Source organism: Phaenicophaeus curvirostris, chromosome 36 (genome assembly GCF_032191515.1).
Source record: "Phaenicophaeus curvirostris isolate KB17595 chromosome 36, BPBGC_Pcur_1.0, whole genome shotgun sequence".
Classification (NCBI taxonomy): Eukaryota; Metazoa; Chordata; class Aves; order Cuculiformes; family Cuculidae; genus Phaenicophaeus; species Phaenicophaeus curvirostris.
In genome coordinates, this window is record NC_091427.1 from 1,758,712 (window position 1) to 1,826,699 (window position 67,988).

The window sequence follows — 67,988 nt, forward strand, 5'->3', positions numbered from 1 at the left end:
TTCTGGCCCACAACAATTGTAGAAGCTTGGAAGCATTTTTTCAGATGCTCTTAGCACAGCTTAAAGTCATATTTCTGCCGGCAGGTAGACACTAAATATGCGTTACTGCTGGCACAAATCTTAAATGCAAGTGATTGTCTCTTCTGAGAGCTCATCCATGTGGCCTGGTACAAGACAATCTTTCCTTCGTGATAAAGACAGAATGCATTGTTCTATTAATGGCCAGCATCATCTATTATCTTGCAAAAGATTCTTTTATGGAAGGTAACTTTTTATATTTGTTTACGATTATTAAACTAAATTTAGGCATTTACCTTAAAAAATCTCTGTGCGCGCTGGCTTCATTAGTTCATTTTGCTAATGCCAGCACTTGAAATGAATGACATTCACCTCTCTTGAGGGTGAGCTGGTATTTTCTCCACTGAGAAACTAGCTCTGCTTCTCACTGTTGGTCGTCGTCCATAAATGTGGTTGCAGTGCTCTGCAAAAGATGCGTTGGACGTTCACATGGAAAGAAGTGTCTGCGACTCAAATGCAGCAATTTAGGTTGTTAAATGGGTCACTGCCTGCTTCTGGCTGGAATCAGTGTGAATCCTCACGGTACCACAAGGTCTGGGAATGGAGAGAGGAAGATCCAGAGCTTAAGATACTTACGGTGATTGTGTCTTTGATACTAGTTATCTGCAGTCACTCGGATGTATGAGATCAGGGTAAATTATCTTTTACTTCGTATTAGAAGAAAGCTGTTTGGATTCATTGTTTGCTTTTACTTAGCATTCCCGTGATGCATGGTATATGCCTGGAATTATGAAACACACTTCATATTTGTTTATTTTTCCATGATAAAGTACAGGTGATTTAGTTAATTTAAAGAAGTTATCTTTTTTTTTTTTTTTAATTAATTTTGATTGAAAAAAACAAAAACCAAACCCGAACAAGCAGAAGAACCCATAGAAGACTGTTTCGGTACTTTATGGTTTTCAAGGTTTTGCGATAAGCCAAACTAAATTTTCAAGCCCTAGCCAATTCTTTGTGCTTGTCCTGTACTGGTGAACGATGTAAAGAAACTCTTATTCATTCTGTGACTGGAGGTTAATAGTGTTGATTTTGTCTCTCATTGAAAGTTTTTAATAACATAAGTAAAGAAGATCATCTCTACACTTAGGCTGGAAATAGACTCAAACCTTTATGAAGACCTTTCTTTCTTTATTAAAACCTTTAGTAAGACAAAAAGTTGCTGCAGGTTTAGAACCTGAAATAAGAGGTGACAGATTGACTTTAATACGTCTCCCTCAGCTCTGATGTTAATCTCTCTGGACACTAGAAAACTGAGCAGTTACTTCCTTCAGTGGTGATTTCAGAGGTCATGCTGCTGTCAGCCTTTGTGACTAATCATGAAAAATAATCTGATTTTATGAAACCTCAGAAGGTGGGCTTGCTTATAAATAGTAATTCCATTCAAAATGACCTCACAAAACTGAAAAGGAAAAAAGACTGAAAACCATCTTAACAGTGACAGAATATTTTATATTTCACTGAACTGCTTAACCAAGCCGTATGTACCTGGCACAATGGAAACAGTGATGCTTTTGGAGAAACTATTGGCCGTACAGAGCTGCCTTTGGAAGTGTTGTATAAGGATAAACTCATGTTTTTCAGATATTTAGATAAGATGTCCAGTTCAATGCTATTATTTGTTTTCCACAAGGTGTATGATGGAAAAGACAGTTCTGCGCACTCTCTGGGAGCCTTCACCAAAAATGACTTGATGGGAGTTATCCTGAATAGCACCTCTAACCGTTTGTGGATGGAGTTTAACACCAACAGACCTGATACTGCCCAAGGATCTCGGCTCACCTACACAAGTAAGTAGCTCACAAAAATGTTCTGATCGACCGTTAAGTGGGGAAATGTGTATTTCCAGCTGCAGTGATTTCTCATGGAATGGTAAAGATAATATCCTCGAACGTACTGAAGTTCAGAGCCTGAATTTTACTTGTCTATATGTCTTGATACTTTTCAGTAATTAGAGAGCATTACTAAAGGAAAAATTGTAACCTTTCAAATATAGAAGGCATTGTTATTTTGAGGATTTAGCAGTGGGGTTTCAATGAGAGTGAATTGTGACATCTGTGGGTTGAATGTATTAGTGTTGGACTGTAGCAGATTCAGAGCCAGATATTAGAACTGGAGCATTTAATTCCTGCCGACAAATTTAAAAATATAAAAGAACAAATGAGAATAAAAAGAATGCCGTGTGCTTGAGTGAACACTCTACATGTCTGCTTGTCAGGGTCAAGGTGAAGTGCGCTGGAAGAAGAGCTGAGTAAATAAGTTTTGGCAAACGGTCACTTCTCCAACAGCTTGGATGTAATTAATTGAAGTACTTAAGCTGGCAAGACAGTGGGTCTTTTAGAAAGGAAAACTATGGGGAGAGCTAGTTTGTTTCCAACACACAGAATGAAATTCTGTCCACCTTTCAAGGAATCTTCAAGTTCCCTTTGCCTTCAATTTGTCGTCTTTTATGTCAGTTTCCGTGAACCTCTACTAAATCCTTCAGAGCAGAGCAGCACATCATAATGTGACATAGAAATGGAATCACGGCTGTTTCTAATGCATCTGCTGATTTCCCTTTGGATTGGAGCCAGCTGTGGAATAAGCAGAAATATTTTAATAATGTGGAATAAGCGGAAATAATAAGCAGTGTGCCCAGGTGGCCAAGAAGGCCAGTGGCATCTTGGCGTGGATCAGACACGGCGTGGCCAGCAGGTCCAGGGAGGTTCTTCTCCCTCTGGACTCGGCACTGGTGAGACCGCTCCTCGAATCCTGGGGTCAGTTCTGGGCCCCTCACCACAAGAAGGATGTTGAGGCTCTGGAGCGAGTCCAGAGAAGAGCAACAAAGCTGGGGAAGGGGCTGGAGAACAGGCCTTATGAGGAGCGGCTGAGAGAGCTGGGGGTGTTCAGCCTGGAGAAGAGGAGGCTGAGGGGAGACCTCATTGCTCTCTACAACTCCCTGAAAGGAGGTTGTGGAGAGGAGGGAGCTGGGCTCTTCTCCCAAGTGACAGGGGACAGGACAAGAGGGAATGGCCTCAAGCTCCGCCAGGGGAGGTTTAGGCTGGACATTAGGAAAAAATTTTTCACGGAAAGGGTCATTGGGCACTGGAACAGGCTGCCCAGGGAGGGGGTTGAGTCCCCTTCCCTGGAGGGGTTTAAGGCACGGGTGGACGAGGTGCTGAAGGACATGGTTTAGTGTTTGATAGGAATGGTTGGACTCAATGATCCATTGGGTCGCTTCCAACCTGGTTATTCTATGATTCTAGGATTCTAACTAGGAACTTAAGATTTCCTCAGGCTTTTAGAATTTAGAAGAATAATTTGTGAAACTGAGTACAGATTCTCTGAATCCCAATGTATGCACAGTGGTAGGGAACTAAAAATACAATCGATCTGCATAATTTTTACAGTTTTTAGCTTCTAATACTCACAGAGCTCCATGAATAAACACAATAATAATAACAATAACGATAGCAACAACAAGAGTAAGAGTAACACTACCCTAATTTTTTAAAGCTATTTCAGATTTACTACTGCAAATTTCCCCTAAGTTTCTTATTCAAGAAGGGTAAGAAGAAAGGGTAGTTCTTGAAGGTGATCTGAATTAATTCTGTTTCAAACTGATGTGTAGCTATTTATGATTAAACAACATACTGCAACAACACTGTAAGGGTCAAAATACACTGTGCGAGTCTTCAGACCCCATATGAAAAAACTGTCTATGTTGAAGTGAAAATAAAAGTTGAAGACAATAATAAAAAATTTAAATCATATATCTAAATACTAATATCTATCAAAGCTATCATATAATTTTGAAAAGATCCTGACAACGTAATTTGGTGATTGGTTTTTAAAAAAATAAATTATTTAAATATTTCTATAAAGGCTTCTAGGAAAAAATACTAATTTAAGATGTTGAAGATATTCTCAATTTTTAAATGCTCATTTCTTAAGTGTTTGAACAGAGAGATAACCAGGCACATTGAAGTCCAAATTGTAGTGGCAAACTGAGCTTAGTGAGATATTAACAGGTGAGCATTAAAATTCTGCATAATACCATATCTTTGTTGTAAAACATCTTCTTAAAGTTGCATAAAATACTTTTTTCCCTTTTCTTGTAAAAATCTGTATAATCAAATACCATTAGAAATAATTATTAGCATTGTGCAGGGCTTATATGAAAAGCTGTAAATTCTTTAATTTGTGATCACGCTGCTGTAGCTAAAATGACGTCAACATAAACTTGATAATTCTAATCTTTGTTGGAATGGAAACAGATGTCTAATACAAGAGCAATTGGTGAAATGCAAATATGAACACAGAATATTCTCAGTGTTTATATTAACTTTGCTAAGTCGTGAATCATTTAGTTTGTAAGCGACCCCTGGAAGTCATCTGGCCAAACTATCTCACGCGGAGCAGGTACAACTAGATTACAAAGTCTGTCTTACCTGAAGTGGTTACGTTAAACTATTACAAAAGTAGTGCCTAAAGGCAGGATACCGCCTCCCTCAATATTTTGTCGCATAATCGTAAATTCAGTTCAGGAACTGTATTTTTATTGGCCTAATTAAAAGAACATGGATTAAAAGCAATTATGCTGAAAACACAGTCTCTAACCAACTTAAGATAAATAAATACAAAATGTTTCAAAGCTTAAGTGAACATAGAACTTTAGAAGATAATTTTTCAGTGGATGTCTTTGAAACAGCAACCAAGAGATACACTTAGCATGTCCGGGGGAGTCAAAGTCATAACTGAAAACAAAGAAAGCAAGTAAAAATGACCAAGCGTGTTTCTCAATTGTCTGAATTCTGCTCAAACTCAGGGTACTGCACAGAAACACCCGAACCATCTGCATCAGGATTCTTCTACCTCATTTTTAGAGAAAAAAAAAAGAATAAAAATTATAAGTAAAAAGAACCTTGTTTCAGAAATCAGTACTGAGGATGGAATCCAGCACAAATCTAAATACTCGGCTAGTGTTATGTGAAAGTAGAAAGTAAACCCTGCACATTGCCTGAAGTTACAGGATCTGCGAGAGGTCCCCAGTTTTCTGAAGCAGCAGCTGGAGGCCAGGGAGGATTCCTTAGGGAATTTCATACGGTGAAATAGAGGAAATAAGGTCTGGAACACCTGTTTGTGTCCAAAGGTGCCTTAGGTATCTAGGTAGCTTAGGCAGCGATGGCTCAGTAGATGCCCACAATTAAATGACTACTGCTAATTGATATGGTTTAAAGTATCAGAGACATATCGATGGGCTGGTGGATAGAACAGGATCTACAGGAACCTACTCCTGTCTGTGTCCACACCTGGAGGGAAAGCAGAAGAACTTAATCTCAAAAGAAACTACGGACAGGAACTCTGGTGGGTGACTGAGCCTTGAGACTGACTCTAGACAGCTATCTGCACGTATTTAGTCTTCTAATTGATCACATTCGGATCATTAATTTTTATATATGGCAACAAGCCGGATGCATTTTTAAACTGTATGTGGTGTGTCAAGTGCCAAACCACCCCCCAACCTCCAACCTCACATCTTCCCTCGCTCTTCATGGAACTAAAGTGTGCAGAACGGACAAGGGAGATCAGGGATGACTTTCTGCACTAGTAGAGTGTTTGCTGGAGGAGCTGAACTTCCTCTGTGCCCCCGGCGCGCTAATTAACCCCCTAAATTAGCTCTCGGGGCCGCGGGGGGCAGCTGCCCCGTTCTTGGCCCGGGGGGGCTCGAGCCGCGACGGTTCCCAACGGCTTTTGAGTCTCTAGCTCCTGGCTGACCAGCCCGACGCTTCGACTCTCCGTGCGCGGCTTGTGCTCCCGTTGCGGTTTGTGCTCGGCTCCGGCCCAGCTCGTTTTGCAGTTGGTGCTGCGGCTCCTGGCCGGGTCCCTCCCGGCGCCCGCTCCGCTCGGGGGCGGCTCCCGCAGCTCCAGATGCGGGGCAGGAAGCGGCGCGCGCCGCGAGGCGCCGGGTGAGCGTCTGTGCCGGGGGCTGGGGGGGAGGGCAGGGGCTCGGGCTGCCCGGGGCCGGCCTCGGGGGGGGTCGGTGGGGTAAGGGGTGACATTGTGCCTAAACACACCAAAGGGTTCTGCAAACCATCCCTGCTGTACGTCCTCGTGTTCTCGAACACATAAATCCAGGAGCAAGCTTTGCGCTCTGTACCCAAAGGAGTTTTACAGGGTTCTATCCTTGCTTCCCACTGGTGCAACTCTGGGACGTGCGCTTTGTAAGAGAGAGTGATTTTGAGAGCTCATTGACGGGCGCTGGCTTAGCAGGGAGTTCTTTCAGGGGGCAGGTGCAGGCAGGAGTCGCTTTCCCACTTTATAGTTCTGTCGTACTTAGAGTTTTCTTTGCCGCCCACCTCTGTGGCGCGGTGACCTCTGGCACGCTGCTTTCCTTGAGGAAAGAGGAAAGCTTCCCACGTGAACCTCACAACTGGCGATAGGAGCAAATACAGAACCTTAAGAAGCCTTAAGAGAAGGAGAAAAAGAGGCCTGATATGCTTTAGTGCGTTAAGCGGCTCCCCGTGAGCAGAGGGTGTGGATGGGAGAGCCTCGGTGTGGCAGCAGTGAGGGTGTGTCTGGGATGCTCAGGGGCACACGGAGAGGGGAGAGCTGGGCCATACGGAACCTTGCTTTGGCAGCGGCGCTGTGGAGGGCAGTCAGCCTCCTGGAAGCTCATGTGCAGTTGTGAAACTGTCTGTGTTCTTTCCTCAGCGCTCCGCCGGACCCCGACGAGCCACCGGCAAAGAAGGCAAGAAGAGGTACTGCATGTGACACGAGGGTTGAATGTGCCCCATTTTCCTTAGGTTCCTGTACTGCAGGGAACTCTGGCTTTTGTACTTCGGTGTTATCACTGAAACAGTAGCTTTTAGAGCGCTTCTTTCCTTGTGGCTACCTGTGTAGCCAGTTCCAGTCCCACTGGGTAACCTGGGCCAGGGCCTCCCCTCCCTCACAGCAAAACATTTCTCCCTAAGATCTCATTTCAATCTCCCCTCTTTCAGCTTAAAGCTGTTCCCCCTCGTCCTATGCCTGCCTTCCCTGATCAAGAGCCCCTCCCCAGCTGATGTCACCGCCGACTGCTGTTGTGGAAGGGTGTGTGACTTGCAGTGGGTTACGCTGCGTTAGGTGGAATAAGGAGATGGGCTCTAACGCACGTAGAAATCCTAATCCTCTTTTAAATCATGTTGTTATGTTGCCTGCTTTTGTTTTTTAGATGACGCTGTCTTTGAGCGTCAAGAGGAAGTTGACGAAGGTGTTGCTGCGGAGGGGTTGCCATCCAAGGCAACAGATGAAGGCCAGCAGGCTTCAGTCAGCGACGCCACTGCCATTGCAGAGCCCGCAGCAGAGGTGAGCAAGGGTTTGGGGCATAGGTAGGATCCGTGCAAGAGGAAAGAGGAGGCAGCTCTGCCTAATGTATCGTGAAGCTGGGCCTGCTCTGAGCCTGTATGGCTGTAGGTTCTTTCCCGTTTGTAGCCGGCAGCTCTTGCGTGCGGGGTTTGCTTTAGTCAGGTTTGCCTGCTCTGCTCTAGCACTTGCAGCTTGTAGTTAGCTAAGTAAAATACATTACAGTACAAGAACAACTGGAGGATGCTTCCTCTGATTAAACCTCTTTCTGCTGGGTGGTTATCCACCAGTCTGGGAGAGGAGTCCTGTAGGACTTTGGATTTGTAAAACTGAGTCATGAACTGCTTGGCTCTAGTCTGGTTCAAAGGTGTAGCGTTGCTTTGCTTATTGCCCCATGAGAGGAATAAACTGTCACCCTCTAATTGTTTGTTCCTGAAAGAGTCGTTAACTCCTATTTATATAAAACATACTTCAAGGGCTAAACTGCCTAAACACTTTGGCGTGTTTAGGAGGAGACCTCGGCAGTAAGAATCCTAGAATGGTTTGGGTTGGAAGGGACCTTAAAGCTCGTCCAGCTGCAACCACCTGCCATGGGCAGGGACACCTCCCACTGCATCAAAGCCCCATCCAGCCTGGCCCTGAACACCCCCGGGGAGGGGACAGCCACAAGCTTGTGTTCTTTTAATCACTACACGTATGGGAGCTGTTATTAAAAAAAAAAATCAAACTACCAAAACCCAAAAGGCGTATTTGTTAGAGATCCCACAGAGGTTTTCTGAGTGCATAATGAGTTTGTGGTGGTTGGTTTGCTCAGGGAAAGCGGGGATGTTGTGTGAGAAGTAGTGCTATCGCCAAGGGTTGCCCGCTGCCGTTTGTTTCTGGACTATGACAAGCGCACAGCGCTGTGCTCTTTCTCTTCTCCCCACTTACCGTGTTGGGCACAGCTTAAAATTTTTGCACTCTGACTTAGTCTTCCTGCAAAGCTGGGCTGCGGTATCTTTAGTCCTGGCTTGCTTTGTGAGGTTGGCTGTACACTTCTGACTTTCACCTCTGCTTGGGATTGAGATCACACAGTTTTAATCGTGGAAATCGGAGCTGTTAATCTCGATTTGATATGCACATGCAGAGGCTCGGCTGGGGTTCTTAATGCCAAATTGACTTCGTGCCTCTCCTTCCTCTGCTTAGCTTTGAGGGCAGCGCTGCACGGCTGGAATGCACTCCCCAATAAAAAGTAGCTTTGCAGTTTGCTGGCTGGATGTGTGTACAAATCCCTTCCAGTTTTATACGTCTGCAAGATTTTCTGCACTATCACCTAGCAAAAATGTGTGTTTCCTGGCTCACTTAATGTCCTTTGCCCAACAGAAACAGAATGGGGCCCGAAACTAACGCTCGGGGTCTGCCCGCTGAGGCGCAGGTGCCCCGTTCCCACACCTGGGGGGTCTCGGGTGCGCAGAGGGGGGGTGGGGTGCAGTTTCTGATCAGCTTCTACTCAGCTTCTGTTGCAGGTTGTGTGGCAGCTTCTTCTCAGTTTCTGCTACGCTTGGGCGGCAGCTCTTTTGTTAGTGGTCCCGAGGCGGGGTAGGAAGCGCCCACGGAGCGCTGGGTAAGTGCGGGGACCGTCCAGGCTGCAGCTCCGCAGCTCCTGCCGGAATGGGGCTGGGCCGGGAGGGGACTGGGAGGAAAAAGGAGCGGAGCGGGCGGCAGGTCGGGGCGAGGCCGTGCCCGCCGAGCCACTAGCCGTGCTCCGGGGGCGGCGGGAGAATTTGTACCAGTGGCTGCTGGGGGAGAGGGATAGTTTCAGGCTTGCCTAGGACAAGCTTCTGGAAGTGTTAGAGGTGTAAAACAGACCAAAGGATTCTTCAAACAATCCTTGCTGTACGTCCTCATGTTCTTGAACAAATAAATCCAGGAGCAAGCTTTGCGCTCTGTACCGAAAGGAGTTTTACAGGGTTCTATCCTTGCTTCCCACTGGTGCAACTCTGGGACGTGCGCTTTGTAAGAGAGAGTGATTTTGAGAGCTCATTGATGGGCACTGGCTTAGCAGGGAGTTCTTTCAGGGGGCAGGTGCAGGCAGGAGTCGCTTTCCCACTTTATAGTTCTGTCGTACTTAGAGTTTTCTTTGCCGCCCACCTCTGTGGCGCGGTGACCTCTGGCACGCTGCTTTCCTTGAGGAAAGAGGAAAGCTTCCCGCGTGAACCTCACAACTGGCGATAGGAGCAAATACAGAACCTTAAGAAGCCTTAAGAGAAGGAGAAAAAGAGGCCTGATATGCTTTAGTGCGTTAAGCGGCTCCCCGTGAGCAGAGGGTGTGGATGGGAGAGCCTCGGTGTGGCAGCAGTGTGGGTGTGTCTGGGATGCTCAGGGGCACACGGAGAGGGGAGAGCTGGGCCATACGGAACCTTGCTTTGGCAGCGGCGCTGTGGAGGGCAGTCAGCCTCCTGGAAGCTCATGTGCAGTTGTGAAACTGTCTGTGTTCTTTCCTCAGCGCTCCGCCGGACCCCGACGAGCCACCGGCAAAGAAGGCAAGAAGAGGTACTGCATGTGACACGAGGGTTGAATGTGCCCCATTTTCCTTAGGTTCCTGTACTGCAGGGAACTCTGGCTTATGTACTTCGGTGTTATCACTGAAACAGTAGCTTTTAGAGCGCTTCTTTCCTTGTGGCTACCTGTGTAGCCAGTTCCAGTCCCACTGGGTAACCTGGGCCAGGGCCTCCCCTCCCTCACAGCAAAACATTTCTCCCTAAGATCTCATTTCAATCTCCCCTCTTTCAGCTTAAAGCTGTTCCCCCTCGTCCTATGCCTGCCTTCCCTGATCAAGAGCCCCTCCCCAGCTGATGTCACCGCCGACTGCTGTTGTGGAAGGGTGTGTGACTTGCAGTGGGTTACGCTGCGTTAGGTGGAATAAGGAGATGGGCTCTAACGCACGTAGAAATCCTAATCCTCTTTTAAATCATGTTGTTATGTTGCCTGCTTTTGTTTTTTAGATGACGCTGTCTTTGAGCATCAGGAGGAAGTTTTGGAAGGAAACAAATGCCCGGAATCAGGCGAAATAGAAGACGACTTTCCTCCAATCACAGAGGTACCATAGCTGACGGTTTGTTAGACAGGACACGGTGCAAGTGTCGGCAGTAAAGCTGATTTTTAAGGATTTAATATGCTCACGTGCTCCTTCGGTTGAGCTCACCTAAGAGTTTGTGAGGCTTGTGCTAAAAGAACAAAACTTAGGCCAGGCTTAAGAACACAGCAGTGCTAACCTGATTATCTTGGTTAAGAGGCAGAGCCTCTTCAAAGGATTTTGTCCTGTCCTACTGTGGTGGTGGAACCTGAAAAATAAGCTTTGGCTGATCCATAGCGCTGCATTGCTTGGGGGGCAGCTGAGCACCTTGTGTGCATCCTTAGAGTCCCACAGAGCTGCGCGTGGGCCCTCAGGACCCTTCAGAGCCCTGTGTGCGTGCTGAGCGTTGCAGTGGCTGGAGGAGTTAACTTAGTTACACTCTTCAACGGGGAGTGGGAGTCCAGGTTCCCCTGCTCACCTGAATTTTGGCTGCTTTTATTCTTTGGAGTCGCGGTCGTGCTGATCTAATTGACCACGTCTGGTTTTGTCTGTTGAGGAGAAAGGCAGAGGCTAACTTGTCCTTTGCAAGGGTTTACAGAGTCTGCTCAGGAGAAGGAAAACCAGGTATTGTGCTGAATTTGCCAGCCCTGATTCAACCAAGAAGGGGACCTAGTGGTTTATTTGCACTCCTTACGCAGACTTAGATGGCAACATCGGTCTTGTAACCAGTCGGATGCAGAGGCTGGACTCGTGGTTGCACGACTCCAATGTAGCTGCCTCAGTTTCCCTTACTGAACCCTCAGTATGGCGGCTTCCTTTTGTGAAAACAAACTGGGGCAAAGTGGGCTTTGAAGTTGAAAGTTGGGGTGCTGGACCGACAACAAAGTGCTGTTACTAATTTAGCAAAAAAGCTGGTACCTGAGCTTCATTGCAGGCTTTCTTGCAGCTGAAAGCTTGTTCGCATGTTCATTACTCCATTTCATGAGTCCTTCCCCATTTAATTGTTTGGTTTAGGCCATGGAGAGAGAGGTCAAGGCTGCTTTTTGTCGTGGTGAGCAAACTGACATCATCATCAGCGCTTTCAGTATCAACATCTCTCGCCATGACATCTGCAGGCTGCAGGAAGGTTGCTGGCTCAATTCTCAGGTAAAACTGGCTGCAGCATGACGATATCCTCGTTTGGCGTGAAGCCTCACGGCCCTTGTTGCTGTATCATTCTTTTGGTAAGCTAGTGTCTTGTTTTACATCTCAAGCTTACTCTTTATGGTACAGATGGTTAATTTTTACATGAACCTGTTGATGGAAAGAAGCAAGAAAAAAGGATATCCAGCCGTTCACGCCTTGGATGTTTCATTCTATTCTGAACTGAGTTCTCAGGGCCACGCAGCAGCAAAGAGATGGACGACAGGGGTCGATCTCTTTGAGCATGATGTTGTCCTCGTCCCTGTCTACCAGAACTTCCATCTTACTCTTGCGGTGAGTCAAACTGGCTTTTCGTTTGGAATTGGATCGGGAGAGAAAACTGGTGAGAAAATCTGTATCGATTTTGATATGTGTGCAGCAGAAGTTTGTGCTTTGTCTGACAGTCCCCTTGTAATCACAGGTCATCGACATGAGAGAGAAGGCCATCAAATATTTTGACTCTGTGGCGGTTAGGAGCGGGGACAATATCTGTGAAACTCTGTTGTAAGTAACCGCTTGGGCGCTGCATTCACCTTGTGAATTATGAGAAGGCTTTTGGACCTTGTCCGAACTTGTCCCTGGGCCACAACTGCAAGTTTCCACGTTTCTTTTAGATAACGAAGCAGGAATCTTTGCCTTGCTGTGAGTCGTGTGACATTGGCTACTTAATCGTTTGACACAGGCCCCTCCAGTCAGGGCCTTGGGTACCTGGGCTCCGCCACCTTCCCACCACACACACACACAGCCTCGCTGCCAAATACACGGTAGCCTGGTGGCACTTGTACTGCCCCTGCTAGGGATGAAACACCCGGGCTTTAAGGAGCGAGCTTACGCTTTTGTGGAAGCCTCTGCTGGAATCGCTGGTCTCATTCCTGACCTGTAAACGTTACCTCTCAGCCTCTCATTATGTCTGTAAATTTAAGACTTGGATTTTTCCTCTGAAAGCCTTAAATCAGCCGCTGTAAGGATGCTCTGATGCTTTGCTGGCCTGCTGCTCAGCTCCCCGTGATCCTTCAGCAGCTCTGCTTTGTTGACCTACATTTTAGAGGCAAAGAGTGATTTTGTTTTGTTTTCAACAGGAAATACCTGGAAGAAGAAAGCTTGGAGAAAAGGCAACGGAAGCTAGCTTGTTCAGAGTGGACGATTCACAGCATGAGGGCAAATGTACGTGAGCACTACTGGGATGCGAAATGTGAACTCTCAACTCCTCCTCTTTAGAGGTCTTGACGCTCTCTAAGTCCAAGCTTTTAGAAAAGAGCTGTAAGCATCTCATGTTCTTTCGGTGCCACCTTAGGCCGCAGCTGACCCAGGAAACCATGGAATCGCAGCGTGGTTTGGGTCAGAAGGGACCTTAAATCCCATCCAGTTCCAGCCCCTGCCAGGGGCAGGGACACCTTCCACACCAGCTTACTCAAAGCACCATCCAACCTGGTCTTAACCATGCTGGGATGAAATCTTCCAGCATGACTTCTCCTTGCTGGCTGCATGCTTCATTTTTTCTGTTTAGTCTGCCATGCTCAGGTGAATCTGACTTTGCCCCCGCTTCCCGAGACAAACTTAATCTGTTTAGCTCTTGTTGGAGAACACAGGCTTTGGAAATGGGTTTGGAATTTGGGATAATTATTCTTGTTGGGAGCACAAGTCCAGGTGTGTGAAAAAGCAGAGGGTTGAGTGGGTGTTTCCCAGAGCTGGGTTCCAGGAAAGCTGGGGAGGGGCTTACCAAGGGCATGGAGCGATAGGCATGGATGGGGGAAGGGGGAAGATTTTTGTCCAAATGTCCAATCCAAATTCCTCACGGTGAGAGCAGTGAGGCCTTGGACCAGGTTGCCCAGAGCAGTGGTGGCTGCCCCGTCCCTGGGGGTGTTCAAGGCCAGGCTGGATGGGGATTGGAGCCCCTGATCCAGTGGGAGGTGTCCCTGCCCATGGCAGGGGTGGCACTGGATGGGCTTTGAGGCCCTTTCCAACCCAAACCATTCGATGATTGTGAGTTAGTAGCAAAGGGCACTGCCTAAAGACTCAATTTAGGAACCGCAACCACAAATAAACTTCTCAGGGAGGGCGTCTCTCTTAGGAGGCTGCTCTCCCTTCTCAGCGTAACAAGGACTTTGATTGTAACACCCAGGTGAAGGGAGTGAAGAGATGATGTGTGGTCATTCAGGTCTGTTCTTTGAGTTGTGTGATGGTGAATGGATTGTCCCGAGCGTCCGTTAGGATGGGTAACGTGCTGCTTCCAAACTGCCTCTCTTTTACGGTGTTGGAAAATTCTGCTTCTTTGCATTCCTTAGGAAATCCCTCAGCAGCAGAATGGAGATGACTGTGGAGTGTTTGTCTGCAAGTATGCAGACTATATTGCAAGAGGCAAACCATTAACATTTACACAGGTGAGTGGGAGTTAAAACTGGCTCCAGACGCCTTTGCTCAGATACAAGAGCCAGGGAAAGTTACAGAATCCTAGACTGTCCTGAGCTGGAAGGGACCCACAAGGCTTCTTGAGTCCAAGTCCTGTCCCTGCACAGGACACCCCAACATTCCCACGGTGGGGCTGAGGGCGTTGGCCAAACCCTTCTGGAACATCGTCAGGCTGTGACTGCTTCCCTGGGAGCTGTTCCAGGGCTCCGCCACCCTCTGGGGGAAGAACCTTCTCGTGCTCAACCTCACGCTCCCCTGGCATCTTCCTGCCATTCCATCGGGTCCGAGTTCCGCAGCAGCTGCCGATTGTGCCTGGAGCAGGGATGGAGGTTCTATCCCTCGCTCTGGGGTTGGTGCGTGGCTGGTGGGGTTGGAGCTCCACAGTGGCCTCGGAAGGGCAGAGCTGTGTTCTCCATCCTTACATCTGGTGTCTGCTTCCTACTTCCCTACACGAGATGCCGCAGCCGGTGGGTTTGGGATACCTGGCCCTTATGTCTTCTGGAGAAGTGGGTTTCCCACTCTTAGGTGTTTGTGCCTATTTTCTGCCTCGACTTACTGTGTTTAAAGGATTTTTCCTTTTCTTTCCAGAGTCACATGGCTTACTTCCGCAAGAGGATGGTGTGGGAAATAATACACCAACAGCTGCTGTGAGAGGTGCACGATGAGAGCAGCACTGTGATCACCTCAAGGTGACTGATAAGGCTTTTAGTTATTTTCCGAATACCTTATTTGGATAGGTAGTAGGCACACAAATTTTCCTCTTTAGGCTGTGCAGTAGTGGTTAAGGAGGGGTGGTGGTTTCCCGGTTATGGAGGCAGTAACTCTCGTTGCCGTTCGCTAAGGCACCTGACGGCACCCAGGCGGAAAGGTGGCTGTGATGCGGAAGAGCCGGCACTGTCAGCCTCTGTCACTGAGATGCAGCACACGGGGCCATGTTACCAACAAGGAGGACTCTCACCCGCGGTGCTGGCGACCCCTGCGTTAGCTGAGCTCATCTGGGCTCCCTGCTCGGCTCCTCGAGGGGACACAGATGAAAAAAAGGCAAGTAATCTCATAAATATTGATCAACGTTGTTCAGAAAAAAATTATCATTTATAAAAAGGTTACCAATCATTTGAAAGAGGCACATTTCAAAGTTATAAGTGTAACGCTCAATATCCATTCTAATAATAGTTATCATTTAGCATGTGTTTTAACAGGAAATTTCAAAAAGGTCAGGAATATTTAATGAATTATTACAATTTACTGAAATTAGTATTTCTTAGTTGTACATGTGGGCAAATTATAGTATCTAACTACTTATTTTCTCAATTAGGCCTTTAGGGAGGGATTGAAATTATTCATGAAGTAAATTTTGTTGCCTGAAAGAATAGCGGTTTTATATTCTCTTAAAAAATATATCGCAACATGCATTTATTGAAGTCCTAGTTTGAAGGATGAAACTTTGTTTCACCGTTGCGTTATATTCCTGGTTTTACTTCTTTAAAAGGTGGGCAAACTAAATGGTAGACCTCTTCTTTATAGTATCAATTGTTTCTTATGAATATAGTAATGATGGAGCAGGATTAAGTACCCTTAATTTTTTGTTTGGACCTAGAAATATTGTCATTTGGTGGCATTTATGTTCATTTTTGCGGAGAGATATTTAAAGTATGTTATAATTCTTTTCTCCTTCCTCTCATTTTTTTTCCGAGCGTGGTGCAAGCGTACAGCTTCCATGTGAAGACAATTCTGTGCTGTAAGGTGGTAAAAGCATCACTTGTCAGAGATACGCTGGCGGATGTGCTGCCTGCCTGGGGTGACCACGGGCCAGTTTGCAGAGGTAGGTGTTATTCTTTGAACTTTTTCCTGAAGTTTAAACGGGTAATTTATAATTTCTGCTTCACAATACAATGAAATTCTATTCAAAACAAAGCAAAAAATGTCTATACCCTATATATGTGTGTGCATATAAGCAATTATGTATATCCAAACATCTTTCTGTAGTTTGAAGCATGCAAGTAAAGATGCAGAAACAGTATCAATTCAGGGAGCTCATTTCCTTTTAACAGCTTTTCTTCTTTTTAACCTAGTTAGCTAGGTTTCAGTTAATTTTTTCTAATTAAATTCCTAAAGAAGAGCTCCTCACTATCATATTGCATTTCTGTCAGTTCCAGATATGTCCATATTCCTCATTGTGTGGTGAATTCCCTTCTAGTTCTGTTTTGTGCAACCTTACATAGGTTATTACCTAACCTTCTGACTTCTTTTCTAATTGTTTTCTCATTATGCTCTGAACTAATTAATAAGTTCCTCCCCTTGCTTTTATGGAGTAGAGGGGAAGGTGGCTTTTTATTTGTTTGGTTGGTTTCTTTGCATTACAACCTACAGTCTAAAATAAAAGCAGAGAAAAATATGTAAATCCTGTCAAAGTAGTCCAAAACTGAAGTATATAGGAAAAATAAAGAGTATCTATCTATGTACAGAAGTTTTTGTTTTTCTTAGTAGAAAAATTGAGCTGCAGATTTGGATTGTACATCTTAATGGCATTCTTGATTCTAGAAAAGCGCTTGCCTTAGGCCCTCCTAGAACCAGATCATCTAGCCAGAACAGGCACTAGAAAACAAGTAAACCCACCACCATTAATTACAAAAACCAACCAACCAACTAACCAACCGAAAACATAAACAATCCAAAGAAAAAAAACAACAAAAAATGCATACAATTTTTTTTATATACTTTATTTTCCATTTTGCGATAGATGAAAGGAATATTTCTTCTACTCAGAAGCTCCTATGCTGAATGGCAGTTACCGGGGCAGCAGATGATAGACTGTGGAGGGAAGGAATCGCAACACCTGAACCAAAGCTTTTGCTAGTTCAAGGATGATCTAAAGCGTAATTGCACTTATGTATTGCTGACCCTGTTGTTCTATGGTGTGGGACATCCCTTCAGTGACCGGGTGTCAGCTCTCCCAGCTGTGTTCGCTCCCATCTTCTTGCCCACTCCCAGCCTCTTCAGAAAGGAGGCAGTCACAGACAAAGATGAAAAGTAAGGTTTCCCAGAGTGCCAGGTGTATGTTTGGTATTTCAATATTCCAAAACCAGAATGACCGAGTTTTTAAGGAACGTATTCATTCCTCTTGCCAGTACTGAAAATTGAGCAAGTGGAGGAGCTAGGTTATGTGGAAGTTAATGGAAGTTACGTAGATAAGTTCTGAGATTCAGGTATTTGAAGACTTACGGTATTTAAATACTTACAGATGGTATGATCTAGCCTCTCTGTTTTAGCATGGTGCCAAAGAGCTGTAGTGCCGGACACCAGAGATGGAATTCTAAAATGCTTCAAGTTTTGTAACCCTATTTGATGTGCCTGGAAATGGTATGTCTAAGTATTTTTTTTAAACACTTTCAGATATTTTGAGAAGTTTGAATATTTTAGGAAATCTAGATGTTCTTTGGAAAATAACTTTTAAAGTAATTTATTTCTGAAATTAATTATCTAGGTTTGCTAAGTGTGCCAAAGGGATTGTGATGGTTTCACGTTTAAATTTGTGCTTTACAAAAGTAAGGCTACTGCCTAGAACCACTTGATGTCTTTTTTTTTCCCTCCTGATTTTATTTCCTCAGTTTTAAGTGCTAAGGCAACGCAGAATTTAAAGTTTAGGAGGTTTAGGTTAAGTATATACTGTTACAAAGAGTCAAATGCTGTGATACGGTTTTGTTTTCCTCCAAACCATGGAGAAGTGGAAGAGAACACGCACCAAACCTTCTTGCACTCATACAAAGAAGGCTCATTCCATCCCCTTGGAGAGGATCAATCTCTTTCTAAACAGAATATTGATATGATAATCCTTAGAAATAATTTACATAAAGTAAGAATACAGTAATATAAATGTTGGGCTGATTAATTGAAAAGTCCTGGCTTCCTTTCTCTGTAGGATATTTTTCAGGATTTTTTTGACCAGCTGAAACATCTTCAAAGGCAGATTGCTATAGAATAAGAATTCCACAGCAAGTTGTTATTAATGCTACGGCAGTTTTTTTAATGTTTAATTTAAAGAGAGCAACTGATCAAAAGCCGTCTTATCTATTGTTTATCATTTTAGCTGGAACATGTGGTTCTAATTTACGTGGACCAAGTGGGATTATTACATCACCAAACTAAGCGGGTTCAATATGAAGACAACGCCCGTTGCGTGTGGGTCATTATACCAACTGACCCAGAGCAGGTTTGCTTTTTCTATGTTTCTCAGTTCAACTTGTACAATTTTGGGTCTGTCTTAAAATTATTTCATACCTATTTGTGTAAATGTATGAACACGTGCGAGTGCGTATGTTCGTTTAAATAAAAAAATTACCAGAGTAGAGATGTTAAGAACAGATATTGGGCACTAGAAAGAAGCCGTAAGTTTTTAATAGCTGTGAAAATGACCACTCAGTGTAATAGGCCTTAGAGTTTCTAAGTTATAAATAATTTTTTTAATGAAATACAGAAAATCATCTTTGGAGTCCCACACTGCTAAATGAGTTGATAGTGTATATTTCAATTTGTATCTTAATACTTACTGCATCTTAGCATAAAACCCACACATCTAAGTACTTTGTCTGATCTTGTTAGGTGTTTTCTACTTACCTATCTTCTCTTATCAATCCACTGTTTTCCCATAATGATTCTAAATACATACCTATAAATAATTATACATAAACCAGTAAGCGCGATCAAGTATTCTTATTAGAATGCAGCGTATTGAGATGCATTTTTACTTGTGTTTCTGTAAAATGAATTTACTCACTAAAGGACAGAGACAACCCCTACCTGTAGGAAAAGAAAATGAAATAAGAAAATCTTCCCCTTATTTTACTTTTCTGCAGTGAAATGCTGAATAAATTAGTTAGAGTAAGTTGAGGAACTTACAATCTATATGTACTTTCACAAGTACGTAATGTATTTCCTACGCAAGTTTTGGGAGGGCTGAATTCTTGACTTTATTAAGGTTGAGGAAAAATATCTAACTTTATCTCACCATAAATTAATACAAATGCTTAGCAGCAGCAAAGGTTGTTTTACTGCATGCGTTCATAGCTTATTGTTGTCATGTAAATATTTTCTTTGCAAAATCAAGTCCTCTTTGTTTTAAAGAGGATTTATTGCCTCAGAAAATATATGTGTTCAAGAAAAAAAGCAACCGCAAAAGCACAAAGGTTACTGCATTGTGAAAGATTTCACTGAACAGAAAGGTCTTTATTTAATTCCAAACTCAACTGTTATAATTTATTTAGTATTCAAATTAGAAGTGGCCATTTGTCAGTGAATGATCTTTGACTTTGGAGACATTACATTTTATAGGAAGTATTAAATCACTTTCAATTTTTAAATAGAGATTAGCATTTAAAATATGAAAGATGTTTGACAAATGCATCAGCTCAGATTTATGTTCAGTAATATGTAGTCTCTTTGGTTCTGCAAAATGCAGCGTAGTTTTATACGAAAAAACTTAATTGTGCATACAAAAGAAAATATGTGAAATGACTGCTAATGTAAGAGAGTTGACATTTTAATGATTTCTTTTTTCAGAACCATTCCATTAATCTTTCTTTTTTAATTTTTCTTCCTTTTTCAAGAATTTCAGTTAAGCACTGATTTTCGTATTTATAATAAAATGAGGATGATAATCTCCTGGCTGATTGCAAGAAAGTTTAACCCTAATAATATGCAAAGTGCTGCTGATGGAGCAGTGCTGTTTATTAAACTGCACCGTCTGTTTTTGCTATGGAGATTCAGACTTTGTTCATTTCTGAAAATCACTGAACCTTAATCTACTGCAACAACCGCAAGTTCTGTTCATTCTCCACAATGTCTCTTCCACAATGGGTTTAGGATGTTAGTAGGGTAGGTCTCAAGGAGGTTGGTGTGGATTAGCTTACTGCTTTGTTCGCTGAACGGAAAAGGCGCTCGTAAGCAGCAGTCTGTGGCAGCTCGACAGCTTATCAGTCACGAGAATGCACTGAGGGAGTTGTACGCCCAGACAGAAACTCTTGTGTTGTGTTCCAAACGGAGACGTGTGAGTACGTGTCCTGGAGCTTTCATCCAGAAAAAAATAGACACTGTTACATCCAGCTGGGCGGAAGGTAAAGAGATTTGCTGACAAACATGTTGATAATTACATGTAAGAACAACACTGGGACCTTTGAAGTCTTTCAGTTCCGGGCAGAGCAGGCGATAGGGAATGATTTGTCTTGTTATTAAACGTGGGTTTGTCTAGCAGTGCAACAAAGGAAGATTCTTTTCTAAACGTCATGTATCTAGGAAGGATGGGGGTTGAGTTTAGGCCCATGACAACTGTGAGTGTGAAGTCTTAAAATTGGCTTTGTTCAAGGCCTACGGTATCCTCAAGTTGCTTTCACGTAAGCGTCACATTATCTGCATCGGTGGGTATCGATACAGATTTGATACTGGGACTTCTATCCCCAAACAGCTGGAACTATATTTAACACATCCTTTTGGACACTAAAAGACATGTTGGGAAATACTTTTACTTTGGAGGCAGCCTGACTGAAATAGAACATTTTTCTTACTTCTTTATAAAGAAAACTATCTTTCTACCTAGTTCACAAACCTGTGAACTTTAAGAAAATCCATTGCAAAAATAATTTCCAGGTTTCCAAAGTAAGGATTTGATGTTAAGATTTGCTGAATGTTGTGCAGATTTTCACCTGTGACTTTTGTTGGAGTTACGAGTGACAGAACTCTTGAAAACAGATCTGTGTGTTGAGTGTCTGATTTTAAGATTAGATTGAGGAGCCTACCTTTTTGCCCCTCAGATTTGAAAAAAAAAAAATCGGAATGCTGAAATGGGTCTGTGTGATTTTCTTTTCTGAGAAGGTAGACAGTTCATGAACTGTCGTTACTGTGTATTTTAAATATTTTTGATTTTAGTAGTGACCTTGTGTCCTTCTTCAGATTAGTTTATGCAGAGTATTGTGCAAGATAAGACAGTGTTCCCTGTTCCCTCTTAATGTAACGTTCAGTGAGGTTTAGATAACATAGTGTAGTAAAAAGGTGCCCTTGCGTGAAATGTGGAACGTGACGTGCTGGAATACTTTAAAGAATATTTTTTTAAAGTGTTTTTTTAAAAAGGTCCATAACATTTTCCAGATTTGCATTCTGGTGCTGCCGTAGCGGGACCCAGAGGAATCAAAGTGTTAGAAGAAAATCAACTCTTCCAGAACAAGCAGGAGCAGGAACCTTCAGTACAGGTTGCAGAATCAAGCTTAAGCTTAGACTTTTGTGCTGCTTAGATAAAGTCAATTTTTCTAAGCAGCACAAAAGTCTAAGTTAAGCTTGCTTCTGCGACTGTTGGAAGGTTAATGCTCTGCTTGTTTGGAAGAGTTGATTTTCTTCTAACATCTGTTTCCTCTGGGTCCCGCTACGGCAGCTTCTGATCAGCGTCCTACTGAGTCATTTATTAGACTTTTAGCATTTGCAAATACAACGTTACGGTGCTCTTCTGCCTCTCTGACAGGTACATGCTGTAATTCTTGGTAACCTTACATTGGCTCAGTTGCTCGGCTGTGCACTTTCTCAGCTTTTTAGGATCAGTCGCTTTGGGCTGCTCTGCCGAGGTCTCACTGGTCTGTTGTCTTTACCTCCTTCTTGCTGTTACAATCTCTTCAGCATGTTCTAAACGTGCCTCTATCCCTTGCTGGTTTGCTTCGTTCTCTAGGCTGTGGGGTTTTCATACGACTCACTGCCCTGGAGTTCCTGCTGCTTTCACTGTTTTAGGGCAATATTGCTAGGTGCAAGGGCTCCGGTTTCCAACTCCCGTGTCTGTAGGAGGGCAAGGGTTGCTGTCGTTTCAGCAACGGTACTTAGTTTGCACAGTGTTTGCTTGAGTGATTTTGAGATAATTTCTTCTAAGATTTCTTCTAAGAATTTCTAAGATTTCTTCTTCTTTGTTTTTTAATGAGGTTATCTTGCTGATTCTTGGACTGGGTCAAAGTTTGTGGTGGCTCAGATCTTATCCTTTCTTGACATCCATGTCTTCCTCAGATTCTTACTTCCGCGTAAGTAGTTTATGCGTTTATGGTGCTCCACAACAAATTCAAACCCTTTGTTTCCATAGGCAGATTTCCCCCTGTTGGATGGCGTTGTTGTGTTACACTTCAATACTACAGTGGTTTTGAGAAAGTATGTCCACAAAAAGGCTGTTGCTTCAAGGCTTCGTTACAAACAGAGCCCCTCTCCCTCTGAGGGGTTGCTCAGAGCTCCCTGCCACGAGTACAAGGGTGTTTGTCAGCACGTCTCACCCTACAGCGCCTGCAGCCCGTGCTGTGACAGGGCAGGGGGCTCTTGCTCAGCACGGTGTGTCTCACCCTGCAGCGCCTGCAGCCCGTGCTGTGACAGGGCATTGATTTTTTTTTTTTAATCTGTAGAATTTATCCTCACTTCTGTACCACAGAGTTTTGTGCTGCAGGGATCTTGTTTACCAAAAAAAACGTAGATCTAAGGACTCCTTTCACTGAGCGTTTTTATGTTCTTGGCACTACAGAGGCTCATGCGAATGATTTGTTGAATTCTGTCTATTCCATAAGCCCATGAGGATGGGTTTAATGGAGGGGAGGAAAAGGCTATTGTGAATTTAGTGTTGGCTCACTAGTACATCATTCTAGATCACACCAATATACTAAGGACTCCTTGAAAAGAGTATTTTGCGTGATATCTTGCAAGCACAGTTTGGGATGCTCTTTCATTCTCCACACAGTGGAAAAATGAAAATTGTGCCCTAGGTAAATGTGCGTATTTAAATGTAAATTTAAAGACCTTTATTTTTCATTTGCTGCACCAATGTCTTTCATCTTAGGGGGTTAAGGTATCATTGGTGAAGTTCAGAATTAAAGTTATTAAGGTCTCTAGCTTGGTTTTGATGAGTTTGAACTGGAGAGATAACTTGTGCATTATTTAATATTTATCTACATCACCTTTCATCTGCCAGCCACTCCATGTTATAAGACTCTTCTGTTTTTTTCACAGTAGAACCTTGTTGCTCCCATGTTGAAAAAGGTATTTGTCATTAATAAACTTTCTCACTCTACTTCTATTTCAGTTTTCCAGATTGTCTGTGAATGTCTTCAAGGGCGCAGCTTGTTCCAGAACTCTCCTGGTGACTCTGTCAGTGCTGGAACAAACAGTTTACTCATATTTCTAGTTTCTGCGGTTTCTGCTTCTCTGCCTTCACCAGAACACCCAGCACCAGCACAAGCTTTGAGGGACCCGTTGCCGAGGCTGTGTCCATCCTGCCCTGCAAACCAGTGATGGGCCAGGTGAGTCCTGAAGGTCCCTTCTTGGGAGCCGCTGCCCTTCTGTCCACTTAGCCAGGGCAGGGGCTGCAGGTTTGGAGGAAGGTGAGTGCAAGGGAGGACTGTTTGCAGGGGGGATCCTGCTGAGCCAAGGGTTCCTGGGTGACCCGGGCCCCTGGAATTCTTTCTTCACTGAACTTCTGTCTCTCCCTTTGTCTAGAAACCAGAGACGCAGCCAGCAAAGAAGCTGTCTGGGCTGGAGGAGATTGGGGTCTCTGTGCCCCGTAGAAGAGTCAGCACAGGACCAAAGCTTCCCACCTCCTCCAAGCTGCTGCAGGAGCCCAGACAGCACCTCCCTGCTGTGCCTGGAGTCAAGCCACCTGCTCCAGAAGGCTCCAGGCTGGCTAAATTGAAGAGGTCCCTGTTGACCGGTGGCGCTGTGGAGGGGAGCAGCTCCACATCACCACCACTAGCAAAGAAGCTGGCACTCTCTGCAAAAAAGGTGAGTCTGACTTTCTGCCCGGTCTTCAGTTGGCACCCTCTGATTCTTCTGCCACCCCCTGCTTCCCTCACCCAGTCTGTCTGTCCCCTTTCTCTGGGGTCCCCTTTTCGATTTTCTTCCCTTGGGTCATGGAATCCTCTTTTTTTTAGACCACCAGATGTTTATTCCTGTCCATAACTACAGGGCAGAACTCCGCAAGCGGCGAGCAGAGGTGACCACTACACAGAACCTCACCCACAGCTTCCTGAGCAGATCCAGCCCATGGACACCACCCACGCTGACTCCACTGCCCAGCCTTCTGGCAAGTTGAGGTAAGCGATGCCAGTTGCTCCCAGGCAGCAGGGCCAGTAGCAATCTTCAGATACTCCATGAAGCAACTGCCTGGCACGGCAGCTGGCTCGAGGAGTGATCTCGGCAGCCGCCTCTCCTGTTCTCTGGGGCTGGCAGGGCTCGCTCTGGATCCCAGACGCAGGGCGCTGTATTTGTTAGCACAGGGTGGGAGGCAGCTTTGCAGGCCCTCACCATGTACCGGTGTCCCCTGGGATCAGGAGGCACCAGCCTGGTTTAGGTCTCGCTCTGGGTTTTCCTTTGTAACCTTTGCCATCAGCACGTGCTGCAGCAACACTCGCTCCTTCCTAGCCCCCCGTGGGACAGCGTGTGCTCTGGGCGTGGGGCAGGTCATCATGTGTGCTTGCAGCTGCTGCCCTAGAGCAGGTTCTAATTCAGATTTTGTGGCTGAGATGGCAGATGTGCAGTGCTGTGCTCGTGCATCTCGGGATGGTGAGGAAAAGAGGGGTTCCCACTCAGGACCTGGCTTTAACACCATATCTGCACCTTTTCCTGTCTTTCAGCCCATCTTCATCTGCGCTCAGCCTGCCGAATACAGAAAAGCCTCCTCTGAAAATTGTAATCAAATTATCAACCCTTCAGGTGCTCAGCTCCCCCCTGAAAAAGCGCCACCATGAGGCAGATGGCAGCCCTCATTCTCCATCTGTCAATGGCAAAGGTGACACCTCCAGCCCGCCCAGAAAGAAGAGGTGCACACAGGGGGACTCGGTGTCCCTCACTGGGGAGGAGGCAGGCAAGAGCCCCAGTGGTGGCCAGGAGGAGCCAGGCTGCCCAGAGCTGGGTGCAGAGCACAAGGAGAAGAAGAAGAAGGAGGAGGAGGAGGAAAAGAACAATAAGAAGAAGAAGAACAAGAAGAGGAGAAGCAGGTCAAAAGAGCGCTCTCCTGGGACTCTGTCCTCAGGCAGCTGAGGGGCGAGGATCTGTTCTGTCTGAGCAGCAGCAATATGCGATTGGCAACACCGGGCTGCCGATGGAGCCAGGATCTCCACAGCTCTCCAGAGCGCCAAGCCAAACCGTGGGGCCAGCACACCACCTGGGAGCCACAAAGCATCTCATTCTTCATCTGTGAATGGCAAAGGTGACACCTCCAGCCCGCCCAGAAAGAAGAGGTGCACACACAGGGACTTGGTGTCCCTCACGGGGGAGGAGGCAGGCAAGAGTCCCAGTGGTGGCCAGGAGGAGCCAGGCTGCCTGGAGCTGGGTGCAGAGCACAAGAAGAAACATCATGAGAAGAAGAAGAAGAAACCTAACGAGAAGAAGAAGAAAAAAAACAACGAGAAGAATGTGAAGAAAAATAATGAGAAGAAAAAAAAGAAAAATAACGATAAGAAGATGAAGAAAAATAACAAGAAGAAAAATAACGAGAAGAACAAATGAGAAAAAGAACGAGAAGAAAAAAATAGCAAGAAGAAAAATAGCAAAAATAAAAATTAAAAGAAAAATAAAAACGAAAGAGAAAAAAGAAAAATTAAAGAGAAAAAAGGGAAAGAGAAAGAGCTACTTAAGGACAGTGTGGGTCCAGCCTCAGGCTGTGCGGAGAGAGAAAACCCTGTGCTCTGGCCCCAGGACACCTCCTACCTTTGCACAGCTAAAAAGACTAAATTTAAAGGAATGGTGAAATGGACTAGGAAAAGAACATTTGCCTGCCAGCAACTGAAAAACCAGCGGTGGTTCTGAAGCAATACTAGCCTGCCAAGGGAGCCAGCCTAAGACGTCAGATTTGAGCTCCAGCTCCCTGCCTGCTTCTGTCCGTTGCTCATTCTCTCCACCTCCCATGTGGACAGGGCTGGTACCCACCGCCCTCCTCCCTCTTTGAGTTGCAGTGGAGTTTTTTTTTACCCCCCGCCATCACCACCCCTTCCCCTGCCCTTCCTCCCCATTCCCTGGCTCTCCCACCCTCTTTTCACCCCTCACTATGTTCTTTTCGCCCCTCACTGTGTTCTTTTTGCCCCTCACTGTGTACTTTTGCCCCTTGTGGTGTCCTTTCCCCTTCTCTATCTCCCTTCTCCCCTCGCTGTGTCTTTTCACTCCTCAACATCTTCCTTTCCCACTTGCCGTGTCCTTTCTCACTTGCCGTGTCCTTTCCTTTGGCTGTGTCCTTTCCCCCCTCACCATCTCCTTTCCTGCCTCAACATGTCCTTTTGCCACTCGCTGTCTCCTCCCCCCTCTCCGTGTCCTTTCCCCTCATGGTGCAATTTCACCCCTCCCCATCTCCTTTCCGCACTTGCCGTGTCCCTTCCCCTTTACATGTCCTTTCACGCTCGCCATCTCCCTTTCCCTCACCGTGTCTTGTCTCCTCGCCATCTCCTTCCCCCCTCGCCATCTCCTTTCCCCCGTCGCCATCTCCTTTTGCCACTCACCACATCCCTTCCCCTTGAAATCTTCTTTCCACCTTCACCATGTCCTTTTGCCCCTCGACGTCTCCTATCCCCTCACCACCCTCCTCTTCCCTCTCCCCCTGTCCCATGGCCCCGGGGGTGGCAGGGATGGAGGAGGACGGTGCCTGTGGTCAGTGCGGGGACAGCAGAGCCCGGGGGGATAGGGGGACACCCCGGCTGGGCTTGTCCTGCCCCGGGGCTCGGGGCCAGCACTGCTGGGAGCCACAGACCTGCTGCCCGCGGCATCGCTCCTGCTGGGTCATGGCCCTGCAGCGTTGTCCCTGCTGGGCTCTGGGACCTGATGCCTGCAGGGTTGATGCTGCCGGGTCACAGGCTGTGGACCTGCTGCCTGTGGCACCGGTCCTCCTGGGCTCTGGAACCTGCTGCGTCGCTCCTAGCAGGTCATGGAACTGCCGCCTGGGGCATCAGTGGTGCTGGGCTTGGGGACCTGCAGCATCGGACCTGCCGGGCTTTGGGACCGGCTGCCCGCAGCATCAGGGCTGCCAGACTCAGAGACCTGCGGCATCGCTGCTGCCGGGCTCTGGGACCGGCTGCCGCTCCCCCTTTGTGTTCAGCTGCTGCCTCTGAGCGCTGGCAGAGTTCTGCAGGGGAGGCTCATGTCGATGGTGTCGGCTGAACAAACCTCTCTGGGTCGTGGGCGCATCTGCCTGGTGCAGGAGCACCCGGGCTGTGCCCAGGGCCTGCTCGCAGGGTGGGCCGAGCAGGGCGAGGGGGCGAGGGGGCTGCAGGTCCCCTCTCTCATGCGGGTGCAGTTTGCTTCCCCGCTTTCCTGCCTCCTCAAAGCTCACCCATCATGTGGGGTGAGTGCCCAGTGCTGGAACTGGTGATGTGAGAGACCAGTGCCCTGGGGCACCTTCCCAGCCTGTCCCTGCCACCAAGGGCACCCACTGGCCTCCTCTCTCCTGCACCTGCAGGGCTGGGCTCTGCCCCTCACACCCTCTGCAGCGTGTCCTCCCCCTGCATGGTCACACAGCTCAGCCAACACTGGTGGTCTCCTCTCCCCGGCACTTCCCAGCTCAGCCCAGTCCCTCCCAGCTCTCCCCACAGCCCTGATTCCTCTCCAGCCCCACAGAGCAGCCCAGTCTGCGCTGGCCCCATGGCGGTGCCCACCGCAGGGTGCAGCAGAGCTCTGGGCTCTCCCCACAGCCCCAGCCCCTCTGGATGGCACGGCAGCTGCTGGGGGGCAGAGGTGGGTCTCAGTCTCACCCGCAGCCCAGGGCTGGAGGCTTGACCTGGAACAAGGACATGGAGAGCAGTGGAAATCCAGGACTCCCGATTTCAACCCCAGCAGATGCCACCACAGCCTGACTGCTCCCCCTCTGTGCCAGCCCCTCTGCCCAGTCTGGGATAGGAGTCTGAGCTCAGCAGCAGAGCACCCTGGCCCACAAGAGGGCTCGCAGGAAGAGTTTTCTTTTTCTCATGGATTCTTCTCTGCAGGCACAGAAATGCTCCCTTGCTCTTCCGCAGGGACATCCCTTTCCCCAGGGAAGCCCGGCTGCCAGTCCTGGTTCCCTCTCTGTGCAGCCCACAAGGCCATTTCTATGATCAAGCTTCTAAGTTCGGGCCCTTCTATGTACTGACCTTTGTATGTCTCAACTCTTCCGGGAATATTCTATGACCTGACTCTCCTATCACCCTTCTGTTACCCGACCCCACCACTCTATGACCTGACCTTTCTAAGGGGTCTCACAGGCAATGAGCCAACCAGGTGCCTTCTGCTGTCCTGTCAGAGACACTGCCAGGTGGGAGCTTCAAAGCACAAATCCCAGCCATGAGTCAAGGTCTGACGTGTCAGCTGCTTCAGAAAGTGGAGACCTCACAGTCTCTTTCCCAGCCATGTTCCTGCTGCTGGCCTGTCCCCTCCAGACGCAGAAGTTACCTCCAAGCCCCCTTCACGGCCGTTGCCTTCTTGCAGGATTATGGGTTCTTGAGACACACCTGGCCACATGATACCTTGTCCACCCAAGTTGATGGCAGGAAGGAGCACCAGGGGAGGTTTAGGCTGGATGTCTGGAGAAGGTCCCTTCACACTCAGGACATTCTACCATTCTTTATTTTTCCTACAAACAAACCAACACCTCTCTCCAAACAGCCTCAGCAATCACCTGAGACAATGCACACATCAAATAAAAATAGTTGTGGAAAAGAAACTTGTAGGGCATTTGAAAGGGACCTAACAGCCCCCCTCCCATTTTCCTCTCCTACTCCTTCTCTTTGGCTGTGGCTGACCTGAAGAAGCAGTCTGGCAGCTGGGCTGTTCCTCAGCAGCCTGGTCCATCTGCCTGGTTGTGCCATGGGAACGGAAAGGGCTTTTCTTTTTGAGGGTTGTCAGGAGACTGTTCCTTTTCAGGAAGACAGATAGTTCCATGTGTCCTTTCTGAAGACGGACAGGGCACTTTTCCTTGGAGGACTCAGGGACCTCAGACTGGGAGGGGACTTCTGCCAGTTATTCCTGTAGATTGGAAATCTGTAAAGGAAAAGGAAAGTCATTTCCTTGAGTCATGGAAGAGGCCAGAAGAGACTCTGGGTAGGAAAGGAGTCACAGACTGCTCAGAGGCAGAGGTTGTTATTGGGATGTGATTGAGCCCATGCATTCAATGGAAAGATCAAACCAACACCCAAGAATGCTTTACCCAGTGCACTGTGAACAGCTCCACAATGCCTGGAGGATTCCCGCCTGGAAAAGGGGATTCCTCCTCCTCATTTTCCAGCCTTCACCATTAGTTTACGACTCAGCCTTTCCCACAGCATCCATGCCCTTTGCATGCCAGCATCTGCTCAATGCTCCAAAAGTTTCACTGGGTGCTCAAGAAACCCCTGTCCTGATCAGGAGCCGTGCTGGGAGGGAGCAAGCCCTGCCCTGAGGATTTGCTTCCCAGGGCTCACTGGTGAGCTTCGCAGTTCCTCCACTCAGGCACCTAAAAGCATTTCCATGACACTATCCAACAGCTGTCAATTAATTTTTCTACAGTTCTAAGCCAATTCCACTCAGAATCACTGAGGTATCACAGAATCAGAGAATCACAGAATCAGCAGGTTGGAAATACCTCCAGGATCATCGAGTCCAACCATTCCTATCAAACAAGCCATCAACAACAGGCTTGAGGCTCCCACTCAGCCCATGTTTTGCCAAGCGATCTCTGAAAAAGATCTCTGAGAAGATCTCTGAAAGCTGGCCCAGTTCAAATTTTGCGTGTATGCTGGGGCAAACGGACAATATTAGCAGCAAGCACGGAGCAAACGGCTGTTGTTCTCATGCTTGCTGGCTTGTTGAGACCTTGAAATCTTGATTAAGACCTGTGGGTTAATAGGAGAGGAATGCACTAGGCAGAAAACATGAAGATAAGGGGCACATCTGCGGAAAACAGGGAGGTTGCACTCTGTCGCTGCACTGTGGGATTCTCACAAGTGGAAATTCACTGAGATAGCTGTTACTGGATACAGAGGCAATAGATAAGATTTGCATTCTCTAAATAAAGTTGATCTCAATTCTCACCCCCATCGATGAGGTCCATGCATTAATTGCTACATTGAAGTTTCTCTAATCTAGAGAAAATGGACCTGGTTTGGAGCAGGGCTTTGCTGCTGCACAGCCAGAGGGACAGAGCATGGAATCTGCCTTCCCCCAGGGATATGATCAGAGAGTGGAGCTGGGTGTGCAGCCAGGGGTGCCCTGGGCTGTCCTTGAGAGCAGGATCCCTGCCCCCAGGCTCTGTGTACCGGGGCAAGGACGCTGCTGCCGGCCAGGGTGAGCAATCAGCCTGCCTGGGGAGCTTCCCCTGGTGCTGTGGGGAGAAGTTGTGGGTAGGAGATGTAACTCGTGGTAGCAGAGGGTCCTTCTGCTGTCGAGAGGGTGCTGAATGTGCCAGGGCTGCTCACGCCTACAGATCAGGACATTTCTAAGAGGATATTTCAAGGGGAAGATCAAAGCAGGGATTAAGTTAAAGGCCTTGTGAGGGATGTGGTGGTAGGAGAACGCCTGGGACAAAGCAGTAACAAGATGATAGGGTTTTCAGTTCCAGGTGATGTGAAGAGGGTGGTTAGCAGGACAGTCACATTAAACTTCCAGAGGGCAGACTTCGGACTGTTCAGAAGGCTGGTTGGCGAAGTCCCACGGGAGACAGTCCTTAAGGGCAAGGGAGCCCATGAGGGCTGGGAGCTCTTCAAAAAAGGAAATCCTAGCAGCTAAGGAGAATGCCATCTCCATGTTCTGGAAAAAGAGACAGTGGGGGAAAAGAACCAGCTTGGTTGAGTAGGGAGATCTTGAGAGACATCAAAAAGAAGAAGGTCTATGAGCTTTGGAAGAAGGGACAGGTGTCTTGGGTGGACTACAGGGAGGAAGTGAGATCGTGCAGAGAAAAAATCAGGAGGGCTAAGGCCCAACTAGAAATCAGATTGGCAAAGTCTGTGAAAGATAATAAAAAATCTTTCTATAAATATATTAGGAGGACTAGGGAGAATATACAGTCCCTATTGGATGCAGAAGGAACAACAGTGACAGAGGATGAGGACAAGGCTGAGTCACTTAATGCCTTCTTTGCCTCAGTCTTTAATTGTAAAGAAAGTCGTTCCATCTGTGTACAAACCCAGGAGCTGGAGGAGCAAAATGAGGCTCCCGTGATCCAAGAGGAGGTGGTCAGAGCCTTGCCAGCCCAACTAGACACTCACAAGTATATGGGATCGGACGGGATCCACCCAAGGGTTTTGAAAGAGCTGGCAGATGTGCCTGCCAACTCCCTTCCCATCATCTTCCAACTATTCCTGGAAGACTGGGGAAGTCCCACTGGACTGGAGGCTGATGTTGTGCCCATCTATAAGAAGGGTCACAGGGAAGATCCAGGGAACTCCAGGCCTGTCAGTGTGACCTCAGTGCCAGGGAAAGTCATGGAACAGGTGATCTTGAGTGCGATCATGAAGCACATGCAAGAGAGGAACTGAATCTTCTGCCCCACTGCATGGAGAAGCACTCCAGGTTCCAGTGTGATGTCTGGGAAGGATTCCATTTCCCACTATTACACGGGCTGAAGGAATCTTCCTGGATGGAGTTTTTTCAGACTTTGATATGGCAGCACTTTACAGCTTGTTGAGGTGGATCGCAAATTCAAAATAGCTGCTATCTAGTCATCAGTTGATTAACCATTTATTCATCCATTGATTAACAAAGCAATTCAGAGCTATTCAACAAGACTTGCTCTACCTAAATCTATAACCTAACTACAGATACCAAATGGGCAACGTTGTCTGCTCTGCCCCTCAAGCCTTTCCAGCCCACGGGTACTGAAGGAGCTCCCGCATCAATTTAAAGAATGCCACCAGCTTCTGGTACGGGAATGGAGACGGCGTAGTGCTGTCGGTCTGCGTTGGCTTCTGAAGGGTCACTGAGGTGAGTGCTGGCACCTCAGCTGGGGTTGGCGCAGGCCTTTCTGCTGGCTGCACCTCAGCTGGGGTTGGCGCAGGCGTTCCTGCTGGCTGCAGCTCCGTCTGTAACAGGATCCAGTTGAAGAAATGCCGAGTGGAGACGTAGACCCCCGGCCGACGGACTCTGGCGCAGCCTCTGCCCCAGCTGGTCACTCCCACCAGCCAGAAGAGCTCAGCCCGTGGATCCCGGCAGACGAGAGGACCGCCGCTGTCTCCCTGCAGCAAAGGAGAGAGGATGAAGGGGACGTTGGGGTCTCTGTGGGCGTGAGGCCTGGCTCCTGCTCTCTCCCAGCAGCTCCAGAGCGGTGTTCCCTGCGCAGAAAGGCTCCGCTCTGGTGCCGGAGCCAGCGAGACCTGGTCTGGGAGGGGGGTTGGGGCGGCCGTGCCGGGGCTGCCTGCGCTGCTGGGTGTCGTCTCCCGCTCCTACCTGGCAGGTGTCGATGCCGCCCTGCGGATATCCTGCGCACAGGTTGTGCTGGTGGATGGCCCCGCGGTACCAGCCGCTGCCGTTGCAGACGTGGGTATCGATGAGGAGGACCTGAGCCTCCTGCAGCACGTCGTTTGATGCTAGAGCTGGGAGCACAATCAGGAAGGAAGTGTCAGCAGCGCGTTGCCGGTTCTCCTGCCTTGCTTGGGGGAGCCCCTTCCCTCAGGTTTGCCTTTGCCTCTGCAGAGGCATCTCAGCAGCGCGTCCCTCCCGTCTGGCCCTGGGGAAGGGGTCAGACCCGTCTCTCCCGGGGCACATGTCCTCGCAGGCTGACGCTGCCTTTCACCTCTGCTTTTAGGAAGCCCAACCCATCTCTGCACCTGGGTCGCGAGTACTTCTTTTTTTGGAGCTCACCTCCCTCGGCGGTGACACCCCAACCGCCCACGTAGCAGGTGGTCAGCTGGGACACTTTGAGCGAGGGCTGGGGCACGCAGGCGACCTGCACGTAGACGTTGCACTGGACGGGCTGGTCCAGTTCCAGCAAGGCGATGTCATTGCTCTGCGAGATGTTATTGTACTGATCGTGGACCAGGAGCCGCTTGATGTTGCGCACTTGAGCCTCGGGACCCAGGTGACTCAGCTGGGTGGCACCGGCCACCACACGCCATGCCTCAATGTTCCTGTGAGACAAAGGGAAAGAGGGTTTTGGGGAGCGGAGCCACGTGCTTCGGCAGCTTGGCTGTCGGCTGCCTTCTCCTTCCCAGGGGAGAGAGGGAAGCAGCGGTGTGGAGAGCGCGGCCGCCCGAGCGTGGCTCAGGCCCGAGAACCGTCGAGCTGGAGGCTGACAGGAGGCGGTGGCAGGAACCCAGCCTTCTCCTGAGCCGTCTCTCCGCTGGGCTGGGAGGGAGCGGGAGCACCGCGAGGAAACGGGGTGCCGGTCTGCCGCGGTGCTGCAGGCTGGGCGCCTGCCAGCGTGGCGGGGATGTCCCTGTTCCCTGGTGCTCCTGACCTGGCCTCGATGAAGCAGTGGGCAGCTGTGAGGACCCACTCTGGGCTGATGAGGGTCCCTCCGCAGACGTGCCACATGCCGGCTGCCCAGGGGCTCTGGATGCTGACGATCCAGGGCCAAGACCCCGCCTGGGCATCTCTGCCTCCAACGACACGCGACGTGCTGTAGCCGTGATCCATCAGACGGAGTCCGCAGGTCCTGTGGAGACAAAAAACTCGTGACTGTCCTACTCGGTGCCTCTAGGATTCCTTTAGCCCCGCAGAGGAGTTGTGCCTGCGGCCTGCGTGCTGCCAGGGACCAGCGCCTCCCACCCTGGGTCGGGGGAGCTGAGATGTGGCCACAAGGGACAAGCGGGCACCCTCCAGCAAACCCCAGCAGAGCCACCCCAGCTCCCTCCCCGAGCCTGGGGCCACTCACTCGCAGGTGTCACCTGTGCCCTGCACGGACTGGCACAGAGACAGAAGGACAAGGACGAGGAGCACACGCATGGTGCCAGCGACACGTGCCACCACAGTGACTGAAAGCTTGTTGCCACCAGGACAACAGCCGACAGACTGCCTGCCGGGCTCCCGCTGCCTGCAGAGCCCTCGGCCCCGGGCTGATGTCACAGAGGCGCTGGTTGTGGGCACCGGGCACGTCGGGTGGGGGGTGGGGGGCAGCGTGGGGCGTTGCAAACGGGAGACGAGACGGGGGGGGGCAGAAGCTCAGGTCAGACCCCCCCATGGCCCCGCTGGATTCTCTGCTGTCCAGATCCCACCGTGCCATGGGGAAAAAGACTTCTTATACCAAAAATAAACCCCATAGTGTGAAGGAATCGAGCTGGCATCCTGCTGTGTGGTGAAGGACTCCAGCTCCCAGCATGTCATAGGCTGAAAGTGTCTAGATCCCAGCGTACGGTGGCGTGAACGCCCTCATCTCCCAGCTTGCCGTGGGCTGAACACTCCAGCTCCCACGTGCCATAAGATGGGGAACTGCAGCCCCCAGCTCCCCAGAAGATGGATCGATCCCACTCCAAGCATCTAAGGGGCGCGAGGGACAGAAGAAAGGACTCCAGCTCCCAGCACGCTGTGGGTTGGGGGAATCCAGCTCCCAACATGCTGCAGCGTGAAGAACACCAGCTCTCAACGTGTTTTGGGTTGCTGAGGTGAGCGCTGGCAGTGGGGTTGGCGCAGGCGTTCCTGCTGGCTGCAGCTCCGTCTGTAACAGGATCCAGTTGAAGAAATGCCGAGTGGAGACGTAGACCCCCGGCCGACGGACTCTGGCGCAGCCTCTGCCCCAGCTGGTCACTCCCACCAGCCAGAAGAGCTCAGCCCGTGGATCCCGGCAGACGAGAGGACCGCCGCTGTCTCCCTGCAGCAAAGGAGAGAGGATGAAGGGGACGTTGGGGTCTCTGTGGGCATGAGGCCTGGCTCCTGCTCTCTCCCAGCAGCTCCAGAGTGGTGTTCCCTGCGCAGAAAGGCTCCGCTCTGGTGCCGGAGCCGGCGAGACCTGGTCTGGGAGGGGGGTTGGGGCGGCCGTGCCGGGGCTGCCTGCGCTGCTGGGTGTCGTCTCCCGCTCCTACCTGGCAGGTGTCGATGCCGCCCTGCGGATATCCTGCGCACAGGTTGTGCTGGTGGATGGCCCCGCGGTACCAGCCGCTGCCGTTGCAGACGTGGGTGTCGATGAGGAGGCATTTGCAGTGACTGATGCTTGAAGTATCTCCTCAGTTTCCTCCATTAGCGTTCCACCTGCATGTCAAAGAGAGAAAAGGTCACAAAAACCCGCCAGCAAACAAGGAGCAAGAGGGAAAGCAACAAGCAGAGGCCTCCAAAGTGACTCCAAAGTGCTGGCTGGGGACACGTGTTGTGTTCTGGCACTGTCAGGCTTTGCAGAGGCAGAAAAAGCTTCTTTTACCTGCTTAAGCGTCCTCTTCAGCTCAGCATTGAACTCCTTCAACTCGGTCTTCTCTTCTTCCACCTTTGCAATAGTTCCCTGCAGACATTCCAGCTGCTGCAAGAGGAAGCTCTTCTCTGAGAGCCACGACTGCTGCTCCCCTTCTGCAATAGCCTGCGGGGTATTCCGAGAGGAAACTGAGTGAGCTGGTACTACAGAAAGGATGGGGGGCTAGAATCAACACATCGGGGACAGTGAATGGACTCAGGAATGGACAGTACTAAATTCCAAGTTTTCGTTCTCTTCCGAGAGTGTTCTTCTCTCTAGGAGAGACCTCTACTGCCTAGAGTTTTCCCTGTACCATCCTCTAGAAACCCTCTGTTCCCTCCCAAAGGAGTCATGGACAGATCACCGGCTGTCTTTCTGTGTCTGATATCAGGACTAGTTTTCCCATGCCTTTTTAGCTGGATCTGCGCTTTTATTTCTCAAATATCTCTATTTTCTCCTCACTGTCTTCTCTCAGACGGGTGATACAGCTTTCTGCTACTAGTAAACTTTGTCTTCTCAGCCTTTACTCCAGATGCAGATTACACAAATTATTGCCCAAACCATACCACGTAAATAGAGACAAGCTTGAAAATGAATTTGACTTAAGCATCAACGGCAGAAATCTTCAGAATTTAGGAAAATAACCACTCTGAGTCATAACCGAGTTTTACATGGCTATGGCCCCTTTTCCTGCTTATTCAGAAGAATGCAACTGCAGAAGTTAAACCAAAAAGCAACCACTGTTATAAACGTTCTTCTGCTCTTGTAGCTGTCTGTAGTCTCTCCACACAGTCCATGACACTGGTCATCTCTCTTTTTGGACTGTCTTCTCCTACTTCAGGTGAGTAAGAGGTGATGCAGCAGGTGATTACCCCGCTAATTCAGCTACATAGCCGAACCCCCTGCCACGGGCAGGAACACTCCCACTGGATCGTTCTCCTTCTCTCCCCCCAGGGCTTGGCTTGGCCCCGGCAGCGGCATCGCTGTGCTCTTCCCCTTCCACCCTGCTCTGGGGGGCAGCTCATTCCCACCTCCCCGGACGCAGATCACAGAACCATAGAATCCCCAGGTTGGAAAGGACCCACCGGACCATCGAGTCCGACCGTTCCCCTCAGTCACTAACCCGTGTCCCTCAGCGCCTCGTCCACTCAGCTCCCTGGTGGAGCCTGAGGCCCTTCCCTCTCCTCACGTGTTGACTACAACTCCCGGCATGCCCCGCGGCGGACTCGGACTGCCGGATCCCGTGGCGAACTACAATTCCCGGCTTGCCCCGCGGCGCTTCCGGTCACCGCGCCGGAAGCCTGTGTCTCCGCTTCCGGCCCGGGGCGGAGGGTCCCGCGGCGGGCGGTGCCGGGCGCGCTCGTTGCGGCGGCGCCGTGGGGCCTCGGGGCTGGTTCCTCCCCTCGGTTGTGGGGCTCCGGCCCTGCGGGGAGCGGCCTCCGCCCGGCCCGGCTTCGTGCTGCTGCTGCTGGCGGGCGGCCTGGGCTTCGGGGCCCTGGGGTGTTCCGGGCACCCGGACCGGCTGGGGCCCGCGGGCTGCGCTTCCCCGCCTGGTACAGCAGCTCCGCCGCCTGCAGCCCCTCCCGGTGCGGCCCTGGGGCGCGAGGAGCCGGGCCGCCCTCTCCTCCCTCTTCCCCGTCCTCGTTCCCCCCTCTCTCTCTGCCCTCGTCCCCCCCCCCTCTCTCTGGCTTCATCTTCCTCCATCTTTGCCCTGGTCCCCCCTCTTTGCCCTCGTTTCCTCCCCTCATCCTCATTCCACTCCTTCTGCCGTCGTCCCCCTTCTCCTCTTGCCTCCCACCCTTTGCATCTCGCCCCTCTCTGTCTCCCCCTCTGCCCTCACCTCACTCCCTCTGCTACCCTCTTTCGCCCTCTCTTGCCCCCCCAGCTTCATGTCTCCCCTCTCTTGCTTCACTCCCGGACCCCCCCATCTACCTTCATCCCACCCCACTTTCCCACGTCTCCTGTTCTGCTTTCATCCCCCTTTGTGCCCACGTCTGCCCTCCTGGCTGCCTTCATCCCCACCATCTCCCTTCACCATCCCCTCTCTCCGCCCTCGTCCCCCTGTCTCTCCCCGTCCCCCCGTCTCTCCCCCCTTCCCTCGTCCCCGCTCTCTCCTCCCCGTCCTGCCCTTCTCTGCCCTCCTGGCCCCTCACGCCTGCCCCGTCTTCTCTCTCCCCAGCACAGCCCTGCTGACCGGCCCCTTCCAGACGTGCTCCGGGATCTACCCCGGCGTCTTCAACCCGGACTCGCGGGGGCTGCCGCTGGCGGAGGTCGCCGTGGCCGAGCTGCTGAAGGCCGAGGGCTACGCCACGGCCATGGTGGGCAAGTGGCACCTCGGCTTGGGCCAGAATGGCTCCTTCCTTCCCACCCACCGGGCCTTCGACCACTTCCTTGGGGTGCCCGACTCCCACGACCAGGTGAGGAGCTGGTGGGCATCCAGCGGGAATGGGGAGAGAGCTTGAAGGGATGAGGGAAAGGCTGGGGATGGATCTTCCTGGACTTCAGTAAAGCCTTTGATACAGTTTCTCTCAGCCTTCTGCTTCGGAAACTGTTACCTCTGGCCTGGGCAGGAGAACGAGCTCCTGGGTGGAAAACTGGTTGGCTGGAGGGCCCAGAGAGTGGTGGGAGATGGAGTTAACTCCAGCTGGAGGCCAGTGACAAGTGGTGTCCCCAGGGCTCAGTGCTGGGTCCAGCCCTGTTCAATGTCTTTATCACTGACCTGGATGAAGGCTTTGAGCGCACCCTGAGCAAGTTTGGAGATGACACTGAGCTGGGAGGAAGTGTGGATCTGCTGAGGGTCGGGAGGCTCCAAAGGGATTTCAATAGGCTGGACCACTGGACTGAGACCAACAAAGCCAAATCCTATGATTCCATGAAGGACAAAATGTTCTTTGTTCTCTCCAGGGCCCCTGCCAGAATCTCACCTGCTTCCCACCCGACACCAAGTGCTTTGGGACCTGTGACCAAGGTGTGGTGCCAGTCCCGCTCCTCTGGAGCCAGAGCATCGTGCAGCAGCCCATCTCTTTCCCTGATCTGGTGCCGCTCTACAACAAATTCTCCTGGGACTTCATCGCCAGCTGTGCCCGACGAGGCGTCCCCTTCCTGCTCTACCAGACATCCCACGTAGGAGATGGGGACGTTGCTCTGGGCTGAGGGGAAGGGGGAAGCCTTTGTTCTGTGGGGAGGGACCAGGTTGGTCTCAAGACCAGGTTGGATGGGGCCTTGGGAAGCCTGGTCCAATGAGAGGTGTCCCTGCCCATCACAGGGGGGTTGGAACTAGATCATCTTTAAGGTCCCTTCCAACCCAAACCATTCTATGAGAGCAGGGCAGCACCTCAGCTCCCGCAGTCCCCCTCTATTCCTCTCTTGTGAGATCTTGGCTGGAGGCTTGTATCCACTTCTGGAATCCTCAACATGAGAAGGAGATGGAGCTGTTGGAACAGGTCCGGAGGAGGCTAAAAAGGTGATCAGAGGGCTGGAGAACCTCCCACACGAGGAGAGGCTGAGAGAGTTGGGCTTGTTCAGCCTGGAGAAGAGAAGGCTCTGAGGAGACCTTAGAGCAACCTTCCAGTACCTGAAGGGGCTCCAAGAAAGCTGGAGAGGGACTGTTCACAAAGGCTTGTGGTGACAGGATGAAGGGGAATGGGGATAAACTGGAGAGGGGCAGATTTAGGCTTGATATAAGGAAGAATTTCTTCACCATGAGGGTGGGGAGGCCCTGGCGCAGGTTTTCCAGGGAAGTTGTGGCTGCCCCATCCCTGGAGGTGTTCAAAGCCAGGTTGGATGGAGCCTTGGGCAGCCTGATCCAGTGGGAGGTGTCCCTGCCCGTGGCAGGGGGGTTGGAACTGGATGACTTTGAGATCCCTTCCAACCCAAACTCTTCTATGGTTCTATCACTCTGCTGAGCAGCCAGGATGAGGTGCTGAGGGACATGGGTTAGTGATTGATGGGAATGGTTGGACTCGATGATCCGGTGGGTCTCTTCCAACCTAGTTATTCTATGATTCTATCTCGTACCTCAGTGCTGCCCAGAAGAGCCCAGTGTGGGCCCACTGACAGGTGGAGGGTTGGTGCCCTGCTCCGTGCTGGGCTCTGGTGGCACAGAGATGCTCCATCTAGCTCTGCAGGATCCCACTGTGACCTTCCCTGACTCTGTGTCTCACCAGCATCCATCAGCTGAGGAGCAAGGTGTCAGAGGAGCACGAGGTCATCAAGAAGAAGGAGCTGGAGACTGGTCCCAAGGCCTCCTATGGCTACGGGGGCAAATTTGGAGCAGAGCGAGACCAGATGGATAAGGTAACAATCATAGGAGGCTTCCTTGGGCCCTAGTGGGAAGATCTTTTCCTCACAAAGGATAGGAGCATCCCTGAATTGTGCCCTGGAGACCTTCCATGACTTCACAGATTTGCACATTCTAACCATCCCATAATCTGTATCTGCGATCTATTTGACCCCATGGGTGTAATTTATCTCTCCAGCTTCCACTCAAAGTTCCCCTTAGTGAAGAAGGACTTTCTTCTGGCTTGTTTTGAACCTGCTGCGTAACAATTAAATCTGGTGCCTTCCTACTTGTGCTTGGAGAACTAATGACTAATTCCCCCTCGAATTCTCCATTCCAGATCTCTGTCATCTCCCCAGGGTGGAGCCGTACTTCATATTCCCTGTTCTCACATCAAGTCTTTTCTAATAATCCTCATTACGCTTCTTCCCATGCCTTTCAGCATTCAAGACTTCAATTTCTTTAACAGCGAGTAACAAGGAATAAGGGATAAGACATGAGAAAATGGCCTCAGGTTGCTCCAGGAGAGGTTTAGATTAGATATTAGGAAAAATTTCTTTACTGAAAGAGTGGGGAAGCATTGGAAGAAGCTGCCCTGAGAAGCAGTGATGGAGTTTCCATCCCTGGAGGTGCTCAGGGCCAGGTTGGATGGGGTCTTAAGCAGCCTGGTGCAGTGGGAGGTGTCCCTGCCCACGGCAGGAGGGTTGGGACTGGATGATCTTTAAGGTCCCTTCCAACTCAGACCGTTTAATGATTCTATGATTGTATGCGCAGGACCTGCATTTTCAGGATGTGCTTTATCAGCTTCCCTGGGCGCTTCGTTCTTTTGATTAGCACAAAGTTTGCCCCGATGTTTGATTTAATATTATGAAATTTGGGCATTGGCAGAGGCTGCCAGGGAGGTGGTTGAGTCACCATCCCTGGAGGAGTTTAAAAGATGGGTGGATGAGGTGCTGAGGGACATGGGTTAGTGACTGATGGGAATGGTTGGACTCGATGATCCGGTGGGTATTTTCCAACGTGGTGATTCTGTGAAATGTTAGTTTGCTTAGTGTGATGTTCAGAACATCACCCTGTCTTGCAACACTTTCTTCTCAGTGCGCGGTGGGCCACGAGTACGTTGCTGAGGTCGGGAAGCACTCCTCACAGACGGATGCAGCCAAGGGCTTTGGAGGGACGTACGGAGTCCAGCGGGACCGAGCTGACAAGGTGTGTTGGACAAGGTGGCCGCGATGTGTCCCTTTGCTTAGTCCTGCTCCTAAACTGCTCCTGGAATCCTGGGGTCAGTTCTGGGCCCCTCACCACAAGAAGGATGTTGAGGCTCTGGAGCGAGTCCAGAGAAGAGCAACAAAGCTGGGGAAGGGGCTGGAGAACAAGTCTGAGGGCCCTGGGGGCGTTTAGCCTGGAGAAAAGGAGGCTGAGGGGAGACCTCATTGCTCTCTCCAACTACCTGAAAGGAGGTTGCGGAGAGGAGGGAGCTGGGCTCTTCTCCCAAGGGACAGGGGACAGGACGAGAGGGAATGGCCTCAAGCTCCACCAGGGGAGGGTCAGGCTGGACATCAGGATGAAATCTTTCCCGGAAAGGGTTACTGGGCCCTGGCAGAGGCTGCCCAGGGAGGGGGTTGAGTCCCCTTCCCTGGAGGGGTTTAAGGGACGGGTGGACGAGGTGCTGAGGGACATAGGTTAGTGATTGATGGGAATGGTTGGACTCGATGATCCAGTGGGTCCTTTCCAACCTGGTGATTCTATGATTCTATGACTCTTGCTTTGGCTTTACGTCCTTGCCTGGCTGTGCTCCCACTGTCTCCCCAACCAACCTTGCCATGTTACTTTTCTTCATTGCCCTCTCGGCCTCCTCTGTCTCCTGCTGCCACAGCCCCCATGACTCACACTTGCTTTGTGCACCCATTCTAATAGACTCTCATCCTCCATGGTCCTGATGGTGCTTCCTACCATCCACTCTGCCCCTTCCAAACCCCATTTCCTGGCTTTTTCCTATGTCCCTGCTGCTCTTCCTCCTCCTTGGAGCTCCTGCCCGGTGCTACTCCCCATCTTCTCCCCCTTCCCTCACCAACCCCATGCTCAGGACACCATTTCACTCCGTGCACCACCTCAGATTACTCCAAGGGCTTCGGTGGCCGCTACGGCATGGAGAAGGACAAGGTGGACAAAGCAGCCGTGGGTTTTGACTGCCAGAGCCAGGCGGAGAAGCACGACTCTCAGAAAGGTGAGCTGGGGGAGCCCAGTGCTGCAGGCAACGTCAGGACTGGAGCTTGGGACTCTTCTTAGTGGGGCCGTGGAGCACTTGGGGTTTCCATGAATGGTGGAAAAGCCACAGGGAGCTGTTGGTTGCTCAACGCTTGGAGCAAGGGGATGGGACAGGTGAGGAAAGCCACTGGATGAAGAGGAGCAGCAGATTTCTATGGGCACAGGGATCTCCTGGGCAGTATAGAGACTGTATGCCCAGAGAGGTGGTTGAGTCCCCTTCCCTGGAGGTGTTTAAGGGATGGGTGGATGAGGTGCTGAGGGACATGGGTTAGTGATTGATGGGAATGGTTGGACTCGATGATCCGGTGGGTCTTTTCCAACCTGGTGATTCTGTGATTCTACGATCTCAGCACTGTCCTTGCCTATCAAGCTGGACCATTCTTTTGCTTCCCCTTGCAGAGTGCTGCTGGCTTTAAGGAGATGGCAGCTCCCACCTCCTCGTATGAGAAAACGAGACCAGTGGAGGCAGGTGAGACAACTGATAACCAACCCTGGGCTTGGTGGGAAGCTGTGAGTCCTGTGGTCCCCCTGTGGCACGTGCTGTGGTGGGATATGGATTAACTTGCTTGGAGGGGCAGAAGAAGGTGGTTGAGCTGCATGTTTCTCCGGGAGAGGCAGAGATCTGGGTTTCTCCTGGATGCTTGGTGGAAGGGAGCCACTGCACAGGCTTGATCAGCTGTCTTCTCCACAGGAGCTTCCAGCGGCCCCGGCAGCCTGCGGTCACGCTTTGAGAACATGGCTAAGTTAGCAGAGGAGGAGAGCAGAAGGCAGGCGGAGGAGGAGCGAGTGAGGCGTCAGGCTCAGGAGAGCCAGCCAGCTCGGTGGAAGGTGAGCCATGGCCATCCTGCGGTGTCCTCCAAGGCTTGTGAAGCAGACTTTTCCTTTCAGCTCCATCTCCTTCCACCTGGTCTCTTTACAGTAACCTCCTGCCTGAAGTGCTTCCCTGCAACTGCCAGGGTCTTTGCTCCTCTGCTTCTCTCTTGTGAGTCCTCATCTGGAGGACTGTGTCTAGTTCTGGAATCCTCAAGAGGAGGAGACGGAGCTCTTGGGACTGGTCCAGAGGAGACTACAAGGATGATGTGAGGGCTGGAGCATCTTCCATACGAGGACAGGCTAACAGAGTTGGGGTTGTTCAGCCTGGAGAGGAGAAGGCTCCGAGGAGACCTCGTACTAACCTTCCAGTACTTGAAGGGGCTCTAGGAAAGCTGGGGAGGGACTGTTCCCAAGGGCTTGGAGTGATAGGACGAGGAGCAACGGGGATAAACTGGAGAGGGGCAGAGTTAGACTGGACATCAGGAAGAATTTCTTCACCATGAGGGTGGGGAAGCCCTGGAGCAGGTTGTCCAGGGATGCTGTGGCTGCCCCATCCCTGGAGGTGTTCAAGGCCAGGTTAAATGAGGCTTTGAGCAGCCTGATCCAGTGGGAGGTGTCCCTGCCCATGGCAGGGGGCTTGGAACTGGATGATCTTTAATGTCCCTTCCAACCCAGACTTTTCTCTGATTCTCTGATTCTATTGAACTTCTCAGTTGTCACCAGATTTTCCCTTCCAGCACACAGTCAAGGATGTGCCCTCACCTAGCCATGGTCTCCTGCGCTTTAGCCTAGGCTCCCTCTTGCCTCTAGTATCACAGAATCATAGAGTCACCACCAGGTTGGAAAAGACCCACAGGATCATCGAGTCCAACCATTCCTATCAAACACTAACCCATGTCCCTCAGCACCTCGTCCACCCGTCCCTTAAACCCCTCCAGGGAAGGGGACTCAACCCCCTCCCTGGGCAGCCTGGGCAGTCTGTCGCAGATGGATTGTGAATGGTCCGTGTTTATACTGCCAACCTCATCTAGGAAGCTGTGTCTCTAGGTGGGCAGATACTGACTTAGGCATAGTGCTTTCTGAAGATGTGAACCCATCAGTCTGAGTCATACCACACAAAGTTGAAACTCATCTTCTCCTTATTTCTGTGCAGAAGAATGCTTTATAACAAACGTTACTCTGAACTCAAGGGGAACTAAGAGAAGCCTCCCAGCAGCTAGAGCAGCTCAGGCAGGAGATGAAAGAGCAGCGAGAGAACGGGCAGGTAAGTCTGACTAGAGGCTAGGTTGAAAGAACAGGCAGGTGGCAATGGGATGTGAGCTGCGAGAGCCAGCTAACAGAGCAAAGGGAAGTAACAAGAAATTGCAATGCGAGTTGTAGGACTGAGGAGGCAAGGACAAATGCAAGCTGGGCAGGTAATAGATAGAGAACAGCCCTGCTGGGAAGGGTTTTGGGTTGCTTGGGGATGAGAAGCTCAACATGAGCCGGCAGTGCGTGTTTACAGCCTAGAAAGCCAACCGTATTGTGTGCTGCATGCATACCCAAAGCATTCTAGGATTCTATGACTGTACTTTACTGCAGGCCCTGAAAGCACAGAGCATGGTAAGCTCCAGTGATCAGCAACAGGAAGGAAAGGTTGCAACAGAAGCAGAGCTGGGTAGAAAAGCAGAAAGAGGTGGCTGAATGAATGTGACGTTGAGACAGAAGGACAAAAATGTTGTAGCTGTTGGCAGGTCCCAGTAACACATTCTCCACTTGTGTTTATAGAACGTCACAGAAAAGCTGCAGACAGAACTGCAGGGAAGTCAGAGCGAGATCAAGGCCATCAAAGAGGAAATGAATATCCTAGTTCAGCAGAGGAATGCTCTGCAAAAACAAGTGACTGAAATACTGATTGGTACTCCAGTCCTCAAGCAGGCGGTCTCTCCCCTTCCTGCCTCTCCATTGCGGAGCAGGCTCGTGGGGATATCCCTCTGACTGCCATCATAGTGTGGTCTCCATCTCGGCTGGTCTGAAGGAGACTTACTGGTCAGCTGCTGCCCTGGACAAATGGGCTCGTCCTTTTGCTTGATCACCAGCAGTCATCAAAATGGATTTCTGCTGGCCAGTTACTGCTAGCCTTCTTTTCTAAGGTGGTTCCTCAGACAGATGTGGTGACCCACTTGAGTTTTTAAACAAGTTGGCTGTATCTGTTGTCAATCTGGTACTGCCACAATAGGGTGAAATTTAAAGCTGTTCTTTTCCTCACAGGATATGATATGACTGACAGTGACAAGCTGTAGTATTTCACTACTTTGTTATGTTTTACTTCAGGTGGAAGAGTTGTCATCTGAGCTTGCAACCTCCAAAGAGTCCCAGCAACTGATTTGCCACAAAGCTTAGCAAGATCTGAATGAGGCACGGGAAGTGTCAAGAAAGAAGATGCTGGAGGCTGTGCACCTGCAGAAGATCCTGGAGGAGAAGAGGAGTCAATGGGAGGAGGTGGAACGTCAGAACAGGGAGCTGCAAGCATGTCTAAAGTCCCTGGAGATGAAGAAGAGTCAAGGGAAGAAGTGGAGCATCACAACATGAAGTTTCAGACTTCCCTAAAGGTCCTTGAGAGTGAGAATGCCAGGTAAATGGAAGCCTGTGAGACTCTCCGTTCTGTTGAATGGGTTTCCTCTTTCAGATCTTTGCATACGTAAGTGGCTCTGGCAGCATTTCCTAAAAAGCAGAGTTCTGAACTCTCCATGCAGATGGGTTTCATTTTCTTTTCCTTTAATCCTCCAGTTAGAGTTTCCCTGAAGACAGTGGCTTTTGGAGTAGTCCTAAGAGTTTATTAACTGTTATACCATGTAGTAATGAGTGCGTGCTCTCTCTTTCAGGCTGAATCAGTCTCTGAAAGAGAAAGAAGTGAAGGTCAGAACCCTGGAAGAAAACAACCTTGCCCAGCACAAGGAGGTGTCTCGGCTTCTTTCTGCTATTGAGCAGAGCCGGCAGCAATATTCAGATGACAGAAGAGAAATACAAGCACTCCACAACCAGGTAACCTATGCACTAGCATCCTCTTCTCCCGGGACATGGAATAACACCTTCAGGCTGTAGGCCCCTCTCTGTTTCCCCTCCCAACAACACACGCTCCTTCTTATTTTGCCCAGTCTTTGCCCATTGAAGTCAAGGCTGGATCTGCCTCTATTCTCCCCTGTTCCTTGGTGGTTCTTGGTATTAAATCTCTGAGAATCATAGAATCATAGAATAACCAGGTTGGAAGAGACCCACCGGATCATCGAGTCCAACCATTCCTATCAAACACTAAACCATGTCCCTCAGCACCTCGTCCACCCGTGCCTTAAACCCCTCCAGGGAAGGTGACTCAACCCCCTCCCTGGGCAGCCTCTGCCAGGGACCAATCACCCTTTCTGTGAAGAATTTTTTCCTAATGTCCAGCCTGACCCTCCCCTGGCGGAGCTTGAGGCCATTCCCTCTCGTCCTGTCCCTTGGGAGAAGAGGCCAGCACCCTCCTCTCCACAATCTCCTTTCAGGGAGTTGTAGAGAGCAATGAGGTCTCAATGAACTTCTCAATTAATTCTCACAAGCCCAGTGTCTCACAATCTTTAAAGAAAAGTTAGATCTGAAAAGGAACTCAGTCATCGCATCATTTATTGCTGTGATTTATTGCAGTGTAAGACTGAAAACACACATTGCAAAAACTCCGTTTTGAAACCAGCAATGTGTTAAGCAAAGAAGCTGTAGGAGCCCTGTCCTGGATGCTCCGGGGGAAGGACGTGGTGGGGCCCGGCTGCAGGAGCAGGGTGGCAGCGCCCTTCCCAGAGAGGCCGTGCCGCCGTGTGTGGCATTTCCCTGCTCGCTGCCACCTGTGAGGCGGCTGCCCCCCGTCACCCGCCATTCGGTGGGTCTGTCAGGGGCGTCCGACCCCAGCTCCTGCCTCCCCTTCTGCTTGGAACGTCCCGAGTTGCCCCCCTGCCCCGAGCTCACCGTGCCGGGCGCCCGCAGCCCACGTCTTTGTGACTTCATCCCGAGGCCAAGGGCATCGCCGGCAGCGCCAGCGCCGCGGGCATCTGTTGGCTGCTGCCTGGTGGCAAGAAGCCCTCGCCTGTCGCTGTGCCACGTCTTGCTGGAAGCATGAGCGTCCTCCTCGTCCTCGTGCTGCTGGCCCTGTGCCGGCCCGTGCAGGGCACGGGGGACACCTGCGAGTGAGTGTCCCGGGCTGCGGGGATCCCTGCAGGGCGCCCGCTGGTCCCTCGTGGCCACAACACGGCTCCCCAGGGCTGGCACAGCTCCTCTGCGGGGCTGAAGCTGAGGCAGGGGGGGATGCCCGCCCGCCCCACGGCGTTCCCTGGCCGCATCGCGAGGGAAGGCGGCCGAGCTTCAGCCCCAGCGGTGGCCAGGCTCCCGGCAGGGCACTCACGAGCCTCTGGTTTCCACAGGACCTGCGGACACCGGCCCATGGATTACGATGCTGGCACGTCGCGTGTCGTCGGGGGCAGAGATGCCCAGCCGGGCGCCTGGCCCTGGATCGTCAGCATCCAGAGCCCCTGGCAAGCCGGCACGGGGCACGTCTGCGGAGGGAGCCTCATCGGCACACAGTGGGTCCTCACGGCCGCCCACTGCTTCACCGGGACCACGTAAGGAGCTGCTGAGAACAGGGACTCCCCTGCAACGCCGGCAGCCTCCAGCCCCGTGTTCGTCGCTCCGTAGCGCTGCTTTCCTCTCCCCCCTGGAAAGGAGAAAGCGGGGAAGTGCTGGGCTGCTGCAGCGCGTGGCTGTGCCCCCTCCCACCCCGCTCTCCATTTGCCTTCCAGGAGCACCGAGATGTGGCGTGTGGTGGCCGGTGCCACCGATCTGACCCAACTGGGCCCCGAGGCTCAAGTACGGAGCATAAAGCGGCTCGTTGTTCATGAACAATACAACGACACCTCGCAGAGGAACGACATTGCCCTGCTGGAGCTGGACCAGCCCGTCCGGTGCAGCTCCCACGTGCAGCTCGCCTGCCTGCCTGACGCCTCGATCCGAGTGTCGCAGCTCACGCCCTGCTACGTCAGCGGCTGGGGCGCCACCGACGAGGAATGTGAGTTCCCCAAAAGTATTCGTGTCCCCAGCGCCCCCTTGGCACCCTGGGGCGGTGGGTTGGGCGTCCCGGCAGCAGGGGCGAGAGGCAGCGTCTGCCCCTGGAGGGGTGGTCCTGCCCCATTCCCCAGGGCGAGACGGGAGGGATACACAGGCACAATCCTCTCCGGAGGCAAAGCCGACCCCAGGCAGGGCAGGAGGAGAGCTGGCAACGCGCCGCTGGATGTTCATTTCTGTCTGTGCCCACAGCCGGAACCTCCCACGTGCTGCAGGAGGCCCAGGTGCCCCTCATCGACACCCGCGTTTGCAACAGCAGCGGGTGGTACCGCGGGGCCATCCACCCCCACAACCTGTGTGCGGGATACCCGCAGGGCGGCATCGACACCTGTCAGGTAGGAGCAGGCGACGAGTCGGGGCCCAGCGGCACCAGCAGCCCCGGCACAGCCACACAAACCATCCCACTGCTCGTGGGGCTCACCTCCCCTTCCCCATCTTCCAGGCTCTGCCCCGAAAACCCACCCAGCGGTCCTGGCCGCCCTCAGGTCCAGGGGCCAATCCTGGAACATCCCTCTGCCGCACAGCCAGGGTCACGCCGTGCAGAGAGGAGAGAAAACCCAGCGACCCCCTCCCAGAGCGGGTTCTGCCAGCTCCTGCAGCGGAGCAGAGCCCTTCTGTGGAGGGAACACAGCTCTGGCAGCTGCTGGGAGAGGGGGAGCCGGCCCTCATGCTGCCGGAGGCCCCCCAGCACCCACAATCCTCTCTCCTCTGCTGCAGGGGGACAGCGGGGGTCCTCTCATGTGCAAAAAGCGCCGTTCGGACCGCTTCTGGCTGGTGGGACTGACCAGCTGGGGAACAGGCTGTGCCAGGGTCCGTCGGCCGGGGATCTACACCTCCACGCAGCACTTCCGAGACTGGATCCTGGGGAAGATGGGGATGAACCCAGCAGGGGCGGCTGCACCGACCTCACAGCCAACACACGCGGGCAAGACACCCTGTCCTGTTCCACGACAGAAGATAAAAAAGTTGGTTAATCTGCTGCAGGCTATCCTGAAGTCCATAAAGGAAATGTACGCTTGAGCAGCACGATGGATAAGATCTGGTGTAATGACCCTTGTCAGTTTTGAATCTGCAGTTAAGTTTTTGATTCATTTCTAGCCAATCATTCTGAACAATTTAGAATTACTTTGTTGACCAACTGATGATTGAGTGTTAATAGATAGTAGCTAATTTACTTTTGTGATCCACCTCAATAAATTGAAAGTTGCTGCTAAATCAAAGTCTCAAAAATTTCCCTCTTTAGCCTGGTGGCATGCTGGGAACCGGAGTCCTTTATCTGGTGGCATGGCTGGGGATGGAGTCCTTCACACCCCTGCAGGGTTGCAGCTGGTGTCCTTCACTCCACAGCAGGCTGGGAGGTGGCCTCGTTCACCCCACAGCAGGCTGGGTGCTGGGCTCCATCACCATGGAAAGGGTTTGGGTGGATCGGGTGGATCCATCCAGGAGGATGGTACCAACCACTGAACAAAGGCCACGATTGACACGGGGGTTGTTGCGGAGGGGAATGGCTCGTAAGGGTGGAAGGGAGCCATGGAAAGGGCAAGGTGGAGCCTGGCTGAGGAGGAGTGAGGAGGGACAACGGGAGAATAAATGAGAGGTTCTAGGTCACTTAGCGGGACACAGGAGAGTTTGTTTCGCTTGAGTAGGTGTGTCTAGATATTTTTGGCAGCCCCTGACAGTGCCAAGAACTCTTACAGTGCAGAAATTTTTCCTGATATCTAGCCTTAACCTGCCCTGGCACACCTTGAGGCCCTTTCCTCTTGCCCTATCACCTGTCACTTGGAAGAAGAGACCAACATCCACCTCGCTCCACCCTCCTTTTCGGGAGCTGCGGAGAGCAATGCGGTCTCCCCTCACCTCCTCTTCTCCAGGCTAAACACAAGCCACAGCCCCTGTTCTCCAGACCCTTCCTAGCTCCGTTCCCTTCTCTGGACGCGCTCCAGCCCCTCAGTGTCCCTCTTGCAGTGAGGGGCCCAGAACTAAACCCAGGAGTCGAGGCGTGTCCTCAAATCTATGTGCTAATGTAAAACACCTGCCTGGATCTGCTGGCAACTGTGCACGTTCAGAGGGATTTGGTGTGGGGGAGGGATTCACGTGCTGAGGAAACAGCTGCCACTCTGTGTCTCGTGGGCGCAGATACAGGCGAGAGATCTTCCAGCCTGCAACCCACAGCGGGTCACTGGCCCGCCTGAACACCCATCTGACTGGGAGAACTGGAGGAGTAAGAAGGAAGAGCTGGAAGCTGTCGTAGGGCAAGGAGCCTATGATGTCGTTGCCATCACGGAAACGTGGTGGGACGACTCATATAACTGGAGTGCAGCTATGGTGGGTACGAACTCTTCAGGTGGGACAGGAAGGGTAGGAGAGGAGGCGGGGTAGCCCTCTTTGTAAGGGAGGACTTGGACACCATTGAGATGGATTGTGGCGATGAGGAGATTGAGTGCCTGTGGGTTAAAATCAGAGGAGCCCACCAGAAGGTAGATTTTGTGATGGGAGTCTGTTACAGACCACCCAGCCAAGGAGAAGCAGCTGAAGAAGCTCTTGTATAAACAGCTGGGGTTAATCTCTAGATCGATGCCTCTTGTTCTTGTGGGAGACTTCAATCTGCCTGATATCTGCTGGAAGTACAATAGAGCAGGAAGGAAGCAGTCTAGGAGGTTCCTGGAGTGCGTGGAAGACAACTTCCTTGCACAGCTGGGGAATGAACCAAAATGAGGCTCCCGTGATCCAAGAGGAGGTGGCCAGAGCCTTGCCAGCCCGACTAGACACCCAGAAGTCTATGGGGCTGGATGGGATTCACCCAAGGGTATTGAAGGAGCTGGTGGAAGTGCTGGCCAAACCCCTTTCCATCATCTTCCAACAGTCCTGGAAGACTGGGCAAGTCCCACTGGACTGGAGGCTGATGTTGTGCCCGTCTACAAGAAGGGTCGCAGGGAGGATCCAGGGAACTCCAGGCCTGTCAGTCTGACCTCAGGGCCAGGGAAAGTCATGGAGCAGGTGATCTTGAGTGCGATCATGAAGCACATGCAAGAGAACCGGGGGATCAGGCCCAGTCCACACGGGTTCACAAAAGGCAGGTCTTGCCAAACTAACCTGATCGCCTTCTATGACAAAGTGACTCGGCTGCTGGATGAGGGAAAGGCTGTGGATGGATCTTCCTGGACTTCAGTAAAGCCTTTGACACAGTTTCTCACAGCATTCTGCTTGAGAAACTGTCACCTCTGGCCTGGACAGGCGCACACTCTCCTGGGTGGAAAACTGGTTGGCTGGAGGGCCCAGAGAGTGGTGGGAGATGGAGTTAACTCCAGCTGGAGGCCAGTGACAAGTGGTGTCCCCAGAGCTCAGTGCTGGGTCCAGCCCTGTTCAATGTCTTTATCAATGACCTGGATGAAGGCATCGAGTGCACCCTTAGCAAGTTTGCGGATGACACTAAGCTGGGTGGAAGTGTCGATCTGCTGGAGGGTAGAGAAGCTCTGCAAAGGGATCTGAACAGGCTGGACCGCTGGGCTGAGTCCAATGGAATGAGGTTTAACAAGGCCAAATGCCGGGTCCTGCACTTGGGGCACAACAACCCTGAGCAGTGCTACAGACTAGGAGAAGTCTGGCTGGAAAGCTGCCTGGAGGAGAGGGACCTGGGGGTGTTGGTTGACAGCGACTGAACATGAGCCAGCAGTGGCCCAGGTGGCCAAGAAGGCCAGTGGCATCTTGGCTTGGATCAGACACGGCGTGGCCAGCAGGTCCAGGGAGGTTCTTCTCCCTCTGGACTCGGCACTGGTGAGACCGCTCCTCGAATCCTGGGGTCAGTTCTGGGCCCCTCACCACAAGAAGGATGTTGAGGCTCTGGAGTGAGTCCAGAGAAGAGCAACAAAGCTGGTGAGGGGGCTGGAGAACAGGCCTTATGAGGAGCGGCTGAGAGAGCTGGGGGTGTTTAGCCTGGAGAAGAGGAGGCTGAGGGGAGACCTCATTGCTCTCTACAACTACCTGAAAGGACGTTGTAGAGAAGAGGGTGCTGGCCTCTTCTTCCAAGTGACAGGGGACAGGACGAGAGGGAATGGCCTCAAGCTCCACCAGGGGAGGTTTAGGCTGGACGTTAGGAAAAAATTCTTTACAGAAAGGGTCATTGGGCACTGGCAGAGGCTGCCCAGGGAGGTGGTTGAGTCACCTTCCCTGGAGGTGTTTAAGGCACGGGTGGACGAGGTGCTGAGGGATATGGTTTAGTGTTTGATGGGAACGGTTGGACTTGATGATCTGTTGGGTCTCTTCCAACCTGGTTATTCTGTGATTCTGTGACTTGCCAGCTGCACCAGCAAGCCCCCAGGCAGAGAGCTCAAACCTCCTGCTTCAGAGGAGAATCCCCACTGTATCCAAGAGTGCGGTGAGAGAGGATAAAGCAGCCTCAGAGCTGGGATGGAACTGTACCTGTCATGGGCCCAGGAAGCAGACTGGAAAGGTCCAATTCTTAGGTCTAATCCCCATTGAGCAAGTTACTTCTTTCTTTAGTAGGAAATACACTGATTGCACTAAACTTTTTCAGACTATGGAAAGAAACTGAGTTTGCTGAGCTGGGACTTTGCTAAAGGCAGGTATGTAAGAATATAACAAATATATCAGAAATAATTCCCATATATAGTTGTTAAACAAACAAACAAAAAAAAGAAGCCTCACGTAGATTAAAGATACAGTGACAGAGCAGAACCACACATTACAGCTCACCTTCAGAGGCGGGGGTGTGCCAACAGAGAGAAGTGACAAATCCCTACAGAACACATTCCTCTGGCAAACTGCTCCTAAAGAATGGAGGCAACTCCAAGCAGATGAAAGGAGATGAATTGATGGTCAAAGTCCAGAGAAGACTGTCAAAGGAACTTGATAAATAGAACCCATCCTAGCATCAGGGGCATACAAATGAACGATGTAAAAACACATTAAGGCTCACCTATCTTGAATGTAGCCAGAGAACTTGTTGCAGTTCCTTCATCACGTTTTCCACCTGCTCTGTTTCCTAGTTTGTCCAGTGGAGAAAGCAAGGCAGATGTTCCTCTTCAGATGTTTCCCTTATGCTAACAAGACTCTTTCCAAGCATCATCTGCTTTCCTGCTCTGTCTAAGGAGCCAAAGGGTCAAACTTTTTCACTCTCTGCTTGTTAGCCCACCAGAGGGCTCACTGGAAATGTGCCCCAAATGGCCCTGGGCAGCTGCACCACCTGTCCCAGGGTAAACATTGTCATTGATCTCAGCTGACCCAACTAATTAACAGTGCCCTGTATGGGAATGCTTTCCACCTGTCTCCTCCAAATAATCTGAGAAGGTCCCAGTAAGAAGAGGGTCTGTGTGTATCTGCAGGGGACAAATGATGAAACTGTTTCTTCACAGTCCCTGGACAAAGACATCTTGCCAAAGTGGTGGGGTAGCCAGGCAGGAAGGAAAAGGTTTGATTCTGTTGTCCTCCCTGCCAGCACCTGGAGTAGTGACTGCCCATTCTCTGATATGATATTGAATTGGAGACAGTGCTGGGAACAAGAGGGCAGGTGAAGAAGATGAAGACTCACCAGCAGAGCTGGGAGATGCCTGGGGAGGTGCCTGGCCTGATAGCCCAGAAGCAGAGATGACAGACAGAAAAAGACCCACAAGGAACTCGATTAAGCTCAGAAAGTCAGGGTGAATCTGAAAGTAACAAGTAGTGTGCCCAGGAGGCCAAGACAACTAACAGCATCCTGGCTGGGATCAAACATGGTGTGGCCAGCAGGAGAAAGGAAGTGATTGTGCCCCTGTATTTGGTGCCAAGGAGGCCACACCTCAGATCCTGTGTTCAGTCTGGGGCCTCTCACTACAAGGTATTGAGCTGCTGGGCTGTGTCCAGAGAACACCAACAAAACCAGTGAAGTGTATAAAGCACAAGTCTTATGAGGAGCAGCTGAAAGAACTGGGACTGTTGTAGGAACTGGACAGCATCCAGGAGCCCATGGGGACCGTCCCTACCCTTGGTGGCCTCAATCTGGCTGGGCACAAACCACCTTCTGGGGCTGTAAATGTGCTAATTTAAGCAGCCACAGCCTGGAAGAAAGTCAAAGCATAACCACAGCAATAGGTTGCGATGGATGGTGCCAACAGAGCACCACAGGCTCACAAGCCACGTGAGCAAGGATTACACTGCTGTGGTGGCCACGCTGGTCATTTTCAGACCTGGAACGCTTGGTTCTCTGCTCAAACCACAACTAGGCAAACGATATCTCATCCTAACTGTAAAAACAGCCCAGCACTGTTATCAGCATCGCATCCCTTTTTCCCACAGAGACCAAGCTACACAGTTGGCCGTGTTTATGTAGGATGTGAATTATGCTTCAGCCACAGGTGAAGCTTTCACAGAATCAGAGAATAACCAGGTTGGAAGAGACGTACTGGATCATCGAATCCAACTGTTCCTACCAAACACTAAACCATGCCCCTCAGCACCTCATCCACCCGTGCTTGAAACACCTCCAGGAAGGTGACTCAACCACCTCCCTGTGACTTTAAGCTTTCTGAAACTTCTTTGCTTACCTCGATTTGTGGGAAGATGTACAGATCTTATCTAAAACCCTGGAAAATCTCTTCTTCCTTTAGGATTTAGTATTTTGAGTACTGAAAGCATAAGCAAGGCACTATTCTTGTCATTTTGTACATCAGTACCACAACTGGTACGTACTTTCAGCCTACAGAAATAAGGCCCTTTGTACCCTTACAATCATCTGGTTGTGGTGATGGCAGCGGTGAAAGAAAAGGGATTTGTTTCTCTCGGCATGAACCCTGCAGAGGTGTAGAGAGGATGCACAATTTCCTCACCATTCCTTATCAGTGTGTCAAGTGACATTTGTTTTGTACTGCTGTGTAACATTATGAATGGCAACATTGGCATGTGACACATTAAATCAGAGTAATGAAAGTTCAATTGGCAGACTCTGTGTAACAGGTAAGTTTTCTTTCTTTGTGAATTTAAAAGAAGAGAAGAAAAACTTTAGGAAATGCAACCTGTCATTTCGTGAAAACTGTTCAGTCGTGTGGTGCTTGACTTACATGTCTTCCTCATCTGCTTTTGGCTCACGTCTGCCCTCATCAACAGCATCGGCACAGAATGATCCTGAATCCTTCTCCTTCTTTTCTTTTGGAAGCAACAGAGTTACTCTCCCTTCTGGAGAGGAAGGAAAACATTCTTGCAGTTGTATGTTAGCTAACTATCAAAGTGTATGTAAAGTGATAGCAACAGTAACAAACATCCTCCCACGTTCAATCAATAAAACCCAAATCTTTCTTACCAACTTCCTCTCCAGCCAGAGTAGGACCTACTGAAGCGACATCACTGTCAGCTGAGACATTCAGCAGTCCCAGAGGGACTTCGGCTTGCCAATCCTTTCTCTTTTCCTCGGTGTCGTCAGTACCATCGGACCCTAAGTGGAAGTAAAAGGCAAAGCAATGTTCTCATAGGATGAGATGCTACAACATGAGGGAGCTGGGGGTGTTTAGCCTGGAGAAGAGGAGGCTGAGGGGAGACCTCACTGCTCTCTACAACTACCTGAAAGGAGGTTGTGGAGAGGAGGGAGCTGGGCTCTTCTCCCAAGGGACAGGGGACAGGACGAGAGGGAATGGCCTCAAGCTCCGCCAGGGGAGCTTTAGACTGGACATTAGGAAAAAAATTTTCACAGAAAGGGTGATTGGTCCCTGGCAGAGGCTGCCCAGGGAGGGGGTTGAGTCACCTGCCCTGGAGGGGTTTAAGGGACGGGTAGACGAGGTGCTAAGGGACATGGGTTAGTGTGTGATAGGAATGGTTGGACTTGATCCTGTGGGTCTCTTCCAACCTGGTTGTTCTATGACTTGATGATTCTATGAGAGCTCAGCAGATAAACCTGCTACGGCCTAGACTTAGCTGAATTTACTGAACGCCAATTGGCGCTGGCCCTGGCTCGAGTGCCTTCAGAGACGGTGCCGTGGCTGCACCGTCTGGCACTGGCAAGAGTCAAGCTGTCGACCAGCAGCACTGCTCAGCTAAAACATCTTTGTTGAGTGCCTTGCTTTGGCTGTTTGCTGCTCTCCTGAGCATCAGTCAGTCCCGCACGGAGCTTCGGTGGCCTTGACGGGATGGGCCGGCTAAACTGCTGCCACTGCCCCAGGTGAGCTCCCCCCAGGGCTGGGGACACGCCGGCCCAGCCGAGCCCTGAAGCAGCCTCCTTCCTCACACCCAACAACACCCGCTCTGCAGGGTCGAGCCTGACTCTGGGCAGCAGCGCACGCTCGTCCCGGCTTCAGCTGAGCCCCCGCTCCGCCAGCGTGTGGGGGTGACCCAGGGACGTAAGACGAGGACGAGGGACCTCCTCCTCCTCAGAGACGCCTCGGCCGTCGCCGAGCCCCGGTAAGACTGCGAAGGCCGTCTGCCTTTCCTCCCAAGCCCTGGCCCCGGCCCCAAGGCAGGGACGCCCGCGGAGCCCTGTCCATTGCGGGGGGATGCTGGAGCAGAGCCGCTGGGCTCGGCCACCTCCAGCTCGCTCCGTGCCGCTCCTCTCTGCCTGGCCCTGGGCCTCTCGCAGGTGCCGATCGGCGGGAGCGGGCAGCCGGGGACCCTGCTGAAGAGGAGGAAGGCGAGGCCGCCGACCGCCTCGGCCTCGTCTGGCCCCGCGGCTCCTGCGCGGTCGCTTTCCCGTGAGCGCCGGTGCCACGTCCCACGGCAAGGACCGGGCAGCGGCTCTGTCCTGCCCCACGGGGCTCCACGCTGCCTCTGGGGCCCTTGCCACGGGCAGGGCTGCGCTCGGCCCCGGCTCTGCCCGCAGGCTGCGCAGAGCGGGGGCGCTCAGGTCGTTTCCCCTCTCTTCCTGCAGCTCGCGCCAGGCGAAGGAGCCGTGGGTCAGCGCACTCCTCGGGTGAGCCCTGATGGCAACGCAGCCGTGGGGGCGATGCTCCCAGCATGGGGGGATGCTCCATGGGCAGCTGTCTGAGGCGGGAACAGCGCTCCAGAGCTGTTATTGCCAGCAGAAAGTTATTACGGATGGGATCCCTGCTAGATGGAAAGGGCCCCTGGAAGTCCTCTCCGCCACTACTCTCTCCCAGGGCCAAGATCCACTCCCTGTGACACCTCCCAGGCCTGCGCTGCCCTCCTAGGGAACAAATTCTCCCCAATACCCAGAGCCCACCGACCTGCAAGTTCTGGCCTGTGCCTTTCTCTTTGACACCCTCTGCCACAACTGAGAGGAGTTTGGCTCCACAGTCCTTGCAAGGGCCCTTTAAGTAGGTGCAAGCCAGTATCAGATCACTTCTCAGGCTCCACAAGCCCAAGTACCTCAACTTATCCTCAATAAAAGGCACTGATCTGAAAAATATTCAGGGTATCAGAGCCCAGAAATTAACAGCAACCCTAGCATTTCTACTTATTTAAAATAAATGTAGATTAAGGGCTTTGTTTAGAAAATACAGAAAAACCTCCAGCAGTTTATTATTCTAAAACACACAACACAACTGAAATGACAAACGAAACTACACACCTCCCTTCCCCTTTGGTAAATTACTTTAAACCAGAGATACTTGAGCATACCTGTGAAGTAAGTATTTTGGCAATTGCTCCACTACAGCGACAAGAAACTCTGAAACTGAAGCCGAATTCCTCATTTGCAACAGGTTCCTCTTTGCTGCTTTTGGAAGGGTCTTCTAAGGAAGCCTGGCTTTCAGTCCCACAGTTCTGGTCGCTCTTTCTCTTGGGTACCATATAACTCTCCATCTTCTGCCTGACATTCCTCAGACTCTCTCACTTGTTCTGCTTTCTGCCTTTTAGTTACAATATTTGTCTCTTCTTCTGATTTTCTCTTGAGAGGCAATCTGTTTTCTTGAAACACATCTTTTTTCCCCTCGCACCCACGAAGGTTTCTCCAAGTAGAGATTACATCCAGCCAAGACTTTGGTTCCTCAGTGACAAGGCTTTTCACCTCATGCAGCGTTTTCCCTGGAAGAAAAAGTAGTTTCAGCATAAGTACTACAGTCTCAGAATCTGATTTTCCTACAGATTGAGAACAGCTGTTAACAGACGGCGTTCAAATTTTGTTTGTGTGTGAATCCAGGAACCACAGCAGCAGGCATCACTGCCATCACAGGCACAACTGAGCTCTCAGTACCCACACATGCCACCAGCAGAGACCAAGGCATCCCTCTGATTATAAGCTCTGCAGAACCAAGACGAAATTGTGCAAGGACTGTATTCTGCAGAAGAACTCGGCAGCTCTAAAAAAACTGGACCATTCCCAGGGACAGAGGACCAGCCAACCATGCCATCCTCCCCAGAACGCACTTGGTCCAGGATTAGAGATGTGAGACACTTGCCAAGAAGCAAAGACACACATTGATTCAGCTCAGAATAAAGTCCACAAGTTTATTCTTTCTGAATGGAAATATCTCTTCGCTACTATCGGCCTGACTTCAGCCCGGCAAAGTCTCCGACACACGCCTGTTCTTACACCTGGAGATAACCCTCCTGACCTAGCTGTGACAAGGGACACACACGGGATATAGAGGCCAATTCACTGCAAAACCTCAAAACTGGTCAAGGCACAAGGGACTGGGAGAAAGGGACTTCTTTTCTCTGTTAGAATCATGCTTAAATTTGATCCTCAAAGCCCAGGGCCACCTGTGATCTCCCAGATAAAATCCAACCTGCATGCAGATTTCCATCCATCTTGTTCTTATTCAACACGGGCAGAGAATGTGACTCTAGTAGCTGAGATTTACCAGAAATCTGTGTACTTAACAGCTAAGCGACACAGGAGATACGCCCGGATCCACTTTGCCTAAAAGAAAACAACTCAGCCTTAAAAATGCACACAAACTGTCCACAACTGGACTCGTTTCGTTAATCTTATTGTGGTGTGGCCGTGGTGTTACTCACACACATCTAGGTAAAGTGCCAGCACTGCAGAGCCTGGTAAGGTATCTACTGGAACTATTTTAAAAACCATTTTGAGCACAAAATAGTCCCGCATTGAGAACACTCCAGGGCAAAAGATACTTCAGAATTTATTACTGTGAATTAGAACTACAGCTGTTGGAATCAACATAAATCCCGTTAATCGATAAAATATTCATTTCCATGCCAGCAGAACACAAGCTGGTATCTACTGAAAACATTTTCAAAGGCATTTTCACAATACAAAACAAAAAAAGCATCGGGAACACACCTGGGCCAAAGATCCCTCAGAGCTGATCACTGTGCATCAGAACCACGGCTGTCAGCACAGAAATAACAGACTAACTTCACAGACAGGACTTCTAGGAACCTCCCACCACCTGAAAGAAGCCGACAAGGAAGCTGGGGAGGGACTGTTCACAAAGGCCTGTACTGACAGGACGAGGGGAGATAGGGATGAACTGGAGAGGTGCAGATTTGGGCTAGACACGAGGAAGAATTTCTTCCCCATGGGAGCGGTGGAACACTGGCCCAGGCTGCCCAGGGAAGGTGTGGAAGCCCCATCCCTGGAGGGGCTCAAGGCCAGGCTGCACGGGGCCTTGGGCAGCCTGACCTGCTGAGAGGAATCCCTGACCACGGCACGGGGGTGGAACTAGAGGATCTTTAAGGGCCCTTCCAACCCATATCGGTTTATGATTCTGTGACTTCCCCCGGGGTTCACGGTTCCAAGTACACCCGAGAGAAGGTGCTGGTGCCGGCCTGACCTTTCTCCCTACAAACGGAGAGCGGGGGCTGTTTGCGAGGCCGCAGGAACAGCCGCTCTCCAGACCGGAGCCCCCTCAGCTCACCCAGCTCTGCCTCTGTGCTGAAGACCTTTCCAGGGACGCCGACCACCTCCAGGGAAACACAAGCTGCGACCCTGGCAGGAAGATGTGCAGCTGCCCCCCCCGAACAAACGCCCATTTGGGGCGAGCAGCAGCCCCTCCAGCGCGGGCCCCCCCTGCGCCCCCGCCGCTCCCCTCCCGCCTCCCCCCGGCCCCTTCCTCTCCTCCCTTCCCTCCCCTTCCCTTCTCCTCCCCACCCGGCCCGGATTTCCCTCCCGCTCCAAGAAGGGCTCCGGCCCCCTGACCGCCGGGCAAGAGACCCGCCCGCCATCCCATCCCATCCCACCCCATCCCATCCCATCCCACCCCATCCCACCCCATCCCACCCCACCCCATCCCATCCCATCCCATCCCACCCCATCCCACCCCACCCCACCCCACCCCACCCCATCCCACCCCATCCCATCCCACCCCACCCCACCCCATCCCACCCCATCCCACCCCATCCCACCCCACCCCATCCCATCCCACCCCATCCCATCCCATCCCACCCCATCCCATCCCATCCCATCCCACCCCACCCCACACCATAAGCACAACCTGCCACCCAAAGCAAAATGCATCCCCACACGTGCAGCACAATCCCGTGCCGTACCCCGTGCCGTACCATGCTCACAGCACAGAAGGCGATACCATTGCAGACCAAGCAGGGGACAGAAATGCCTTAGCAGACCATTCCTACCAACCCTAGAAAACCAGCCGTGCCACACGGTAGAAACCACAGCACCAAAAGGTACCGTACACACAATACAAAACACACCGTAGTGGCTTCAAAATCCACACCATACCATTGTCATTACCGTACCACGCAAAATACTCTATCAAACCATTCCGTACAACAGACAACAGACCATAGTGAACATTTCCATACACACCATATAAAACACCACACTACACCATACCAAGCCCCAAACCATAAATACCGTACCCTACAATACAACACAAATTAAAATAAAATGCAAAATACAATACGGCACAAAACACATTCCAACCCAAATACATCACAAATACATTACAATACAACATACGCCTGGGGAGGGCAATCCCCAATTTCCACACGGGATGCAGGATGATGTGACTGAGAACAGCCCTGCAGAGAAGGACTTCGTGGTGCTCGTTTGATGAGAAGCGTGACAGGGGCCAGCAATGTGCACTCACAGCCCAGGAGGCCAACCGTGTCCTGGGCTGCAGCAAAAGAAGCGTGGCCAGCAGGCACCTTCCAGTACCTGAAAGGGGCTACAAGAAAGCTGGGGAGAGACTGGTTACAAGGGCTTGTGGTGATAGGACTAGGGGCAATGCCTATAAACTGGAAAGGGCAGATTTAGAGCAGACATAAGGGAGAATTTCTTCACCAGGAGAGTGGTGAGACACGGGAAGAGGCTGCCCAGGGAAGCTGTGGCTGCTCCATCCCTGGAGGTGTCCAAGGCCGGGTTGGATGAGGCCTTGGGCAGCCTGGTCTGGTGAGAAGTGTCCCTGCCCATGGCAGGGGGGTTGGAACTAGGTGATCTGTAAGGTCCCTTCCAACACAAACTATTCTATGAGTCTATGATTCTATGATTCTATGACATGTGAAATAAACCGTAGCAGAAAAGCCCTTTTTAAACTTTGGAAAACAGCTTTATGATTTGTTGGTTTTATTCTAGCATGTTTCTGGCATTAAGTCCAGGTAAGATTAAGCCATACCACTTTACTCCAGTTCAGGCTATCAATTCAGCTCTGTGATCCTGAGCAGAAAAGGTTATTAATTAGCTGGAAACTAGGTTCTTTCTCTAGAACCACAACCTGGTGGCCGAAGGAAACAGTAACTTGAACATCTGTGTGTGACAAATGCAAGTAAACGGTCTGGAGTTTGCTGCTGAGCGCCTTCTGAGAAGTGTACCGGTGCCCTATGGACACCAGGTGGAGAGGTCTGAGAAATGAGCAACAAGTGGGAAATGGAGAAACACAGAAGTGCAAGATTGTTTTATTTTAGAACATAATGTTTCTGAGATTAGAGAAATGCTGTAACATATTAACAATCTGCTTATTTATTCATTTTGAAGACTTATAAACCGAAAACATCATCCCCAGCTGTTTGAAAACATGAGTCTGTCTGTCTTTTAATCCTACGAATTCTGAAAGACATAAACAAATTCAGATAATAGTATAGTTTACATATTCTTTGTTTGTATATTATAACAATACTGAATTTTAAAATTAAGTCTTTTCTACGTGAGGTGAGGATTCCATTTAAACGGGAGTAGACTACAAAATTGCATTAAGGCAACAGAGTTCTATGAAGAAGCCTGCAGTGAAACTGCTGCTGGGATTTCACTCCCAGTAAGCTGCTACTGACATGTTATCTGACACGCTATTGACTGCCTCTTCACATCTTGTGTTACTAAACTAACAACTAAGGAAAATCAGAAAAGCCAGTGATTCATAAATTGGTAGGTGTGGTCTAATACATGAGGTATTTTTCTGGAAATGTAGAAAATCATATATATATCTCTCTAATGTATCCATTTAAAATGAGAAAGGAATAAGTAGAAAAGTCACTCATTAAACCGTTTTTATTAAAGAAATGGCTCATTATCCTTTTGTGTGACTCATGAAGTCACTATTAATCAGCTATGTAATCTGTAATTCTATATAGCATTTCTATGCGAACATGGGTGCAAAAATCCATAGCTAGAATTTTATTATCTCTGGCTCAAGGGACTGACAGAAGAGAAAACTATTAAACAACAAAATTATGTGTTTCTTAGCACCACGAGATGACAGTTCCCTTGTAATAAATACGTAGTGTAACTTCGTATTTTCATGATGTACATGTTAACCCTGTTTAAAAGCATGATACATTGAGTGAAAAATTAAAATTCTTTTTTCTGTCCTTAATTGTTTGCTCTTTCAGATGCATTTTCATCTGTTTACTTGGTTCACTGACTACAAATGAGCACACTCATCTTTTCTTTTACCACCTATTTTTTTTATATTCTTTTACTACTCCTCACTGACTTTTTCTATTTTTTTAAATACAGAATTAAAGGGCATTTGATTTTAAGTTCTCTGCTCTCTCCAAAACGTGACTTCTACTGTTCTCTCACATCCTGTTCCCTTAAACATCTCCTCTAAATGACTCCCTCTCCCTCCCCAACCCATGCCCCCAAGGGAACCTTTCACATTTCTATTTCAATATCTGATGACAACATGAAAAGCAGAATGCAAGGTAAGCATAGAACACTAATTGATATAAATGTGAGATGACAGTAATGGTCTCTGTTTGGGCCATGTCTGGAGACTTCAGTATATGAAAAATCCTCCACAGTCAGTATTTTTTGTCCCTCTAGTAATATTAGCTATGGTAATGTTGTAAAAGATGTTTTAACAGAAAACTTGGTTCTGCTGCACAAAGTTTGGTTCTACCAATACCCTGAGGATTTTTTTTTTCACCTTTGAAGCATTTCTAGAGTGGGATTTCTTTTTTTCCAAAAATGGGGAAGAAACAGATATTGGTAACCTTCATTGTAATTAGTACATTTCAATAATCGCTTCAGTATTATTCACTACCCAGTGAAGCTGTGAAACTGATTCTATTTAGTTTGAAAGCAACAGTCATTCATAAAACTCACAGCCACGTTTACAGAATCACAGAGCGGTTGAGGTGGCAAGGGACCTGTGAGATCAGCTGCTTCAATCCACCTGCTCAAGCAGGACCACCCAGGGCTGATTGTCCGGGGCCACGTCCAGACAGCTTTTGAGTATTTCCCAGGGTAGACACTCCACAGCCTCTCTGAGCAATGTGGTGCCAGTAAAGAAGTGATCCTTGGTGATAAGAGGGAACCTCATGTGTTTCAGTTCATCCTCATTGCTTCTGATCCTGTGACTGCGCATGCTGCCAAGAGCCTGGCTCCGTTTTCTTTGTACCCTCTCTTCAGGTGTTTATATCCATTGATAAGATCCTCCGCGAGTCTTCTCTTCACTTGACTAAACAGCGCTGTCTCTCTGACTTTCCTTATGAGAGAGGTGCTCCACTCCACACTTAATCACCTCTGTGGCCCTTTGCTGGAGCCTCCAGTAGCTCCATACCTCTCTCGTATTGAAGAGCACAAAACTGGGCACAGCCCTCCAGGTGTGGCCCTGTAGTGCTCAGCAGAGGGGCTTCCCTGACCTGCTGACAACACTCCTTCTAATGCAGCCCATGACACCATTAGTCATCTTTGTGCCAAGCGCATTTTTTTGGCTCGTGTCTCCAGTTGGGTGGCCCCTAGCATACGCTGCTGTCTGGGGCTGTCTGCCCCATGTGCAGGACATCGCAGTTCTCACGCTGAACTTCGCGGCGTTCTCATCAGCCCATTTCTCCAGCCTACTGAAGGTCCGTCTGGATGTTTCTAAACATCAGTGAATAAAAATTGACACAGCAGAGTTTTGGACTCTACAGCAGTGAAGTAAGGTAAGTTCACAGCACAGCTCCAGCCTGATGAACAGTGCTTGACCAATGAACAAAAGATATAAATGAGTTAATGTTTTAGGTAAATTTCTGTGTTACAACCTGTGCCTTAATTCTGTCGTACCTGACAGTATGTGCAGCTATTAACTGGACCTTCAGCCTGCTGTACAGCGGTGCCAGACTGCACAGCGGTCTGACATAAACGAAGCTTTGCTAAGTCACTACAATCTAACCCTGTTTGCCTAGGACAGATTGCAGTCTTAGGGAAGAGATTTGATTAGTGGCTACAGCCAGTGCATAAACAGAATATGACTTAATACAGAAACGTGGACAGCTTTAGCTGAATAACTTAAATGCTGAACACAAATGAACATTGCACACAAACTCAAGGGATTTTCAAATCACACTGAAGCCTGCAACAGGGGCATTTTTCCACTGTCCTGAATTGCAAAAAAGCCTAGGCCTTCAGAACAGATGTGTATCATGAAACAGCCCCGCGCTGTGGACACAGCATGTACCAGCAAAATAACACATGCATTTACCATCCTTGAGCTGTCTGTTGTCTCGCCCAGCTCTGCCAGGATATACCCAAAATTATTAGGTTGCCATTAATTTAACACTTGTTTTCATATTAAATTTGTCTAGAGTATTGGGAAGAGCAAGAACTTTTCAAAAAGACAGTAGGTTGGGAATCTTTTTAATTTTTTTTTTTTTTCAGTTTAACAGGGGAAAAAAAAGCAACTGCAGGAAAATCTGCTCCCCCTACTAGAAGAGCTCTGCCAGGTGCCAGGAGTGGGGACAGGACACACGGTCATGGACACTGCAGGGGACCAAGCTGGAGCAGCACCGGAATGTCGGGGATGGAAACAATGAGCGATGTTTTCGTGGTTCTCCTGTTGCCATGCACCTGCAGGGTCGGAAGGGTCGTCATGGCATCACCGAGTGGTGGAGGTGGACGTCAGTGCAGTGGACTGTGATGTCAGAGAGCCGTGGATTGTGACCTCGCGTCCCTTGCTGCTGGTCTCCGGGTGCCAGCAGAGCCTGGCCCAGTCTGGCGTGTGCCTGGACTCCCGCTGCGTGTGCCTGCGAGGTCTGGAGCACCGAGCCAGGCTTCTCCTGGTGCTGGGTGGTGCTTTGGGGCTGCTGCTGGCAGCTCCTTGTGCCCATCCCTAAGCCATTCGGAGTTTCCCCGGCCCTGCCTGGCTCAGGCAGCCGGGCACCGCGAGGTGCTTGCAGCAGCAGGGTGAGCTGTGGGTGCAGATGTCTCTGGGGTGGCTGTGGGGCAGTGGGGAGCCAGGAGGGCGTCCTTCTCCAGGGGCCTGGGTATTTCTTCCTTCTCCCTCCACAACAGTGAGTGACCTGGACTCTCTCCATTTGCAGCACGTGACGCTCTTTGGCAGCACCGGTGCCAGCGATGGAGAACAGATCCTCATCTTCAGCTCATCCCAATCCACCACAGCGTGCCAACACGTCCGTGGAGACAGAGTGGAGCTGCCCCATCTGCCGCAGCTCTCGGAAGAGCGTGGCTTTTGCTCAGCCGTGCCAGCACCAGTTCTGCCTGGGCTGCATCCTGCGCTGGACCAACAGGACATCCCTCTGCCCGCTCTGCCGAGGACGGATCGAGAGGGTCAGGATTCCTGCGCAGGGAGGAGATGACTCCTTAAAGCTGCGCGTCAGGAGCCCGGCACGGATCCCAGTCATCAGCAGTCGGGCAAGCCGACCTCCTGGACACCAGCGCAACATCAGCCCCCGTCATCCCACGACATCCCTGGAAGAGCAGGGGGCTGCCGGGACAGAGGCTGGGGCTGCTGTGGGCGGCATCCTGCCGGAGGAGTGGACGGCGCTTTTCAAACAACACCGGCATCTCCTTGACCCCATGCTGCCCTGGCTGCGCCGAGAGCTCGAGGCCTTCTTTGAACAGTGGTGGTTCCTGGCCATGGTAGCAGAGAAGCTGATCCTGTACGTCCTGTGCCGCGTCGGGCTGGACGAGGAAGTCCTGCTCCAGAATCTGCAGCCCATCGTCAGGGAACACACAGCCTCGCTGGTCCATGGCCTCGTCGGTGCCATTGTGGAGTCGTGCAGCGAGGAGGCGCAGAGGCTGCTGCGCTTCTACACTGCTGGGGACGAGGCGGACGGCCCTGCAGGCAGCCCCGGCCCCACCACCTCCCAGGGGGACACTGACACCCGCTCCCCAGCCTCCTCCAGCAGCCCTGCCAGCTCCGACACAGAGGAACGGCCCAGCACATCCCAGGAGCATTCCAGCACACCAGAGGCCCAATGGGACGAGGCCAACAGCCCTGCAGGCAGCCCCAGCCCCACCACCTCCCAGGGGGACACTGTCACCCGCTCCCCAGCCTCCTCCAGCAGCCCTGCAGGCTCCGACCCGGAGCTGCCCAGCACGTTACAGGCCACCCGCCACCAGGGTCCCAGCCTGCCCCCATCTGCCCCCATCCCTGCGGAGCACGAGCAGCCCCACGAGGAGGCGGCCGTGCCAGGGCCCTCGGCTCCCGGCCGGGACAGGAGCCGCTCGGCCAGGGGTCCCCGGCGCCCCACAAAGAGGAGCAGCCCTGGCTCCCCGGACTCCCCGCAGCCCTGCAAGAGGCCAGACCGCCGACGGCGCTAGCAGGGCTCTCGAGACTCTTTAGTCGAGAGAACGGAAATAAATGGCTATTTCCCTGGCACAGTCTCTGGCTGCTGCTCTCTCCCCCGTCCCCTGCTGTCTTTCCTGGCCCCTGTGCCCCACTCCGCGGGGCACCAGCACGCTCAGGGGCACAGCCGTGTGCCCCTGGAGCCCCAGCCCGTATCGTTGGAGCCTCCTCCTACAGGAAACCCGGCTGCAGCCACGCAATGGCCATGGAGTAGGTGCTGAGGGCAGAGCAGGCAAGAGGGGAAGCCGGTTTTCTCTCGGTCCGATGCCCTCAGCCTGCATCCAGTCCTTCTCTCTGCCCAGCTACCAACAGTTCTGCTCCGGTTTCTCTCCTCTCTCTGGCATCCGCCAGGGCAACCTGGCTGGAGGGTCTCTCAGGCGGGTACGGGCAGCGGGCAGGGGTTTCCGAGCCAGAGATGAGCCTTGTGGTCACCATAATTGGCAGGCACAGAGCGATTCCTGCCAGCTCCTTCACTGAGATAAACAAACCCTTCAGCTTCCCCCTGAGACAGCCCCGCATTTCACTCCTTGTTTTGCCAACAGAGAAAGTGGTGAGGGGTGAAGGGGTCATTCCAGATCCCAAATCGGCTCCTTGCTAGAGCTGGCACTCAGTTTCTGCCCCTGGGCCCAGCTGCCTGTGAGACCATTCTCAGCCGCAACACTGCGACTCAAATCCCTGCAGCCAGCCCAGAACACACCATGAAAGCCCCCGTGTGCCAGCACCAAGTGCTGAGAGCAGCAGCCCCAGCCAGGCAGCGCTGGGGCCGTCCCACAGCTCACAGGGACCAGCAGCCCCACCGCTGGTAGCCAAGCGGCATCAGGCCTGTTCCACAGCTCCCCAGCACCACAGACCAGCAGCCCCAGCAATGGGGGGTCAGGGCCGCCCCGTGGCTCCCCAGGGCTGGAAGGCAGCAGCTCCAGGCCCCCTAGGCCCAACGCCTGGGAAACACAGCTCGGCAGCCCCAGTCCCAGCAGCCGAGCGGTGCTGCTGCCACAGAATCATGGACTCATTGATGTTGGAAAAGGCCTCCCAGCTCATCCCGCCCAATTGTCTGCCCAGCCCCACCGTGCTGACCCAACCCTGTTCCCAAGCGCCACAGACACACACGTTTTTAACCCCTCCAGGGATGGGGGCTCCATCGCTGCCATGGGCAGCCTCTGCCAGGGCCTCACCACTCTCTCAGTAAAGAAATGTTTCCCGATATCCCATCTAAACCTCCCCTGGCACAACTTGAGGCCGTTTTCTCTCTTCCCAGTGCTTTTTTCTCGGGAGAAGAGGCCAACA

At 50.9% G+C, this 67,988-nt stretch overlaps 4 protein-coding genes and 1 long non-coding RNA gene across 8 annotated transcripts; 3 read left to right on the forward strand and 2 right to left on the reverse strand.

Moving 5' to 3' along the window:
• The first annotated feature begins 15,759 nt into the window (after positions 1-15,759).
• On the forward strand, positions 15,760-26,024 carry LOC138732693 (ubiquitin carboxyl-terminal hydrolase 36-like). 2 transcript variants are annotated; one of them, XM_069879346.1, is made up of 8 exons: positions 15,760-15,866; positions 17,314-17,404; positions 18,132-18,254; positions 21,994-22,089; positions 23,130-23,346; positions 23,543-23,824; positions 24,008-24,135; positions 24,676-26,024. In XM_069879346.1, the coding sequence occupies exons 5-8, from the start codon at positions 23,338-23,340 to the stop codon at positions 25,079-25,081; spliced, it is 825 nt and encodes a 274-aa protein (XP_069735447.1). In that variant the 5' UTR covers positions 15,760-15,866; positions 17,314-17,404; positions 18,132-18,254; positions 21,994-22,089; positions 23,130-23,337; the 3' UTR covers positions 25,082-26,024. The 2 variants fall into 2 exon arrangements, with proteins under 2 accessions (XP_069735447.1, XP_069735448.1); XM_069879347.1 differs by lacking the exons at positions 15,760-15,866; positions 17,314-17,404; positions 18,132-18,254 and adding an exon at positions 21,457-21,548.
• A 5,800-nt stretch (positions 26,025-31,824) lies between these two features.
• LOC138732713 (acrosin-like) lies at positions 31,825-33,913 on the reverse strand. The gene is made up of 5 exons (XM_069879371.1): positions 33,843-33,913; positions 33,426-33,623; positions 32,831-33,096; positions 32,417-32,562; positions 31,825-32,205 (listed from the first exon to the last, which is right to left on the reverse strand). The coding sequence occupies exons 1-5, from the start codon at positions 33,911-33,913 to the stop codon at positions 31,825-31,827; spliced, it is 1,062 nt and encodes a 353-aa protein (XP_069735472.1).
• Positions 33,914-34,988: 1,075 nt separating this feature from the next.
• On the reverse strand, positions 34,989-36,494 carry LOC138732701 (uncharacterized). The gene is made up of 3 exons (XR_011339307.1): positions 36,469-36,494; positions 35,319-35,471; positions 34,989-35,152 (listed from the first exon to the last, which is right to left on the reverse strand). It is a non-coding gene; the product is annotated as an uncharacterized lncRNA (long non-coding RNA).
• Positions 36,495-36,555: 61 nt separating this feature from the next.
• LOC138732714 (arylsulfatase A-like) lies at positions 36,556-40,611 on the forward strand. Its single transcript, XM_069879372.1, has 6 exons — positions 36,556-36,629; positions 36,677-36,931; positions 37,525-37,762; positions 38,250-38,468; positions 39,512-39,641; positions 39,965-40,611. The coding sequence occupies exons 1-5, from the start codon at positions 36,556-36,558 to the stop codon at positions 39,638-39,640; spliced, it is 915 nt and encodes a 304-aa protein (XP_069735473.1). The 3' UTR covers position 39,641; positions 39,965-40,611.
• A 164-nt stretch (positions 40,612-40,775) lies between these two features.
• On the forward strand, positions 40,776-49,036 carry LOC138732680 (acrosin-like). Of its 3 annotated transcripts, XM_069879326.1 has the most exons (10): positions 40,776-40,833; positions 43,859-43,969; positions 44,473-44,583; positions 45,019-45,319; positions 45,570-45,729; positions 46,366-46,898; positions 47,133-47,330; positions 47,508-47,773; positions 48,022-48,164; positions 48,547-49,036. In XM_069879326.1, exons 6-10 carry the CDS (start codon positions 46,828-46,830, stop codon positions 48,847-48,849), a joined length of 981 nt encoding a protein of 326 aa, XP_069735427.1. In that variant the 5' UTR covers positions 40,776-40,833; positions 43,859-43,969; positions 44,473-44,583; positions 45,019-45,319; positions 45,570-45,729; positions 46,366-46,827; the 3' UTR covers positions 48,850-49,036. The 3 variants fall into 3 exon arrangements, with proteins under 3 accessions (XP_069735427.1, XP_069735426.1, XP_069735428.1); XM_069879325.1 differs by lacking the exon at positions 44,473-44,583; XM_069879327.1 differs by lacking the exons at positions 44,473-44,583; positions 46,366-46,898 and having other exon boundaries at positions 40,780-40,833.
• Positions 49,037-67,988: the final 18,952 nt, after the last annotated feature.

What these genes read in the sequence shown, in the direction of transcription:
- LOC138732693 (XM_069879346.1), top strand. An exon ending in TGGCACTCTCTGCAAAAAAG is followed by an intron (nt 23,825 to 24,007) that starts GTGAGTCTGACT and finishes CCATAACTACAG; the next exon opens with GGCAGAACTCCGCAAGCGGC. An exon ending in CAGCCTTCTGGCAAGTTGAG is followed by an intron (nt 24,136 to 24,675) that starts GTAAGCGATGCC and finishes CCTGTCTTTCAG; the next exon opens with CCCATCTTCATCTGCGCTCA.
- LOC138732680 (XM_069879326.1), top strand. Translation starts at nt 46,828, where the DNA reads ATGAGCGTCCTCCTCGTCCTCGTGCTGCTGGCCCTGTGCCGGCCCGTG. An exon ending in GGCACGGGGGACACCTGCGA is followed by an intron (nt 46,899 to 47,132) that starts GTGAGTGTCCCG and finishes TGGTTTCCACAG; the next exon opens with GACCTGCGGACACCGGCCCA. An exon ending in GCGGCATCGACACCTGTCAG is followed by an intron (nt 48,165 to 48,546) that starts GTAGGAGCAGGC and finishes CCTCTGCTGCAG; the next exon opens with GGGGACAGCGGGGGTCCTCT.
- LOC138732714 (XM_069879372.1), top strand. Translation starts at nt 36,556, where the DNA reads ATGCCCCGCGGCGGACTCGGACTGCCGGATCCCGTGGCGAACTACAAT. An exon ending in GCCGCCTGCAGCCCCTCCCG is followed by an intron (nt 36,932 to 37,524) that starts GTGCGGCCCTGG and finishes CTCTCTCCCCAG; the next exon opens with CACAGCCCTGCTGACCGGCC. An exon ending in TGCCCGACTCCCACGACCAG is followed by an intron (nt 37,763 to 38,249) that starts GTGAGGAGCTGG and finishes TGTTCTCTCCAG; the next exon opens with GGCCCCTGCCAGAATCTCAC.
- LOC138732713 (XM_069879371.1), bottom strand. Translation starts at nt 33,913, where the DNA reads ATGCGTGTGCTCCTCGTCCTTGTCCTTCTGTCTCTGTGCCAGTCCGTG. An exon ending in GGGTGTCACCGCCGAGGGAG is followed by an intron (nt 32,563 to 32,830) that starts GTGAGCTCCAAA and finishes TTGTGCTCCCAG; the next exon opens with CTCTAGCATCAAACGACGTG. An exon ending in GCGGCATCGACACCTGCCAG is followed by an intron (nt 32,206 to 32,416) that starts GTAGGAGCGGGA and finishes CCTTTGCTGCAG; the next exon opens with GGAGACAGCGGCGGTCCTCT.